General features: G+C 46.5%; 3 protein-coding genes across 4 annotated transcripts; 1 reads left to right on the top strand and 2 right to left on the bottom strand.

Annotated features, from left to right (window-relative positions):
- Positions 1–24540: 24540 nt before the first annotated feature.
- srbd1 (S1 RNA binding domain 1) lies at positions 24541–58619 on the bottom strand. Its single transcript, XM_037466260.2, has 21 exons — positions 58498–58619; positions 57998–58062; positions 57368–57782; positions 56838–57077; positions 56498–56664; positions 56051–56168; positions 55785–55923; positions 55547–55643; positions 55212–55377; positions 50263–50366; positions 49697–49804; positions 49456–49613; positions 48616–48706; positions 48211–48318; positions 39739–39830; positions 37742–37824; positions 33003–33109; positions 32029–32196; positions 31467–31607; positions 27053–27237; positions 24541–25581 (listed from the first exon to the last, which is right to left on the bottom strand). The coding sequence occupies exons 2-21, from the start codon at positions 58060–58062 to the stop codon at positions 25289–25291; spliced, it is 3045 nt and encodes a 1014-aa protein (XP_037322157.2). The 5' UTR covers positions 58498–58619; the 3' UTR covers positions 24541–25288.
- A 1531-nt stretch (positions 58620–60150) lies between these two features.
- On the top strand, positions 60151–62991 carry LOC119214254 (uncharacterized). 2 transcript variants are annotated; one of them, XM_037465909.2, is made up of 8 exons: positions 60151–60307; positions 60392–60472; positions 61248–61417; positions 61581–61648; positions 61841–61871; positions 61951–62154; positions 62407–62445; positions 62583–62991. In XM_037465909.2, exons 2-8 carry the CDS (start codon positions 60402–60404, stop codon positions 62618–62620), a joined length of 621 nt encoding a protein of 206 aa, XP_037321806.2. In that variant the 5' UTR covers positions 60151–60307; positions 60392–60401; the 3' UTR covers positions 62621–62991. The 2 variants fall into 2 exon arrangements, with proteins under 2 accessions (XP_037321806.2, XP_037321809.2); XM_037465912.2 differs by having other exon boundaries at positions 62407–62485.
- On the bottom strand, positions 62941–66526 carry LOC119214255 (SLC35A4 upstream open reading frame protein-like). Its single transcript, XM_037465913.2, has 3 exons — positions 66400–66526; positions 64921–65019; positions 62941–64777 (listed from the first exon to the last, which is right to left on the bottom strand). Exons 1-3 carry the CDS (start codon positions 66412–66414, stop codon positions 64580–64582), a joined length of 312 nt encoding a protein of 103 aa, XP_037321810.1. The 5' UTR covers positions 66415–66526; the 3' UTR covers positions 62941–64579.
- Between the last annotated feature and the right edge of the window lie 5563 nt (positions 66527–72089).

Genomic DNA, 72089 nt, shown 5'->3' with positions numbered 1-72089 from the left:
TGCTGTTCTGTTTCTCTCAGCTCTTCCTATATTTTTATATATATATTTATATATATATTTTAGTTTCAGCGCTGCAGAGCAGACACATGATGTCAATCACACTATTTATTATGTTTATTTTGCTCTCTCTCTCTCTCTCCATAACATACTGGAAATATAAACCTCGGTTTCTAGCGGTGTGTCTCTTGGCTTGAAATTAAAAGACATGACAGTGTGTGTGTGTGTATGTGTGTGTGTGTGCGATGCGGACAGGTTTTTCTTTACACTTCATGCCTACACTGACATTTCCCATTTAGATGTGTGCCTGTTTGTGTTTCTCCAGAATCAGCTGACGTGTGCGTTTGTTTGTGTATCTACGAGTTTGTGACTGCGTCTGCCACCAAACGCACAAATCTCCATAATGAGGAGTTATTGAGGGGCGGCGCGCAATTTATTTTTACGGCTAACGCGGACACATTTTCACACTTGACGGGTGAAATCTTCAGAGCAAGTGAAGAGTGATCGTCCAGCCCCATCTGTCCACTCAGAGTTGTGTCTACAAAGTTGTCGTCGTGAGGAAAGTTCACCCTGTGATCATCTAAGAGGTCACTGAAAGCAGAGAAGGGGACAATGGGAAGTTGGGGCAGATAGACGTTCTTTGTGTGGTCACATCTGGATCAGATATGGCTTTGTTGTGAAGCAGCAGCACAATACTCCACTTAATGTTGGTGTTGTTTGGCGCACACAAACCAAAATGAACGAGGACATGGAATCAAAATGTGCGTAGATACAGTTTATTTGTCGTCGGACCTGCAGGTGGACGGAGTGCAGATGTTTACAATGTGCAAAAAGACCCGTCAGACCCGTTAGAAAGGACCAACACGACGTGCACGCGGTCACGTGACGACCTGAGAGGTACATTCTGCTAGATGATCCGGATCATTTTCTTCTGCACCCCCTTTGTTTAATGCACCCGAATATACCAGGGTGGACATTTTGTAAACACAACTCTGCAGACCTGCTGATTAAATATTTTCCACTGAAAAACTATTTTCCTAAACCTAAACCTAAATATTAGATACACTATAAATGAATTTTGCAGAAGTCATTATCCAGTGTCGAGATCGGATTCATTTTCAACACTTAGTAGAGTTAAATGAACTCTGATAGGTTTTAAATGTAACCGCACAGCACATGGCAACACTTGAAAAAAGTGTTACATTGACACTGTGGAGTGTGGACCCCATGGGACACTTTCAAAGTGTTAAAAAGAACTCCAATAGTGTCCATTCTGCTGTGTAGAAGTGTCCGTGTCTCCATCTATACGACAGCCTGTTTGCATGTCACGCCTTTATAGACGACGTGTTTGATTTTCTACTAAATTCCCCCCTCGGGGGGGGGGGGGGGAAACGAGTACACTTAACTCCACCAAAACACAAACACAGAAGCGCCTGTAAAAGCTGAGAATTGAAGTGTAGCAAACACTTCCACAGGGGAGAAAACGAAGGAGAGACACATTCAATCAGCGCTGAGCCGAGTTCCTCACGCCGCCGACTCAGCGCATTTCCATCAAGCATCTCTGCCAGACCACAACACACCGAGGCAACAGACCCCCCCCCCACACATTAAGAGTGTATTGGCTGTGTAGATTAATGAAAATGTCTCACTCAACACAATGTGTGTGTGTGTTTAGAGTTGAGAACAGCATGTTTCGTCTCAAACCTCGTTTCTCAACCCTACATGACTACTGCTCTCTCTCTCTCTCTCTCTCTCTCTCTCGCCCTTTCCTCTCCCTCTTTCGCTCTCCCTTACGTTCATTTACACTTGTCGAGAGGTGGCCATTAGGCCCAAAGAGCTGGTGCCCAACTTTTTATTACGAAACCATTTTGTATCGCTGAAAGAAAAATAAATCCAACGCTCCCTCCGACTGCATTAGGCCTGAGGTCTCGGTGATTTGTTTAGGTTGATAACACTCACGGCCCACCAGCCACTCAAAGGCTGAAGGTGCAACCTTCTCGCCGTCGTCTCGCCGAGCCGTACAAGGGCCCTTCTGTGGGACGCCGCCTGCAACACAGAGTCCTGCTTCATTTGACTCCCTCCCGGGAGGACAAGACGTCTCACGGAGAGCGTCCGTTATTCACCGTGCGTCTGCTGGTCTGATGAAGTAAAAAAAAAAAAAAAAAGAAGAAGAGGAAAAGGGAGGAAAAGGGAACTCTGACTCAATAAAGCCGTGGGATTTGCTCAGAGGTCTCGTAAAAACAAAGCAAGTGGGGCCCCAATCAAAAGGTCCCGGAGGTGGAGAGCTCACGGGGCGGACCGCGTCCCGACCCGGGTCCCGCTGGCTGCTGGTCCTTCGCAGCGCGCCGTGCGTGTGCGGGGTGCGTGCGTGTGCGGCAGTGGGCCCTTTTGCAAGTGTTTCTCCATCCCGGGAGCAGCGAATTCCTCCCACCCTTCTGGTGGAGAACTTGAGCGAGGTTTCCAGTCTGTTCGTCTGGCTGTTTTCACGGCCGCAGTGATTTCATGACGGCGTCCATGCGCGGGCGGATCGGGGGTTTTGTCTTCCTGACATAGTAGCGATTGTACAATGCGATGGCCTTGGAGAAGTAATAGCTGTTCACGTGGAACTGCCAGAATGAAACCCAACGCTGGATGACTGGAGGAATGTTCCCACATCTCTTGTTAAAGTGTCTCTGTCTGCTCATTCATTTTGTGCAATTGTTTTTCTCCTTTTCTTCGCTCTCTCTCTCTTCATTGGGCTTTGTTTGAAGTCTGCTTAAGGCCAGTAAAGAGACGTCCTCCCCCCCCCCCGCCCTTCCTGTGGCAGTATTAATGACAGCTAGTGAAACGTGATACACTGGCTCTCCATAAAAATAAAGAAAAAAAAAAGCCACGATAGCCATGCCGCTCCCTCTGTTAATCAAATTTGTCGTAATTGTCATCTGAGGATGTTAAAGGGCGAACCTCTGAACCCGCAGCCCTGGGGTCAGCGAGTGTGTGTGTGTGTGTGTGTGTGTGTATAGGGGTCTTCAGGGATCGTCTGAGAGTTTGTAAATGGTCACGCTGAGTTTAGGATCAGTGTCTGGGTTCTGGATGGGGAGCCTCCTGCGGGACCCGACTGTCCACCCACTCCGTCTCTCAGTCTGGATGTCTGGTCCTGTGTCTCTCCACGTCAAGTCCTCCCAGCAAATCCCTCTGTTCATACTTTCTCTCTCTCTCTCTCTCTCTCTCTCTCTTTGCTTTCCTTTCACTGGCCTCCTTTTCAACTGTTGCGCAACAGCACATCTTTACCACAACAGCCTGTGGGCTATTTTTAAGACCAACCAGTGATACAGTAAGTAAGTAAGTCCCGCCTCTTCAAAAAAGGCTAATGATTTTAATAAGACAGGAGGGGGACTGACGGAGCGTTGACACGTTGTACATCTCTTGCTGTGCAAGAGGCACTTCTCCAGCAAGATGAGTAACGGCGGATCCTGGGGGGGTTTTTGTCAGTGATTGCAAACCGCGTGTGTCGAACAAAGAGGCTGACAGCCAAATCAAGGATTGATGAAACCAATAAATGTGCGGGCTTTGGCTCCGTTCAGTCACAAGAGCAGACTCCACATCACTCGGCGAGCGCTTCACAGCGTTTCAGACCGTATTACAGCACCGGGCGAATATGCACTTTATTGCCTACTCAAGTCTTTGAATTCCTTTGAATTGCTCCATTGACATTGACATAACTCGTGCAATGTGGTGGTCTTGATTTCTACTGCAGGCAGCTGGCTCGAGCGGGATGGGTAGGGGGGGGATGGTAGCTGCATTAACTCCTCGTCCTCGTCCTTCATCCTCCGCATTGGCCGAGAGGCCTTTAGGATACAAGGGACAGTTAGGGTAAGGTTGTAGGGAGGCCTTCTGCAAAAGCGCTGCGTCAGGGCCGCAGTGGGAGGATATCGAGTTGCAGCGTACGCATGTCGGTGCGCGCCACGCGAAACCGGAGAGGTCAGCGGAGCCCCCCCCCCCCCCCGCCGATAGCTCCCAAAGAATGCTCACGACGAGGCGCTAACTCGAGACCATCGCGACTGCTGGTGCCCCGAGAGAAGGCGAGGGGGAGGGAACGCTCCGGTCCCACCGCGCTTCATGTTGACAGGGCATTCGTCACGTTGAGAGTGACGCAACAGCGCCGGGTGTCCTCCGTCACGTTGCATTGGTGGACTTATCCTTGGAAGAATTGGTTCAAGCTTTTAGGACTCCATTGGACAACACACACCCCCCTTTTGTCATGCGGTTCATAGCCGGATGGACGAGGACATTCCCAACAGATTGTAGTTGCTTGGTGTCTCATGTCATGACAAAGTCCCTCACGCAGCTGCGTTGGGAACGAACCCACGGATCCGCGCTCGCTAATGTCGCGCTGTGAAAGCCTCCCCACAGGCACGGAAACACGCGTGCGTCCCTGTGCATTTGCATGTCGGCCAGTCAGCGCGCACGGAGAGAGCGCCATTTGTGTAAAAGTTCTCATTATTCAGCAGCCATTTCCCTTTTGGTGTTCATGCTCACTGTTTCCCACGCAGGAATTTTGGAACTCCGGAGAGAGAGAGAGAGAGAGAGAGAGAGAGAGAGAGAGAGAGACATTGGTCATTTCTTTCTTTCTTCATGGTGCTGCAGAAGAAAAGCCTGATCACAACCACACCCTTTGTCCTCATGTCCTCATCTCCTCTTTCTACCGACCGCTGATGTTTTGACAAAATGACCCCCCGCCCCCCCTTTCGCTCTCACTCGTTCCACAGGGTTCGGTGTGTGTTTGTATGTTTAGGCATATCCCTGCTTTGTTGGCACACTTAACTCAGTTAGGATGAATGGCAACACACACAAAGAAGCGGGATATTCGTGGCGCAGGGGAAGAAAGGACGGTTTCTAGTCTGATTCACATTTATTGACAGAGCTAATGGAAATCGGGTCCACGAATGTTTGCTTATTTGGCTTTTTTAAACGCGGCCCCTTAAGTGTCTGCTTGTATTCATTGTGCGTCGGAACGTCCCGGACTGCGCGTGTCTCTGTTTATCGATGCAACTAATGGATTTTCTGCCGGACCGAAGTTTGTTTGTTCAGAAACCCGAAGCGTCGGGCCGCTGCATAAGCCCTTCAGGATAGACGCCACTCCGACACCCAGGTAGCGCGGGGGGGGGGTTGTGGCGATCGATGGACCATCGAGACTGGATGACATTTTAACCTGAAGATTGAAAGAACAGATAAAATGAATATAAATGAATAATAATACACACACACATAATAATAATAAAGAAATGGTTTATTCTTCCAAGACAAAATTTGGTCACAAGACAACACTTTATTCGTAACATGGTGAACATTTTGAACATGGTGAAACACGAAGACAGGAAAACTTCCTTCTGAAAGTCTTTGACAAGATGATTGACAATTAACATCAGAAGGGCGTCGGTTTTGTTGCTACTGCAGACATTCAGTGGGCGGGGATTGTCTCGCATTGCCAGAATAGCAAGGCTTTTGTGCAACAAGTTACTTTTGGATTAGACAGTTTGGATGAGTGACAGAGAGAGACGGCGGTTACACGAGCAGCTCCATTCGTCTTGATTTAATAAATGCAAATGTCTCTCTAACACACACACACACAAGTCCTTATTATATTCTTTTGTTGAGCCTGTCAATAGTCGAGGAGCCTGGCAGAGCCACGGTATGTCACGGTTTGGCTTCGCTTCCTGTTTTAGTTTGAAGTTTCATGTCTCTTGTGGTCCTGGGTTAACTTCACTTCCTGCCTTGTCTTGTGATTGCGTGATTGTCTCCACCTGTGTCCAATCACCTGCACCTCCCTTGTGTATTTAAGCCCTGTGTGCCTGTTGTCCCCTGTCGCGTCATTGTCTATATGTCCCTCGTCGTTGGAGCACGTCTTGAGTTTGAGAATAAAGAGCACTTTGGATCGAGAAACTCTGCGCCTGAGTCCTCACTGCATCCTGCCCCAGCCTGAGTGTGACAGAATGACGCGACCCAAGGAGGACTCAGCAGAGTTTTGGAGCGGTCAGGGCCCCGACTATTTGGACGTGGGAAGTCCATTCTGGCAGCGCAAGACGGACGTTGTTCTCGGGCCCAGAGGCTACAGGAAAATGTGCCTCGAGCTTCGAGACCTCCTCAATCCGAGGAAAGGGAGCCCGGGGGGGGAGGAGACCTTGAACCCCCCAGTCCCGGCTCCTGTCCCGGCCCCCAGAGTCTCGCCTCCACCCGTTCCGGAACCCAGAGCCTCGCCTCCGCCTGTCCCGGCCCCCAGAGTCTCGTCTCCGCCCGTCCCGGCCCCCAGACGCCCGTCAGCGCCCGTGCCGGCCCCGAGACGCCCGTCAGCGCCCATTCCTGCGCCGAGACGCCCGTCAGCGCCCGTTCCTGCCCCGAGAACCCCGTCAGCGCCCGTTCCTGCCCCGAGAACCACGCCCCCGGTCCCGGCCCCGCGGCGCCTGACCATGACCCCCCCTTCCCACCCTCTGGGGACCGTCTGGAATCCGGTCCTTGGAGGGGGATTGGGGTCAGGGCTCAGCCCGGTGATCCTCGCCACGACGACGCCGCAGCCGCACAGCTTGGCGCCCCCCGCCACGACGACGCCGGAGCCGCACAGCTCGGCGCCCCCCGCCACGACGACGCCGGAGCCGCACAGCTCGGCGCCCCCCGCCACGACGACGCCGGAGCCGCACAGCTCGGCGCCCCCCGCCACGACGACGCCGGAGCCGCACAGCTCGGCGCCCCCCGCCACGACGACGCCGGAGCCGCACCGCCCGGCGCCCCCCGCCACGACGACGCGGGAGCCGCACCGCCCGGCGCCCCCCGAGACCCTGAAGCCCGGTCGCCGTAGCGGCCGGCCCCCCGAGACCCTGAAGCCCGGTCGCCGTAGCGGCCGGCCCCCCGAGACCCTGAAGTCTGGGCGCCGTGGCATCCCGGCCGGAGGGACCCGACACCGTGCCGCCGACCCTTGGGGTCCCCTGGGCGGCCGGGGGTTGTTGGGTTCCCCGCCCTCCCTCCCTTGTCTGTTTTTCTAGGTTCCACCCTCCTTTAGGACCGTCTGGAATCCGGTCCTTAAGGGGGGGGTTCTGTCACGGTTTGGCTTCGCTTCCTGTTTTAGTTTGAAGTTTCATGTCTCTTGTGGTCCTGGGTTAACTTCACTTCCTGCCTTGTCTTGTGATTGCGTGATTGTCTCCACCTGTGTCCAATCACCTGCACCTCCCTTGTGTATTTAAGCCCTGTGTGCCTGTTGTCCCCTGTCGCGTCATTGTCTATATGTCCCTCGTCGTTGGAGCACGTCTTGAGTTTGAGAATAAAGAGCACTTTGGATCGAGAAACTCTGCGCCTGAGTCCTCACTGCATCCTGCCCCAGCCTGAGTGTGACACGGTAGCACTAAACTAGGGTGGAGTTTGGTGATCGCTTGGCTCACTAAGGGAAGAAAATAAGAGTGCATTTTTAACAGGAAAGATTCCATGCCGAGGACCAGTTAGTGTGGGCAGCTGGAGGGGGACCAATAGGATGTTTTGATAGATGCATTAAAATAATGCGCCGCCCAGATGTTGTAGCATCTATTGGCAAGAACACGGTTCATATCTGGGGTTAAAGGGTAAATGAAGCAGAGCAGGATGGCAGTTGGCGCGCATAAGGGAACAGTTAAAGGGGAATTACAAAGAACAAAGTGAAGGGAGAAGAAAAAAAAAAGCCAGCTGATCCAAGGGAGCAAAGAACTGAATGAGATTGAAATCGAGCGGAAACCATGAAAAACCCAATGAAGCAAGCGGGACGCGAGCGAATGTGTGAAGGAGGCCTCCAGCTCAGTGAGCTCATCGCCCACCTGGTCACTCCTGAGCGGTTATTAGCCCTGTTAGCTGGGGAGAACACTGTCACCGCGAGATCAATCACGACCCCCCCCCCCCAACAATGGATCCACTGGCAGCTACTCGCGCTGCACAGGCGCCGTGACTGCTTTCACCTCGGAGAGCTCGGAGGACATGTGACCACACAACACACACACACACACACACACACTCACCTTTCCTCATGCAGCCTCGTTCTCTCGGGCCGTGACTCACACCGCTAATTACGATAGTTGATACCAAAACGCCGTTTAAAGACTTTTCCGATCACATTCTTGCTGTCAGTCAGTCACACGGGAACAATCTGTGACCTCGAGTGTGAACCGCAAGCACCGAATGGCATTCTCCGTCAGTCTGGTCGCGCTGCTTCCAAAGTGACTCCACGGCTAAACTACGGTGAGCACTGCTGCAATGGAAAAAAGCAAGACAGTATTTCTAGCATTTCTACCAGTGCAAACTGGTGATGCTGGCAGTGCATAAGGGGAACCGGAGTCAGGTTTGTCATCTCTAGGCATCTTCGTTTGGGACGGCTCGGTCCTCGCCTCGCCCTGCCTGCGAGCCATGAGCCAACAGGGGGACTTTAGAGAAAACTGAGACTCTCTTTCTCTCACACACACACACACAGAAAGAGAGAGAGAGAGGTTGGGTGTTATCGTCGTGATCAGACAGACACAGACTCACTTGCCCTCTAGATAAGGACGTACAAGTTTCCAGCTTTCTACTGCAGCCATATCCTGTTACTAATACCGGCATGAAAGCCTACACACACACACACACACCCAGATGCCCCGTGGGTTAGAGGAACATCGACTTCCACCCCGGGCCTCCGTTCCTCACCCTTTCGCCGCCGTTCACCTCTCCATCACCTCTGAGCTCACGCGATGACCTTTTCACACCCCGTCAACTTGTTCTCAAACGACTGTGAGAATCAGTTGCTCTTAAAGAATGTGTAACGCACGCTGATCGGCCCCTGGGAGGCTTTTTCCTCCCAGAACACAGAAACGCACAAAGAAAATTAAAAAAACAAAACAAAGCGGTTCCACCCTGACGCTCTGCTTTTAAATATTTAATTGCGGTTAAGCAGAAGTGATTTCTCGCGATTCCTTTCCCACACACGCTTCCGTTTTACGATCCTTTTCAATTCCAATGAATCCAAACAGAATGAAGATCTACAGCCAACACGACGGCTGAGTGGTGGACCGACGCGTCACTCACTGTGCCACGGCCTGTGTGACCTTTGGGTGGGAATATGTCAGCGGGGTTCAGGACAACCTCGCGAAAGGTGCGAGTCCACTCCTCGAGGCCCGCGGTTCAAAGGTTTTGCAAAAAGGAATGCATTGTTGTGGCCGGGATGTGGGGATTTGGACTCGGATACTTAATATTTCCCGACTTGGGGCGGTACGAACTACGTTCCCCTGCTTCCTGTTGTCTGTCAGTATCAAGTTCATCTAACCTCCCAACAGTCTGTTTCCCTTTCAGCTGGCAGGTGCAATGCACAAATTAGTGTGAATGATCATATTGTTACATAAATTAAGTTCCTGTGTTTGTCCGCCGCCTTGCGGAGCGACTTCCTGGTTTGAATTTACCGGATTACAAACACACGCAAACTATTGTAATTAGATCTTTGTCTGCGGTTTCAGACACTGACACACACAAGTAGACCTCAAAACTAGAAAGACAACAATAATCTCACATTAATCCTTCAACAGGATCCAACCCAACTCTGGATTATGTATTTTTTTATTGTATCTTTCGCAGAGCAGACGCCAATATCTTCATCACTAAGCAACTCACAGACTAGATTCATAAATAGCGCTATAGAAAGCAGGAGTCTTTTGAGGCGAACTGTCAGTTTAATTACACGAAAGAAGCAAAAACTCAAAAGGTTTTGGATTATTGGGTTACATTTTTCCTCCATAATGGTTTGTGAATGCCTCTCGGGTCGGTGCGTGTAAAACACCTGGAATGAAGCCAGTGCTTAAGATGTCTTGCGTAAATCGTCAGTAGATGCACGCTGATGGTAATCGCTGACACAACCTACCTCACAAAACAACACAACTACAACATGGGGAGCTTTCATGTCCATGTGTCTCCTGCGGATGACGTGAAGTCACAGAAGCACCTGGAAACACACACACACACACACACACACACATGTGCACAAGTGAGCAACGTCTTGACATGTTCACTCAAAGCCTTAAGAGTGAGATTAGATGGAGCAGTCGACACACACACACACACACACACTGCGTGGCTCGATGGACAGCTCCCACAGCACTAAATGGTAAACAGCAGGTTTTAGGTGACATCTGGAATGTCGAAAATGCCCTTTCAAAATAAGCTGCTTTCTAACACTTCAGGGCAGGTCAATGTCTCTCTGTGTTTAATGAGTGTGTGCGTGTGTGTCCGTGTGTGCACACGGGTGTGTGTGTGTGTGTGTGTAAAGTGGGGGATTTAACGTGATGAAGTGTTTTAAGCCAGCGGAGATTACTCCTGTGAACAGCTGAGCACAAGGTGTCAAAAAAGGAAAAGGCGATGAGCTGGACTTGCGCTTACAGGCCCGCAGTACTTTCTCCAAGGTGCACATCCTTAGAAGATAAGTGAAGACAACATGAGATTTAAAATGTAGACGCATGTGAGATGTGCGATGAATACCGTGTGATTCCAAACAACCGTTTGGCCATTTCCTGTTGCAGTGATCCGGGACCTTTAGGCGTAATATTCACACACAACACAAACTGCACAAAGTGTCCCGTCCACATACTTTGCTCATGGGAACCGTCGCACACTTCACCAGCATTGCAGACCGACAACTGTGTACTGAATGTCAAAGCTGTGCTTGTTTGTGCACCCGACACTTCCCCCCCCACACAAACATCCCTTTCTTGGAAATTTGTCCGTCACACTGTCAGTAACGACCGTGCGGTTAATTACTGCAGAAGGACAAACCTGCGGGCGACATCTGTCAATTTATCAGAGGCCCAAAACACCTGCAGGCGTTGGTATCGTCACTATGGTGTGCTCCCTCAACACAACTCATTGTCCCCACATAGACACTCGGTCTCGTCACTATGGTGTGCTCCCTCAACACAACTCATTGTCCCCACATAGACACTCGGTCTCCCCTTCTTACCTTTGTGGTTGTCCTGTCAACCCCAAAATTCTATTTCCTGGTTGTCACCTGGATCTAGTCAGGTAGGTGTGTGTGTGTGTGTGTGTGTGTCTGTGTGTGTGTGTGTGTCTAATATGAACAAATACACATTATGAGTAATGACATACTTAGCAGAGTCACAGAGAGTTCGTCCAGCAAGAACCAGAAAATGTGCCAGGACTGTCATGTCCCAACACGTCTGCAGAAACGCACACACAATGGAGACAATGCCCTTTGTGTTCGACCATTTTTTTTCGCCTTCAAAGAACGGAGAAGAGATTAGCAGTGGGAGATAACTATTGGGCGGGGAAAATAAGAACAACATACCTCGGAGTGATGCATGTCCATAGAGGAGATGTGTCCTCATTGCATCCTGCCAACATTTAACCTGATCCTTACATTCAAAGAAATGGTTAAACCGTCTTAAGTATTAATCAAACGAGAGGGTACAGGGGTCACGTATTTGGGTAAAGAATGAATTTATTTCCTGCAGTTCCCCCCCCCCCCCCCCCCCCCCCACCCCGTGTCCCTGGGGTTTAGAAGCTGAGAAGACCTGGGTCTCTCGCTCAAAGGCCCTCTGTTTGGGCCACAAATAATCCGATTTCTGGGCCGCGTGGCGGCACGGAGAGAACGGCCCGCAGCAGGGAGGTGCTAAGTGAGCGGGGTTGGGGGGGGGGGGGGGGGTCCCAACGAGCACCTGGGGAGCGAGTCGAAGGAGCAGCCCCCGGCTGATGCTTCTCTCGCTAAGGAGGAGACGAATGTCTGGTGGGGAACAGGATGGGAGACGGGACCTGTTTGCAGTACGATGTGTGTGTGTGTGTGTGTGTGTGTGTGTAAGAGCGCTGTTTGTAGATATTGGGGGTGATGTGTGTGTGTGTGTGTGTGTGTGTGTATTTACCCACATTCGCCCTCACCCTGGAGACACATTCAGCACTTCATTCGTTATGTCCAGCAGACAGCTTTCATCTGTGTACTCACACCTACATTCATTCGCACAAATGCACACAGTCAACTGTGAATAACCCACAAGCGTGTTACGCACAACTGCCACGCAGCCCTTCACACGTGAACGTGTGAAACGTGTCTCAGGTACGCTCAGGGTCACATGATTCATTCGCACAAGAACTGCATTCAAAGTAAACTAAAACAAATGTGAAAACAACACTTTATCTGCTGTGTGTAGTTTTTAATTTTTTGTACACAGAGTCTAAGCTAAAACTGAACGTTTATTACTGCCAAAGATGTTGATGAGGATATAAATCATTATTAGAAATGATTGACATTTGACAAGAGGAATGTGGAGGCGTAATGCTCACTGAAGCAGGGAACAGATAGTGACAGATGTCAACTCAGTAGCTTCGGTCTCTGTGTTGTCAGATTGGTTTCGTCTTAATAACTGATCACGGCAAAAAAATAATAAATAAATAAACAAATAAACAAACAGAACATGAGCACTTTCATGAAAGCAACTCCGCGCCCCAACGTGACAATGTAAAATAAGTGAACTGCAATCCAGCAAAACATGAAAAACGTATTGAGTCGTTAACTGTAGGTGACGTGGCCTTCTCTCCTTTTTCCTGCAAATCTCTAATTTAATATGAGAGACTAAATTAAATGATTTGAAAACTACAACACACCTTTTGTTCTGGGAAGAAAAGGACGGACTGTTCAGATGAAAAGTGAAATCATCCATTTGTGTTGTAATAAGGAACAGTCACTAAAGATTTATTATTATTTTTATTCCCATGAACTATGCTCTGTCACCAATGACAAGACACACGGAATAACATTTAAAGCTGTAACTACATCTCATTGCACACCCACAAGTCCACGCAAACGTGCACATTGTGATCTCACTGGTCGACGCAGCCCGTGCAGACAATGAAAGGCGCGGAAGAGGAGGTGGAAGGACGCAGGAGGGGACGCGACTCTCCTGTGAAAAAAATAAACATGCGAAAACAAGCACCGTGTGTGTGCGCTGCGGTCGGGTTTCGCTGCGGTGACGGCAAGGAGCATGAGGCCGAGGGCCCGTAATAGGATCCTGAGGAAAAAACTGTCAGGGGATGACACACACACACACACACACACACAACTCCTTTCAAAACTCTGTTGAGTCCTTTCTCGGAGTGTTCGTGGTAAATAATGCTAATTATGCACAAGCGGTTCAAAACAAGCCTAAACACCTGTTTGTGTGAGCGCTGCATGCGAGAAGACGGGACGATTGAGACACGGCCCGGCGTCCTGGGACCACTCATATGGGCAGGAAAACTTACACCGTCAACACAGTTCTGGGAATCCCCTGAACAAAAAGTACCCGACATGTGTACACGGTGTACCACAACGTGGTAGAGTAACACCCCCCCCCCCCCCCCCCCCCACCCCTCCCTAGAAATGTACACACTTTTGGACAGTGGCAGCTTCTGGGTTCAAGTATTATAAACGCTGGAAGTTTCCTTCCATTGCATTTATTACTTTGTGGGTTTAAAGGGGGGGAAAAAAGGGAAAAGAAGTTAGAGTTAGAGAGAAATGTCATCCGTGACATTAGGCAGCTGAGGAGGAAAGTCAAAATGTGACACGAATCCAAACACGGGGGCGGATGTAATATCGAGTATCGGCGCGGTGTGTGTGTGTGAAAAACACGAGAAACTTCACTGGGTTTCTCTTTCTGTTTCCCTCTCGCGCTCGTCTTCTCCGTCTCACCTGAGCTAAAAGGTCCTGGGAACAACACGCTTACTCCTGCGGTTGAGTGACAGCTCGCGGCCCCCGAGGCACCCGGCTCCGCCTCCAGGTGAGGTCTGAGCATCTCAAGTTTCCATCTTAACCCCCCCCTGCACCTCCCTTTCTCTCTCTCTCTCTCTCATGTTATTGCAATACACCTTAAGGGCTCACCTCACAACGCTGCACATATGCACATGAATGCATGAAGCTTTGCACGGAGAAAGAAATGTGCACAACCGATGCGCCTAAAACACGCGACGGCTCAAACACCGTCTGGCATGAAGAGACACATGCATTTTTGTGTGTATTTACAAAGTTTACACAAAGAAACACAAGCACGCATGCTGAAGTACAAGTGTGTGTGTGTGTGTGTGTGTGTGTGTGTGTGTGTGTGTGTGTGTGTGTGTGTGTGTGTGTGTGTGTGTGCGTACAGACCCTGAGGTAGTGGGGTTTATATTCCGGGGAGGCTTCCGTTCCCAGGTGAAAAAGCCATGACTCCACCAGTCAACCTGTCAATAAATCACAAGAATACGGCTGTAGTCACCGGTCCGGGTTCATTAAGAGTATAATGCAAATAAGCGTTGTTTATTAGGAGCACTGCTTGACCAGACAAAGGGAATCGATTGGTTTGGCTCAGCACTTAATCTGGCATGGTGACATCAGTCACCATCATGACGGGGAGACGGGGCGAAAATATTAGGTTGTGAAAAATATGTAAATTGAAACGGCCGCGCTTCGAGCCCTTCATTTCCTGCGGTATCTGGGTAAATATTATGAGCTCTACTGCAGAAAACCGGGCTCACTATCCACCATGACTCACACCAGCCAAACCTGGGCTCACTTTTACTCCACTTCCAACATATTTTATTAGAGAATTAGAGCCTTTACGCCTGTATGTGTGTGTGTGTGTGTGTGTGTGTGTGTGTGTTTCGGCGAGCCCCTGCTAACCTACTTCACTGGTTTAGCTTGACCAGAATGATTCATTTACATATATCTTCATTTTTCTGATGCGACTGTGGGTACGTAGGTACCTAAATGTGGGGGTGGTTCTGTGTCATCTGCCCCCCCCACCCCCCCCCCCCTCACGTTGACGCCACTTTCCTGATATTATGTTGCCGTTCGTGTGCATGTTTGTGCATGAAACACGTCCGTCCGTTTGGAATATTCAGTTACAACTTCTCGCTGTATTTTCTCTATTTCACACAAAGCTCGGCTTTCAGACTTCCCTTTCTGTCATTTACTCCACTGGGCCACAGATTTAAAACCAGTTGATATGGATCAAAAGCACTAAACAAACCTCAGAAGTGTGGAGGGGGTATTATTTAATTACCATTTATTTCAGGACCGTTACACTGTGTTGAACATAACTTTTTTGTTATTCCTTTTTATAATAATAGCAAAGTTGCCCATGTCCCATGCATGACGGTCACTATTCCTGAATGAGAGGGATAAGGGGCATCAGTGAAAGAACAATTGGTGACTCTCTCTCTGCAGGCCGGGGCGGATGATAGATGAGGAGGAGAAGGAACTCGCCACGTTACCTGCCAGCTGGCCAGACAGAAGCAGAGACTTCTGGGATAGATTTATGTGCAGTAGTGGGTCTGCATTTGGCCCCACGTCAGGACGGCCTCTTGCTAAAGTATTAATAATGATGGTTCCTGTGCGACTGTGTGTGTGTGTGTGTGTGTGTGCAGGATCCTGGCAGCCTTTTACACGTCTGGCTCGCCCTGCGTTAGCAATACCACACGAGCACACATACGCAAAAGAGCACTCGCAAAGACCAACACGCATGCATGCATTGCACACAGACACACACACACACACATCCCCTCCTCCTCATCATCATCATCATCCCCACTTGGCTGTGGACGAACTGACCGCGGGGCACAAAGAGGCCTCAGGAGACAGAGCGCGGTGATCAAAGCTGCTTCTCATTCATCACCCTCTTTGCTCCCCCCCCCCCCCCCCCCTCTGCACTCACCCATCATAAATACCCCTGGTGCGAGAAAATCTATTTCTCCCCACCCCCTTTCCCCCACCCCCCTGTCCTCACGCGCTGCACACTAAAATAGTCATTTTTCGCTGCCCGACTAAACGGCCCCTTTCATGTGGGTGGATGCTCTGCCAGGCTTCTGAGAGACGGGCACAGAGAGGCGTTCGTCTGGCGCTCACTGGACGGTTTGTGATTCTGACGGTACGGCGTTTGAAAAAAAAAAAAAAAAACACCACGTCCTAATTTCACAAACAGATATTGTGATTTTACAAGGCGAGAGATTGCTCGCTTGCTTTCAGCGGGGTCAGCCGCATTCAGAGCTCCCTCTCATCTTCGTCTCGTCGTCGAGGCCATGTTTTCCTCCTCTCCGCTTCCTGCTCTTACGTACCCGCCCTCCTGTGCATCATCACGTGGCGCCGTGTTCCGCTCTCTTTGAAGCCCGCCCAGAGATCCCGGCAGTAGCAGCCTGAGAACCGTCTCCGAGGCAGCTGGGAAACCGTTAGCAGCGGCTCACGGCCCCCCCGCTGTAATTACAGCCTGTTAGCTTTGGAAATGGTTCGTGAAACAACAGCCTCCTGCAACAAAGGGGACACGGTCCAAGACTTGATGAAAAAGGCTCAGATTCGGGCCGGGTTTTATGCAAATAGGTTTTTGAAGCCAGGTGAAGGTCCAGCAGCGATAAACACTTGCAAACACCGACTCACATCTAGTGTGTTATAACGGTAGACAAGTCTGACTCGCTTGTCATGGCTTGTGTGCAAAAAACACACACACACACACACACGCGTAACGCCCCTGTGAAATATTGTCAAAGAACATAAGAGTAAACCTGAGGAATGCAAGAGGGAACGGATCATTACGGACAAGCGTGCATGCGCACACACACACACACACACACACACACTAGTGGTTTTCCAGCGGGTAGAAATATCATTATACCGTTAACTGTACATTACAAATAGGCTGCCAACTGTCTCTGGAGTAGCACATGACTACCGTTGCCCACTGTGATTGGCTGCCCGGCGGAGCGGCAACAGTATCAGGTTAGCAATTGATTGGGTGACGTGTGGTGGAACAGATGGAGGAGAGAGGAAGTGTATCCCCAGGAAACCACACACAAACCATTGGGTTTTTCCACAGGCAGGTGAGGTGGACGTGGACACACACACACACACACACACACACACACACTAACAAGACAATTCCTGAACCTACACTCCCCCCCCCCCCTCTCTCTCTCTCTGTTCCTGGCTCTCTCTCCAGCCCTCACAGGCTATTTGGCTCGGCATAGATCTTCATTATGTTTAATTACCGTCTCATGTTTCACTGGAATGAATGCACATGTGAGTTACTTTGCGGGGCGTTCTTTTCCTTTCCAGATTCTAAAGTCATTTTTTATCTGCCCAAGAGGTGCAATATATCAATAAAAGACAAAAAGCAGAACTGACATACTTTTCCATTGCAAAAAAAGTATATTGGAAGTAAACTAAAAAAAAAAAAGACCAAGTTACACAAGATCCATGTTGTTGCTGGCTGACTGCATCAAACACGTCTGGTAATACTGAATACATGGCTTCTATGAACGAGAGATGTGTTGAGGGGAAAGCAAAAAAAAATACCACACAAAATGATATCTTTCATGTATTAGCGAGTGTAAGCGTCCATGTAGCTGCAAAGTAGCACATGATTAATAGACAACATGAATGCATGCGAGCCTGCAGAGTTCTGCCCAACACGTACCCGCAGCTTTTCAAAGGGGCAACGTGAGTTTATTAAGTGACTTTATTTCTGAGGCATTTTCCGTCATGAACACGAGGAATTCTGAGAACTCACTTTGACTGACAAGGGTCTTTTCGTAGGACACAAGCCGAATAGTAGGACAGTATTTTTTATTTTATATATATATTCTAAGACACGCCGGGTTTGGGTCCACTGCGGGAGGCAGAAGAGTTGCCAGAGAAGACGGCACGACTCTGAAAGTAAGTCTCATCTTGACTGGGTTACATTTCAATATTTAGTTGAAGGTAAAAAAAAAAAAAAAAAAAAAGAAAAAGAAAAAAGCTTTAAAAGAAAAGTCCATCTGCATGGCATCCCTCTCTGGGTTCATTTAACAACACTATTAAATTGTTCAATACTTCTCCACCATTACGCAGGAACCCAAAATGGGGAAAGAAAGTAAACAAAAGCAACTGGAAAAAGCCTGAGGAGCAAACAGCTAAACAAACTCTACGTGGAACATTCTAGTTCTCTCAGCTCAGTCACTATTAGGTAACTGAATTGGTTCTTTTGGATGAAACATGTCACTTCTCGACATAATATTTATTCTTGTAAGTAGCTTTTTTTTTTCTTCTTCTCTTCCTCGAAAAATACAAGCATTTAGAGTTATTTCATACCACCTGCTACGGGAAGGAGCTTCCCTCGGAGGCCGTCGGGTACCGAGGGATGAAACCCCCTCCGAGTCACACCTTGAGAGTAAACCTTCTACATTAAGATACCGCTTTAATCTCAAGGGCGCTGCGAGCTGTTTTTCGGTCCACCATTTGTGTGTGTGTGTGTGTGTCAACCACGGTGTTGAGTTCTGATTTTTTTTTTTACAAAAAAAAAAAAACATCTCACGAAACGCCTGCTGCTGTCGGCACGCCGAATACTGTTCACCAGATCACGCTGACGTCGTCCGACTGTTTGTACACAGCTGCAGCGGTTTGACGCCACACCACAAAAACGATTTGTTTCAAAGTACAAGACGATCACCTGAAGTTTGGGGTGATTGTGTTGTTAGAGGCAGGCTGCGAGGAACCTCGGTGACTCCTTAAAAGGTACGTCTGGGACCAGATGGTCTGCGGTACCATGGTGACCCAGCGAGGTGTCGATTCGGGCTCCCATGTCACCAGTCTAGTGAAGTTTAATAAAAAGCTACACTGCATTTGCTGAGTGGTGCCTGTTCTTTTGTGAATGGGAACGTGGAAATAGAAGTTAAATGTTAGTAAATAATGGTTTCCTTTCAGCTCAAATGTAATTGTGCCATACATTTGAAAGAAAAAAAACTGCACTGAAGGGTTTTACAAAAACAATTACAGAAGGTGTAAAAAAAAAGGCCACGATTTGCCATCAATTAGACCTCAGAGCCTTCCCAAAGAGTTTATTTCCTGTTACGGGTCCATTAAAAATACAGCGACTGGGAATTTACAAAAATCCCTTTCACTGACTTTATTATCTGTGCTCCTTAAAAGGTGCACCACGCCCCCCCTCAAGGTTTTTGCCTCCAGGTTAAAGCCACGTTCAGGAAGCCCTTCTCTGTAAGCCAAATCCACGTGTAATCTGTGTCAAGGAAATTGGTCCCGTGTGTGTGTGTGTGTGTGTGTGTGTGTTAACGCTTCTGACAGAACTATTAGGCCCAGCGCATTAATGGCTCACTGAAACACACGGCTAAACAAACAACCGCCACTGCTAGCTCACCCCGTCTCTGCCCCCAGGGGTCCGCGCCGCCATGTTGGCATCGGATACAGAACCGACAAAAAAAAAAGAAAAAAACTTACACGGTTTAAAAAGATCCTATTAAAGTAATGGTTTGTCCTAAAATGATTAGATCACATGTGATTGTGCTGAAAACGCAACACATCAAACCGAAATGATCATTTTCCATCCAACTCTCATAAAGGAGGAGAGAAAGAAAAGAAAAAAAAAAGCGACTTCCCTCTTAAGCTCCAGCTTCCCCCCCGTCACAAGGTTTCCGTGGTCTCAGACCAGGTTCCCTGTGGGCTGAATGATATGCTGATGAGGTAGGTTCATACACTATGTGTGTAAGCGAGGGAGGGGGGTCGCTGACCACTTAAGTGTTTGTGACTGTGTAAACCACGGGGGAGAGAGAGAGAGAGATTCCCGCCACATAGGTCGCGCATAAAGTCTTTGCCTATAGTAAACCCCCCCCCGCCCCCCAGAGGTGGCGTTCTAAACCCAAACATTCATCTGTCAATCACCGTAAGCCACCGAGCAACGGTCATGACCCGGGCACAGGAAGAGGCCCCGCTGTCCCTCAACGGGTCGTATCGTGCTTCTCTGGAGGGAGCCGTGTACATTTAACTCACTGCTCGGTAATGCAGTTGGGGGGGTCTGGGGGGGGGGGGGGGTCAACGTCAGTTGGGGACCTTTTTGCATCGGATCGCTATGACAACCTTCCATCCACTGCTGAAAATGATAGATGTGACACTCCAAACCCTCCTACTTTACATAATATTATTGGTGGAACCCTACGCTCATTGAAACAGCGTCTGAGTCGGACACGCTGATCTTCGGTTAAATAAGGAAGCATCCGAAAAGCCCCCCCCCCCCCCCCCCCCCCCCCCCCGAGCGTATGATGCAGATCAGGTGACGTGATGTAACTGACCTGCATGACATTGTTTTTTTTCCTCGGTTTCCGCCGTCAGTTTGATTTGATCCGTTCAGGCTGCAAACCCATTCCACACTTCCCCTAAATGTGTGTGAAGAAAATAATAAGACAAAAAAGAAAAAGTTGGATTTGGGGCGTCTGGGCTCACGTAGAAGGGTAGAAGAGCAGAGTCACACACCTTGATACTGTCTCGTGTGTAAAACTTTCTATAAGCACTCGGGTGATGCAAAATTAAAAAAAAAATGGAAAAGTTAATCAAAATATTAGTTCCTGCTTTCTGAGTGTGGAGGAAGGCGGAGGAACACCTGGCACCTACGGAAACATCTGCCAACTACCTCGTCCTCTGGTTCCCATTCCCCACCTTTCCACATCCAGGGAGATTTAATAGTGATTAAAACAAACACACGGCCTTCGTGAGCTGCATTGGTGAGGTGTGATCATCATCGCCCCCCCCCCCCCTCGGGAAAACATGCACTATTCCACCGTGCACGTTACGGCCTTCACATGTTTGAGCGTCTTTGCTTGGTTGGGATTACGGAGAACATCCTTCTCCCTGCACAAGGTGCCCTTCTTTTTTGTGTGGTGAAGAATGTGAAAGGTGGACGGAGGGAGTGTGAGAAAAGCAAAGGGCGGAGAGACATAAACGTGTACCAGTGTTTGTCTCTGAGCCAGAGAACAAAGCACACGGGCTGAAGAGAGTCTCTGTGTGTGTGTGTGTGTGTGTGTGTGTGTGTGTGGACGCGTCCTGGCACGTGTGAGGTGGTGTGTGGGCGTTCGAGAGGGGAAAGCTCATAAAACCCATGATCACACTGATGAGGTCACGGGGAGTGAAACCGGAGAAAGCCTTTCATTTCCTGTCCCATTCCATCCCTCTCGTTCCCACCTCCATTCATCCACCTCTCCTCCACCCCTTTCTGCCTCCGCCTCTTCGGGGTCTTTTTTTTCACCAGAGGCCGACGTCTTCCTTCGCTTTCTGGTTATCTGGGATTTTTTCCGGTGTCACCCACCACGGGAAAATTAGAAAGCTAGCGGCTTTTTGGAAGGTGACTGATGTTTGGCCGTCAGCTGATTTTCGCAATAAAGCGCTGCTCTTGTGCGCGCACATGTAGCGTCAGTGTACGTGTCGTATTATGTGCGTCGTACTTGGTTGTGTTGGTCTCCTTTAAAAAGTCCACCAACTGGGTCTTTGAATAACATTTATAAAGCCTTCATTTATTCATACGATTAATTATCTCTTTGTGTAAACAGTTGTAGCTGCTTTTTGTTTTCTTTTTCAGGTGAAGCTTGTGTTTCTAATCTCAAGAATCCACTACCAACAACGAGCATGGCCCATGTACGTCCTTACATAGTGTTACATATACTCTATGTAAGGAAAATAAAATTAAAAATGCTTCTATACTTGGTGTATAAACATTTGGCTGGTACTGTGCCTCAGACGCACAAAACACAATTATTCAAACAGATCACGCGTATGGAAGTAAATCTGTGCCATCGGGGGTTGAAATAAAAAGTTTATTGAATTTCTAGCACTGAATATTTATGCATTGAAATTATGTACCTGAATGTTTTTCAACATTAAAACACCGTAAAAAAATTCAACCTAAAAAAAAAAAATGTTGAAATATTCGAAATGGAGGCTACAATATTCAACCGCAAAAAATTCAACCTTGGCACATCAACATGTGGAGGCTACAATATTCAACCCAAATAAATTCAACCTTGGCACACCAACATCCGGGACACTAAGGAAGAGCAATCGATTCTAGATTCAAGATCAGGAGCGTGCGTCAAGCTAAAGGAGCGAGCACCCAAAACACCTTCGGCTTTGGATTGTAAACATGTCCAATAATAACGGGGCTTTAACTCTTCTTCATGTCATCAGTGTGGTTTGTGTCTGTAAGATTCCGTAATAGACAGCTGACATTTGTACATTAACAGACTGTGTTGGACATGAACTAAGCGGAAGTTAAACGAGAGCGTACAGCCGCTCACAATACGCCTCTTCTTCTAGTTTTGAATTCATTTAATGATGCTGAGATCCTTCGACAAGCTGTTAGGAGTGATTGGCGGAGTTTTGAAAACCAGGAACGCGCTTGAAGAGGCAGATGAGCCGCTGTATCGTAGTGGGGGGGGGCAGCGGCTTTAGCGGAGCGTGCAGACGCATAACCCCGACAGGACATGCAGGAATAACCGCAGTAGCGTCGGTGGAAGGATCCTTTTTCACAGCGGCACAAGCCGATCTCAGTTGGGTATTAATCGACATTCAAAGTCCACGTAACGTTAAATGAGTCTTCATGGCCATGGGTAAACTTTATTGAGGATCTGGCACAACACAGCGACCTGCAAGTAGCACAGAGTCTTACGTAAAGGGATGTACGTCTTAATGCGAGGCTTTAGAATTTATCTCAAAGGGATCCTGTATTTGCTCGTAAAGTCTGAAACGAGAACCCATTTTTCAGTGACGGTGTTACGTGCCTACTGGTTTTTGAACCTACTGGTTTGGCTACGGGTGCGTGTTTGTTTCCCCCCGGCAGGCAGGTGTTGTCTGCCTCCGTCAACTTGAGTCGTCACACATTTGCAAACATATTGTTCTGAAAATGTTCAAAAATGCATCCCATATCCATTGCAGCGATTACGATTGTATAAGTGAGCACTACGTCACTGCCACGTATGAAGAAATACATAAAAGAACATTTATTAAAAGTCCGCCACAACCGGGATTCGAACCGTGTCGCGCAAAATAACGTTGTGCAACAGAGCAGCTGTGCTACACACTCGGCCAACCGAGTCTAAGGGATTTTAGTTGATTTGTATATTTTAATAGAGTTGTATATCGTCAGTGGCAAGCAAACGTTTTGGTTTAGGGTGAACATTATATGTTCTTTTATGTATTTCTTCATACGTTGCCACACTGATGACATGAAGAAGAGTTAAAGCCCCGTTATTATTGGACATGTTTACAATCCAAAGCCGAAGGTGTTTTGGGTGCTCGCTCCTTTAGCTTGACGCACGCTCCTGATCTTGAATCTAGAATCGATTGCTCTACCTTAGTGTCCCGGATGTTGGTGTGCCAAGGTTGAATTTATTTGGGTTGAATATTGTATCCTCCGCATGTTGATGTGCCAAGGTTGAATTTTTTGCGGTTGAATATTGTAGCCTCCATTTCGAATATTTCAACATTTTTTTTTTTAGGTTGAATTTTTTTGCGGTGTTTTAATGTTGAAAAACATTCAGGTACATAATTTCAATGCATAAATATTCAGTGCTAGAAATTCAATCAACTTTTTATTTCAACCCCCGATGGCACAGATTTACTTCCATACACGCGGCTCTCTTCAATTTGACACATTTTGTTTTTATGGAGGGGGGGGTTGGGAGAAGAGGGCGCCCTGCGGGAGCACGTGGGGCCCTTTCACGACTTGTTCCGTGACAACAGATGGCTCGCCACCAATTTGAGCCCACTGCAGAACCCGTTATCACAGGCTCATTACTGGTCTGCGAGGAGGGGGGGGCAGCAGCAGCGGCTGGCTGCCAGGTTGATTGCCCGTCCCGTCTGTGCGCTCACGTTTGGCACGTGGGGGGGGGGGGGGGGGGGGGAGGTATTAAAGGCGGGAAAATCGTACGAAGCTGGAGAGACACAAAACAAACACAGGACGTCAAAATGACGCATGGGGTTAACGTCAAAGCAAAATAAGCCGCTTTGATTGGGGATTGGAACCTTTTTTGTGAAGTGCGCGAAGAGAGAACAGAATACAGTATGTGAAAGTGGGCTGTGTGTAGTTTGCTCAAATCAGCGCGGCGCAAACTGCCACTTCTGATTAACCTTGATCGAACTCCTCTTTGTGTTCCTGTCTCTAGAATATATTCCATTTGTGGCCCCCGGGGGGGGGGGGGGGGGCGGTGGTTGATTAGGTATTCGGCATTCAGTATAGAGTTCAGCGCAAGGGACCTCGGGCTCTCTCACAACCATATTTGATGTATTTTATTTTTTATTTATTCCAGTTTCATGAAAACAAACAAATTAGATAATGTGGACGGGGAGCCTGGGATTCATTTTGAAGCAGCTGATTAGCGTGCATTCGTGTGTGTGTGTGTGTCGTGGGATAATTGTGTCTGGGACCAGGACTAAAAAGCCTTTAGGCTTTACTGCAGTCTGGGAGATAGAACCCCCCCCCCTCCCACTCCTCATCTGGGCCCATCCCCTCCCTCCAACCCACTGGTTCTGTATTCTCACATTTTCCTGTTGTCTAAAGGGAAAAACTTGTTTTTCAACCCGGTGTCTTTCCTCTTTCCATCACTCGACAAATCCGCTCCTCTATTTCTCCCGGCTTCCTCTTCTCCCCGCTTCACGCCACCCTCCTCCTCCACCTCCTCCTCCTCCTCCTCCTCCTCCTCTCCGGTGGGAATCAAGATGCCGCTGCGGAATTTTCCACTTAGAGAAAATATACATCAAGTGAGTAAGGTACACAGGAAATATCTTTAATGTCAAAACCTCCTCTGCAGACGAAGCCGATGGAAATGTGTTTAAGATTACAAGTTCCTCAGTGTCCATAAACCCTGTAAACAAAGTCTGCTTTGAATAACAAAGATACAAAGTGTCTTTACAAACCGTTCAGAGCAGTACTAAACAAAGCATTTCTTCAAGAGTTGAAGTATGTAACCATTATATCAATACTAGTGAAGTATAAATAATAATGCTGGGTTCCCTCTTAATAACCTGTCCAATGTCCTCAGAGTATTTTGGACCGACCAGCAGACGGCAGCGTGTGAAGGAAGTCGATGGACAAAAAAAAGCCACATTTTTACCTTTGATCAGGGGTTTTGGGCTCAGTGTTTAATGCAAAGTAAAACTCATGTGCATAACCAGGAGGAGAACAAGTTCTACTCGAGAAGACTACTTCGGGCTAAAGAAGGTCTCCCAGCAATGAACGTAGCGGTCAGAAGTGCTGGATCTGAGCTCAGCGGACATGAAACAGCCAACAAGGAATCTTTCGATTTGAACATTTTTTGCTAAAAACCGGATGGTAAAATTTAAAGCCAACGCAAATAAATGCAATGAATGGTAGAATGTGTGTTGTTACAATACAAAGCGAAGTCTGTTAAAATGTCTTGTTTTCCGGCCTGCTTCTTGGTTTTAAAGAACCACATCAGCGCGGATGCTGTACGGACCACAAAATCAAAACACAGTGTACGGGTAAGATGGTCTCTATTGCAGGATCCTGATCAGGTCCAGCCCGATCCGTCCCCTCTGAGCGTCCACGTTCAGGACCCGGACCTCCACCCGCTCCCCGGGCCCCAGCGCCAGGCTGCGGCGGCGCTGGCTCGCCGGCAGCTTGTCCAGGGTGATGCTGCTCTTGTGGATGAGGCCGGGGCGGCCCACGCCGATGTCCACGAAGGCCCCGAACAGCGCCGTGTTGTCCACGCGGCCCGTCAGCACTGCGCCCACCCGCAGGTCACTCATCGACACGATGCCCCGCTTAAAGTCCGCTTGCCCGAAATCTGGGGATGGCAAACAGAAGGGGGGGGGGGCAGAAATGACAAACAGATATTACATTTCGAGCAGCCACCCAATGCTTCCACATGTCTCAGCCGCCCCCCCCCCCTCCCCTATCACGGGAGAGATCTCGCTTTCTGCAGCATTAACGCAAAACAAGGAAAAGCATCGCGCCCCAGGAAATAGTCCCGTCCAATTATCCGCCCCTCACCAGCACTGATTTCACGTGGTAGGCTCGGCCCATCTGTTTGTTCAGCTGAGCGCTGGCGAGGAGGACAAGCGCGGCGCGCTGCAACCCAATAGGGTCAACCCGGGAATGAACCTCGAAGCAGAGTTCCTTCCTCCAGAGAAGCTGGCCAGCACCAACTGGGTGTCCTTTGTTTTTTTTTTTATCTATCCACATGAAGATTAGCAACCTGATTATGAGGCACATTTTTGTATTTAACTCTCTGGAAATTAGAATATGGCCCAAATCAACAAATGATGTTGGTATTTAATGAATAAAGACTCAGGCTCAACTATTTATACTGTGTAGAAGATTCATCTAAAATGCAACTACTTTTCTTTCATAGTGTTGAGCATCAGCCAAAGGGACATTTATTGATATGATTTTGTGCACCTGAGCCCAACGCGTACGTGATAAAGGAGAAAGGCAGAAGTCTGTGTGTGTGTTTTGTTCTGCAGCAGAGTCTGCTGGAGCCATCACACCCTCTCAGAAACGTACTACTGGTGCCGGAGGAAGCCGCAGCGCTGTCAGATCCCATTAAGTCCTACTGCAGAGACATGCCTGTTATGATGAAGGCACAAGAAAAGGCAGTGTGTGCAGTAACCAGCAAACCAGTCAGAGAGCTGGACAAACACACGCTCAGCAGGGACCAATAAAAGGACATTCAGAAGGAAAGACGAGAGAAGTCAGTGTGACCGAGGTGCAGATAAATGCAGTCTGTTCGGTTTTATATGATTTAAAACAATGATAGTTTTGTGTTCAGTGACACTGGATTTAGCCAAAAACAAAACTAGTTCTAGCAGATGTAGCAGATGTGACCTCAGATCCATTTCGTGCCTTGTTCCTCTTATACCTTGAGATCAACTTGTTTCATGAAGCTCTCGCTGTTTATACTTTATGTTCATATCCCTTCTTTTTGATCTTTTCCCACTTAACTATTGACACTTTGTGGTTGCAATGCTTCTAATGTTTTTTCGACAAATATTTTGTTTATTCGTCTTTTGGTTGGTTGTCTGATCATTATATTTCAATTGTTTTATATTATCTGTCACTGTTTTGTATTCATTGGGATTTGGGTCCCCCTTTCGAAAACAAAAGGATTTTCATTCAAACACCATATTGTGTTAAACTTCACATGGCTCAATGTGCTGTATTTGTTTCCTTTAGACTCGTTTTTGTCACGTGCGTCCACGCCTCCGACTCTCTGCCCCGCATTCCGTCTCCTGCGTGAAGGACGGCCGGAGTCTTACTTTGTCGGATGTCGAACCCGGGGGGTTGCGTGAGGCCGTCTACGATGAGTTTGAGGGTCTCGGGTGTGCTGTCCAGCGTCTTGGCCAGTTCCTCCACGCCGCCGGCCCGCACCTTGCTCTCCACGCACTGCCGGAGGCCCGCACTCCCGATCTGGTCCGCAGTCCCGCCCACGAGCGCCAGAAACCTGGAGAGGAGTGACGTTTATTCAAAAAGAAAAAAAACAGCCAACATACAGCGTGTGAAGCTCTAACTTCAAAATACACCAGCGGCGCAGAAACTAACTGTATTTCGGTCTGTTTTGGGGCGAGCGGCACCTCCCTGAGAGACCTGGCCGTATGAGGGATGGAGTAACTGAGCGGGGGACAGGAAGGGATGGGAGGAGGAGGAGGAGGAGGAGGAGGAGGAGGAGGAGGAGGGGGGGGTGGGACGCGACGACAGACCGGCAAGAATGATTAGGGTAAAGAAACAAAAGCTGAGAAAAGCGCCGGAGGAGTTGTGTGGCGCTAAGAAGCTAAGCTAAGAACAGGTAAAGTGAGCGGGGGCTCGTGGGGGGGGTGATTTCTCCTCGGCAGCGCAGGGCTTTGTGTGTAAACTCTCTGCTCCTGAGGCACACACACAAGCACCAATACACATTTATTTTACCCCCCCCCCCCCCCCCCCCATTAAAATCAGGTAAACCCGCAGTGGGCTGTAAACACCCTGACACCTTGTCTCGTGAAACTGCCTCCACTTTGCTGCGCTCGGACTGTTTGTCCATCTGTTCCAGCGCCTGGAAAAATCTCCCTCCCTCCATCACTTTGCACTCCGGGCAGGAAGTCCCACCCCCAAAGCGTCTAGACGCTCAGTCAGGTCGCGCCGCTCAAAACCCACCGGGCCCAGAGGTCCGAATCACAACTAATTAGCGGGCCCCACATTCTACAACAGGCCCGAGTGACAAACCCGCCGTTGAGTGGCCACAGTAGCAAATAGATGTTGTGAAAAATGACTCCGCAGCTGTTCCCCCCCCCGCCCACGTGATGGACACGACAGGTGGACACGCAGATATGAGAGCATATGGACACGAAGCTGATTCATAAACAATGTTGTTCAGAAATGCTCATTTGGCAGAGACCGTGCGGATGTAACGCGACACGCCTTGTGTACCAACTATGTGTGAGACAGCTGGGGGGGGGGGGGTTGAGGCCCCTACCAGCCAAGTCACCGTCTGCGTTCAAAAAGTGGGAGACAAGAGGAATGAATCCTCCTTAGTGGTGAGGAAACATCCCCTTTGGACAGCAATGGAGGCTTCGTCGGCGTACAGGAAACACTGGGGTCCTGGTGAGAAGCAAACCGCACGGCCCCCTGTGGTTTGGGTCCAGCCGGAGACCTTCTGCTGCAGGTCCTCCTCGTCCTCCTCCTCCTCCTCCTCCTCCTCCTCCTCCCAATAATTCCTCTCGCTCTCCCTCGTGTTGACATTTTCTCTTAGTAAATCTGCAGCACTCACTAGAGTATCGAATGCAGCACGGGGGGGAAATATTTCCTCCCTGATGGAGTGTAACAAGCAGAAGTATATCATTGGTCTCAGATCTCACTCTATAATTTCTTACAGACATTCATAGAGAAACGTATCGCTGACTTATCGTTTCATTTGGAAAACCTTTTTTTTTTAATGCAACCAGGACTTTAATCAATTTGAAATACTGTCAGCTTTTTGGTTTTTATGCTCTGAGACCAAACTGAAGGCTTTTCTCAACGGACACACGCTGAAACCTAAAAACCATTCAAACATCACGCGCGGTGAAAACCCAAATTCAGTGATTCTGCCGACCGGATTTGGGAGCATCCCTTTCAAAGTGTGAGTGGAAAAACATTGACGATGGAATGACAAGAGGCAGAGGGCGCAAAAGCAGTATTGAATTACCAGCAGCCTGTAGCACGGCTCGGTGGGTTCGGTGGGTGGCGAGTTCCACTTTCAGGGGTGTGAGAGTGTGTGTGTGCGTTGCCCATCTCATTTTTCCAAGGGTATATGTTAGTATTTAAGGGCTACCAGGAGTGCAGAGGCCTCCACTCGAGGTGGGTTCATGCTCGCATAATTACTACCAACGCTGTGTGTCTGTGTGTGTGTGTGTGTGTGTGTGTGTGTGTGTGTGTGTGTGTGTGTGGGTGGGGTTGGGTGGGCTAGCATATAGATTTTATCCAGGCCCACAGCGAGAACCACCTCTGTCTTGAGTTATGAAATATTGTGCCCCAACTGTTGGATTTAGGGGTTTTTATCAGAGTGGAACCCCTCTGTCTCCTTTCACAGTAACAATATATATTTCACAGAATGGAGCCAACGGCAGAAAAACTCTATTTCATTTAAAAACCCTGCTTCCTTGACGTTTTGATGATAGTTATTCGAACAAAGTAGCTCCTCCACAGTTTGTTATTAATAACTTAGCTTGCAGGAACATTTGCATATCAATATATATATATATATATCTCCCTCAAACAAAGGTGGACAAATTGTATCCGTGCATCTGTGGGTCTAAATGTGTGTGCGTGTGTGTGTGTGTGTGCGTCTGTGTTGGGGGGTTGTATATGGTTACAAAAAGCGGGTGATGTGGGGGCTGTGAGCTGTAATGGAGGATACAGTTTCACTAATGTGATGAACATGAAATTCCATATAGACCATAAAGACACACACACACACACACACACACACACACAGCATTCCTCCACAATCCCCCCCCCCCCGTGTACTTCGTGCTTTTGTTGGTTATATGTGAGAATGTGATATGAACCGTCGGGCATTGGATGATCTACTTGATTTAATATTTTTAATGCATGTGTTCCACTATGTGAAGTGGTCACTCTGGGAGGAGAGCATTTGAAAGAAAATCCCAAACAAGATTCACTTTTAAATTGTAAAGCTGAGTCAAAACAAAAAGAGTAAAAAATACTTGTTGGGAGCTTATGTGAGGAGGAGGCTCAATCAGGTTTTAGAACCATGGTCCATTTTGCAGAGGCTTTAAGTTCTCTCTGAGTGACATTGCGCTGCATTCGGTGCACCGTCATCAGACCAGCGTCATTAACATTTAAAGAGGGACACACGGTGGAACCACACGCTTTGGGACATCCTAAATTACTAAATCAAATAGGCGTCTCAGAGGGTTTGTAAAATCACATAATATGCGTGCAAGCAGGTGAGAAATTCAATTTGCATTGAATTGGAAGGAAAGCAGGGAATGACGGGATGTGCTTTTCTAACAGACTTCAAAATTAGGAATAATGTGCAAATACATTATTGTGCTGTGGGCCAAAAAACCTAAAGTCATGTTTTCACACCTATTTCTAGATATGGAATAAAATGGGAAATTACAACTTTTTGAAATAGCTCAAAAACTAAAATTGTATTCAATACTTGTAATACAACTTGTCAAATATTTTAGTGAAAAGTCTATTTTTCTTTTCTCTTTTAAAACAACACACTCTAGCTGAGAGCAACGATGACTGACGTTTCAGGTGGCCCCATGACAGCAGCAACATTTGGGCACCTTACTGAGTTGTGATAACAAACACCGCTGAGACAGAAAGACTGACACACACACACACACACACACACACACACACACAGAGACAGAGAGAGAGAGAGAGAGAGAGAGAGAGAGAGAGAGAGAGAGAAATGGATTTAAGAAATTTCAGGAAATTTGAGCTGTGGATTTAGGGGAAAGAGAGAAGGTGGGCACATGTACATGTGTGAGAAAAGAGAGGACAAATCAAACAATAGAAAGGGAATTCAAGCTGTATTGTAATATCAGTGTGTGGTTATTTGTCCGCCCCCCCCCTCCCAAAATACTCAGTCGCCCAGTTGAAGTGGTTAAGAAAAGCAAAAACAGTCACACGGGCAGCATCGATCTGTCTTCACACGTGTTTTCACACAGCGACGCGTCCACTCACACGCACGCACGCACACACACACACACACACACACACACACAGGCGCACGCACGCACGGAGGCCATTAGAGGTCCGTCGCCGTGGGCGCAGCGATGCTTAAAGCCACTGGTGTCAGAACCTGTGTAGACTAAACACGGATGAGTGACAACAGCTGTAAGAGTGCGGGCGGGTTCTCTCACACACACACACACACACACACGCACAACAGGAGTATCGGGCAGATGTTCAATGTGCTTCGGATATCAGCGTCGGCAGCAGTCCTCTCTCACACGAGGACACACGCGGCGTCCTAACCGATGGACGCGAGAGCCGACGCCTCCTCTCTCAGGTATCCAGTGTCTGCGTAAATCAAATCAGAATCCTCCACCACTCTAACCAGCCCCATACGAGACGGTGTCAAAAATCGACTCCATCTCGGGGAGTGGGGGGCCAGGCTGTGTGTGTGTGCGCGCGTTTGGAGGGGTGTGTGGGGCGGGGCGGGGGGGCGTGCGGTACCTCTGTGCCACATGGTAGGACTCCGGGTGGATGCAGGTCTGGTCCAGGGGGTTAAACGAGGTGGGCACGTTGACGCCAGTCTTTCCTTTGGCCTTCTTGGCCGCTGGTTTCTCCGGCACAGGGCGAGGGGAAGAGTTGCCGCTGTTTGGACCGGAATGAAAGGTTCAGTAATGTCCTTCGTCTGGAGGCAAACGCACCTTCGCCTCAAAGGGTTTATTCACCACATGACCAAAAAAAAAAAAAAAAGAGAATTTTCACTCGATATCTACAAAAAAGTTTCTATCCATGCAGCAGTGTTTTATTTATTTAGTTCCACTCTTGAACACATTTTGTGTTTGCACCAGTCCCAAGTGCCTTTCTGAAATCTATTATTTGCTATTAAGGATAATCCCCACAATATTTTCCTATTGGATTCCCGCTCAATACTTTATACTGAAACCGTGCCTTTATAAACACACACCGCCATAAAGTGATGTCTCCCACATGATAAAGAGTACAACTACTCATGTAGCGTGTGTGTGTGTGTGTGTGTGTGTGTGTGTGTGTGTGCGCGCTTGCACACCTGCGGATGGTTTGCGGGTTGATTCTAATGAAGCCGGCACACTGCTGGTAGGTCTTGGGCCCCATGCCTTTGACCAATTTGAGTTGCTCCCTGTTGTTGAAGGGACCCTTCTGCTCCCTCCACTCAGAGATATTTCGCGCTCTGCCGGCATTCAGGCCAGCTACATGCCTGGCAGAGAAGACAAATACATGAAAAGGGAACAAACAGTTCTATAAGATCCACACAAGCGGAGCAGATTGTGCATTCAAACAAGCGAGCCGATACTTGGTGGGCACATTCATCCAGTTTTGGCTGAGCGATACAGGGAGGCCGGGTTGGAACTCAATTAGGTCCGTTAATGCCCACAGTGACTCACTCACACTGAAACACACGGCAACGTCAACACTCCACATAATACCTCAGTCATCAACACGTCGGTGTGTGTGTGTGTTTTAATGTGTGTAGTAGAACCTCTGGCAGGACTGGAAAAAGCTCACTTAAAGAGCAGACGGGTAAACAGATGACCTGATCCCTGCCCTGCAGCTGATGCCAGCTCATTTTATACCACTTGTAACCACCTCGAGTCTGTGTGTGTGTGTGTGTGTGTGTGTGTGTGTGTGTGTGTGTGTGTGTGTGTACTTTTAAACCATACGTTACGTTTGTGTTTTGTGTGTGCATATGGCTACTTCGCCTAATCCCCCCCCCCTTCTGATGCCAGTCTTCCAAATATGTGAGGTCAATGTGTGAAGCTTCAGTCCAAAGTTGGCATGCAGAATGTGTGTGTGTGTGTGTGTGCGTGCATTCGGGCATGCGCCTGTGCACGAGTGTGGGGAAGCTTTGCCATGTTGTGACTGCAAAGGGAAAGTATGTCAGAGGTCTAAGCCCTGCTTCATCTCGGTTTCACAGTTTGTGTGTGTGTGTGTGTGTGTGTGCGCGCGCAGTAGAGAGGGCACTTGAGAACACATGTCTATAATGCATCTTTGTGCGTCGTCTACCTCATCAGCGTCTCGGAGCAGATGTTGATGTCGACCCCGACGAAGCTCACACATTCCTGCACCACGCCGTCCAAAGCCGCCTTCAGAGCGCCGGCCGACACATCATGCTAAAAAAACATTAACACACACACACACACACGTATGTAAATTGCTTTAATTCTAAAGATAACTGCTGAGCCCAACAGCCCTGCTGTTATAATAGTGGTATAACCCAGTACGTGGTATTGCATACTTATAATGGATTTTATAAGTGGAATTTTATATTCTGTTATTGCTTCATACTACTTTTGGTCCTGTTACGGCCCAATTTCCCAAAGGGGATCATTGCAATGCCATCCTCAAAACAGAGCTATAGATTGCAGTCAGACTGGGAGCAAAAGAGGTTTGATTGACAAGTAGAGCAGCCAGTAGGACAAGAGAGACAAAAGGAGAGAGAGAAAGAAAGAGGGGGTCAGGTAGCGCAGAAAAGGGGGGGGGAAGACTGTTTAGTTTGGCTTGTCAACAATCTCTCGCTCTCTTCAGCGAGCACCGTGTTCTCGTTACTGTAGCTCGCCGCCGATTAAACATCCTTCGTATGAACTCTTCACCACTGGAGTCCACCAACGCCTCCTGTTAATCAGCACGCACTCTCCAAAAGGGCCGACCGAGGAGAGCACCGAACACTGGCTGACCCGCGTAGAAGGAAGAAAGCGAAATTAGAAGGCGAGCGCAGCGGAGCAGATGGGCAACAAAAGAACCAAAAAACACCCAAATAAGATTGCATAACGACGAGTGGACGAGAAGCGCCACGGGTTGGGAGGGATGGAGGGGAGAAGGCGGATTGGTAGTGAGGATGCTGCGACAATACGGCCAGAGGCACTTTGAAAACTATATTAAGAACTTTCCAAAACAAAGGGAAGGTACGGCTGAGTGATTTATGCTTCCCCCGGCAGACAATGAGGAGGAAGAGGAAATCACCTGTAATGACACACCGCAGGAGAATGTGTTCAGGTAGGAGAGGTGTGCAGGCCGCTGGGATTTGAACCTGCAATAAAACCCCAATGAATGTGTTCTCACATTCCTATTGAAACCTTATAGAGGTGGGAGCGGAGCGAGACGTTTACGAACACACAGGTATATAGAACTGTGCTGGAAAAGGGTTGTGAAACATTTGGAACTGGTTTTCTTTTTTTTTTTTTTTTAAATCACATTCCTCATTATTTTCAAGCAAATCCGACCTGACCAATATATAATGTAGTGTTAAAGATGGTTAAAGATACAAAGAGGCACCTCCTGTGGTATGCAAAGATTCATAAAAAAATAATAAAATAAAAAAATTCAATTTGAGCCCTCTTTAAATCTAAACTTAATTTAACCCTTTAAAAAGGTTTTGCCTAGCTTATCTCCGTGAGCTGGGCAATAACTCTTAATGCGTAATGCAAACTCTCATAAATACACATTGGCTTGTCTGGTGAAAAAAAATGGCCTTTCATGCTTTGCTTCAAGACATCTGACGTCAAATTCCTCCTCAGCCAACCACGGAGGGAAAATGCTGTTGGCTCTAATTAAACAGGGCACCAGGAACCATCACGTGGCCTCCTCTTAGCCATGACTCGTCTTTATCTGTTCAGACGAATGGCATCAGGCCTCCCGGGACGAGAAGAAACGTCTTCTCTCGTCTGGCAAACCTGTACCTTTGTTCCACTGTATAAATCAAGTCAGTAAATGGGGAGGATAGTGAATTTAAAAATGTTTTAAATAAAAAGTTGGTTGCAGCCAAGCGGCAAGCGTGACCCCCTCCAGAGAAACCGGTACAACTATTATGAGTTTTAGTATATTCTTTCCAAATGTTTGCGCTCTAGTGCTTGTGCTTCACATCCATCACAATTACCATTGTATAGGAGGTTATCTGAAGGTCATGCGCATCAAGACTCGCAGCTTCTGTAGGGCGTGTGAGAACGGCCTTCTGTTCCCATCACCGAGGCTTGGCCAAGAGTCGGAGTGTATGTAGGTGTGTGTGTGTGTGTGTGTGTGTGTGTGCATCTAGGTGTGAATAAATACTAGTCGTAAATCAGCAGCTGAAAGCGATATGACAGCATGGATGTGGCTTACTGGTTTCCCCCGACACCTTTCACGAATGCCTAAAGGATATTCCTCTACTTCCTGCAAAAACAGTCGCACACACGCACACGCACAAATAACCTGAGGGGCTGCAAAGCAGCATAAGAAAATCCATGTCCAAACAGGCCAACCTGTCTGTAATAAATCAGCTGATATCAGGTCCTGATTCTTTACACCCCAAAACACCCAATCTTGTATCAATCGGATTGATCCTATTTTTCCACAACACAAGTATTGAGATATTTGTGAGCTTGACCCATAAACACCTTGTTTAACCATCGACGTCTCGCACCAATCAGACACCAGGGTACACGCGTACCTTTTAAAAGACACTGTATTCTATTACTAATATAATCAATCGCACGCTGGCAACACATTCCAGCAAATACTAGTAGAAAAGTAAATAAAAACTTGTAGCTCGGCTCCATCCAGCTATTTGAGTTAGATATCCAATATCAGTCATGCACACAGGTGAGACTCATTGAACAACCTCACTCAACATGTGCTCAAACACACGCACACACACACACACACACACACACGCACACACACACACACACACACACACACACACACACGCAGGTGGAGACTCCAGCAGCACTCGTATGCTTACAGTGTGACACGTGTTCAAATGGGCGAGGGGGGGGGGTTGAAAACGGGGGAAGGATTGAGAGAGGTGAGGAGGAGAGTGACAGCTTCTTTAATATCCGGCTGGTGGGCGATGTTTTCTTACACAGCAGTGTGTGTGTGTGTGTGTGTGTGTGTGTGTGTGTATTTTCCAGTAGCAGTTGGATTCACGAGCCCGGGGCCCGCGGCTGTCAACAGGCCACAGCGACATGAAGAGCTGATTGACAGGTGACCCGCCAAGCGTCTAATTGTAAAGAACACAAGACTGACAAAATGTTTGTCTCTGCAAATAGGAATCTATATATACATATATATATACTATATAAGTATATACACACACACACACACACACACACACTAATGGTACTGCCATTCGAAGGGACGTGTATCTGGCAAACCCGTCTGAGAGGTACCGCAGTGAAAACAGCGTTCCCACACCAATAGTTACGTCCAATCGGATTTTAATGGACCTCACTTTTTCAGCCCTCAGCTCATTTCCTCCCTTCTCTCAGAGCTGTCACTCAGCGGGTCAGCAGGGTGGAGGGGGGGAGGGGGGGGGGCGGTGGGGGGGGGAGCATGCTGTGCCAGCTGTCTAGAATTACATTTGCCCTTTTGCTGTTTGGGTCTAATGGCAATAAACTCTCAGAAAGCTCAAAGTGTCATGAATCACACAAAAGAACATGAACGAAAAGAAGCTCGCATTAGCATCAGTGCGCTTTTCTCACACTCGTTTTTTCCCCACAAATACATACTCACACACGTCTCCCTTTAGACTGAGAAGGGGACGGGGAGAATAGTGTGTGTGTGTGTGTGTGTGTGAGACGGCTGACATGCAGGTCGAAGAGATGTCCCATCTCCTATCTGTCAGCACTCAAAGAGTTTATTTACACGGTTATACTATCATTTGTTGCCCTAGTCACATGATCTGAGAGCAGGAGGCGCAGAACCCCTCCCGGGCGCCCCAGGGGGCCCAGGCGGGACGTGATGAGAGACGCGGGCCCGAGACCCGACCAGCCACAGGTATAACCTCCTCCTTTCTCTATCAACCCCAGTACGCCCGCAATTATCCCTTCACCATTCATCACGCTCTTCTGTCTTATTTTAGATTGTATATGTAGTACTATATGTAGTAGTACACAGCGTGTGTGTACATGACTTAGTGTACAGTAGCACCCTGGCAGTAATCCTGATGTATTAGGGCTTTCCTCTCTATTCCTATGAAGACTGATTGAACATCACACAATGAATCACTGCATTAGTAAAAGCAGGCACCCTGACCTCATGTCTGTCTTCCATTTCTCACAGTTACACACACACACACACATACACACTTGTAAGGAAGTAAAACTTGAGAGCAGCAATCACACAAGCAAACATACGTCATGCCTGATCTCCATTAATTGAATTAGCTGTCCCCCTCTTAGCATCATCTGTTGACACAGGCCTCGGACAAGTTTATCTACTCCGCTGCTCGCCTCTCTTCCCTCAACCTCTGAGTTTGACTCATTTGTTCCGTCAGATCTTCAGCGCCTGGTGTTCCCTTCATGCCCCGAGTGAAAAATCGCTCGACTGATAAACAAAAAAGTCGCCTGCCTGATCGTGTCAAGGCGTCCGAGGGATAACGGGATCACATCAAAGACCATTTGCATTTTTAAAAATAAATATATATAATTGTTTAATTTATTGTTAGCTTGTTGAGTATTTTAGTATACGGGAGTTATAATGTGTATTAAAGGCTTGTTGGCTCTCCTTCCTTCCTTCAGTTCTGTTAATTTTAGTTGTTTAGTTGTTTTAAAATCTTTTCAACAAAGAGTTATCATTGCTATTGAGTGACTTTTTTTTTAATATATCTCTTGTGAATAATCAATAAAATGTGTCTACTATTTGACCACTTTAGTGGTTTCGGTGACTACTAAAATACAGAAGTCATGCATGCCCTCACGCACACACACACACACACACTTTGCCTAAGTCTAACTCACAGCAGATGCTCCACAAAAATCAACACTTACCTGGTATGTCCCAATGCCTATGTGCTTTGGATCGATCTTCACAAGCTCAGCCAGCGGATCTTGGACACGTCTTCCAATGGACACTGTCGACACACACACACACACACACACACGAAACCTGATTTAATGTCTCGTGAGAGTGTGTGTTTTTTCACGAGCTTGCTTTGTGAATCAGTTATTAAATATGCAAATCCATATTATATTACAATTACTGAATATGCAAATTGTCTGCATATTACACTGCTGCCCTGAGGGCAGGCCAAACCTAATTGTCATTCCTCCAAACCCGTAATAATAATTAAAGCTGTCTTTCAAATGGAGTCCTCGCACCTGTCATTAAGCTTCCTGATAGATGCTGGAGCTGCAAAACAGGCCTGTGCACAGTGGTGCGTGTATGTAAATGTAGCGCGCGCGCACACACACACACACGCACACAAAAAAGGGTAACTTTTAACGAATCTGTGAGGCCTCAGCCCGCTGCTGCGCACGAGGCCAAAAGTCTTTTTCCATGAATCTGCTGGCAGGGGCCCGGTGACAAGGAGAAAAATTACAAACAACCGTGCTCGCATACACAGCATAACACATGACCTCACCCCACCCCACCCCCCCCTCCCCCGCCCGAACTCACACAGGCACAGAGAGAGCGAGTCGCACAACCAAAAGGCTTGGGCGAGACAAGGGGAGCGCCGGCTCGAGCTTTCTCATTTCTGTTCAGATTTTCCAAAATTTGAGAAACATAACGTACAGGGAATGGAAAGAAAAAACATTTATACAGATACACATACATAAATACGCTATGATGAGTAAAAAACAACAACAACAGGAAACGGTTTGTTGTGTGTGTGTGCATGTTTGAACTACAGCGGTCAGCGATGCGGAGCGTCGGACGTCAGATCTCTGAGGAGGAACGGGGGGGGGGGGGGGGGGGGGCGAGAGAAAGGGAAGGGATGGGACCTTAAAAGAGGGAGTATGTCTGGAATCAATGGCTCTCCTCTCTCTCCTCTGGCTGCGGTGCGAGGCTGCTGCCTGAGATAATATTTGGACAGAGATGGAGTTTCAGCGCTGGCCTCGCGCAGTGCACCATCAAAAAAAAAAAAAAAAAATAACACTCCACTTTCCATCTATTCTGGTTCGGACCTCAATTCAATTTAATGGGAGCTTTTTTGGCAAGAACGCCTGAAGAACAATGGTGCCAAAGTATCGACGCGCAAACCGGTCCGAATATTTGGAAAGCTTGGTCGAGCAACAGCAATAAAGACACAAACACGACATTAACATATATGCATACTAATTATAGATACACAGCACATCCCGTGCATGTGCGTAATTTATTTTATTTTTTAAACTTTTACTTGGCTCATCTGTCACTCAGCAGACTACGAGCTGGACACAAAAACAGATGGCTGAAATGTTGCCGTGTCACCACTAGATGTCACTAGATGTCCCAGGAACAGGGATAGAAGGTGCCCCATACCCACAGATCCGCTCAACACGGAGCGAGGCAGGGACACAAACGGTCTTCTCGTTTTCTTACCGACCCAAAGTCAAACTGCTGTACATTTCCCACGGCCTTCATTAGGGGGCATGAGCATGGATCTCCACGGCTCTCTGTGCCGCTGACCACAGGAAACCAAGCCGGCCCCGCTGGATTTACGGCTTTTATTAAGAGGAAGTCTGCTGGAAACATTTTGTCCTACAAAACTCTGAGATTCATTTTGTTTTATTTTGCAGTGCTTTCGGGGATGCAGTGAATGAGGGAGCGGTGGCAAGTGGGAGAAAGAGCGGGAGAGTAAAAACGGGAGAGACCTAAGAAAGAAAAATGGCCATGATAAGTCATTGATGACTCGGCACTAAATCGAGATTAGTTTGTGTCTGAAAACAGTTATTATTATCCTCACTTGTAGCTACAGACCATAGAGATGCATGGTGTCCGGGAATAACGTCTAATAACACATTTTACAACCATCAGATCAAGACAATTGAGTCTGGCTGCCTACCGGCACTCCTGTGGTTGGGGTCCATGTCCGGCAGCTCTTTGACCGCCTCAGGACTCACGCTGTAGATGGAGGCTCCCGCCTCGCTGGTTATACTGCAGGAAGAAAAGAAGAAAATATATATATATATATATATATATGAGAGAGACACACAGAAATGGGGAATAAGAGGCAGGTTTGCTTTTGTGCGAAAGAGTGACGCTGGCAATAGAGCAGAGGGAGCTTATAGTTACCGCTTAAAAGACATAATGGGAAAGCTTTCAAGGAAAATCACCAGCGGCAACTTCACACGCCGCCTCTTCGTTTGACTCTGGCCAGCCCTTTGTAGTCAAAGCTTGACCATAATTACTCCCACAAAAAAATGCACAATTTCATTCATTCAAATGGAGGAATTCGACTGAGAGCAGGTGTGAAGAACCACATGCTTCCCGAACGCACTTAAATGTAGATCCCCATTCACCTATTTTAACGTGAGTGTGAGCACCGAAGCCCATTGAAACCACAGACACTTTAATAACCATCTTTTTAGAGCACAGGGATTTTAGTCCCCTCAGCTCACTCACATTCTATGTGACCCTACTGCCATCTAGAGGTCATCGCAGTGTACTACTATTCATCAGTCTGAGCATAACCAGGAGAAAACGGGCCACACGCTTGCCTGAATATTTATTTTAATTAAGTTGAGGCGCATTACGTCGTACTTTTACCAGAAATATTCTACATTTCACTGAATATTTGGTGAGAGGAGACGATTCTGTTGGGGAACACCAACAAAAAAACAGGGGCAGACTTAATTAACTTCAGTCAGCGGTTGGTTTGATACAGTCGAATGGTGAATTAGGCTTTGAAACAATGCCACTGTTAAACCTTCAACCCAAACAGATACATTATGCAACGGTATTACTGCACTGCTGCACCTTCCGTCTCATTTTCACCTGCAACGACACACTAAATTCCGCTGTAAATCCAGCTGAGCCTCATGTGCCAATTATTGTAGGTCTTGACAGTGAAAATCAAACAATTCTGAAGGGCAACATTGGGTTTAAATGGCAACAAAGTAACACAGTAGTATTTCCATGTTAATGTATTCAGTCTAAAGTAGGCCGTTTATCACCCATCACCACCCAGACAGAACGGTGGTACAACAAAGCCACTGATACCCGTGTTGATGCTACCGACATGAAGCTGTCATGTTGTTTAGTTCTTTATTCTCCCGGCTGGTTGGCGAGAGGGGGAGGAGTCAAGGAAGGAATGGAAGGAGGTTTGTGGGGGGGGTCGGGGGTGGTGCACTTTACCCCTCAGGGCTGACCAATCTGAGGAAGAGGTCAGCACCTCCCCTCCCCAATGTCCACAACTCACAATGAGGCCTTCTGTAGCGCGCGCACGCACGCACACACACACACACACACACACACACACACACACACACACACACACACACACACACACACACACACACACACACACACACACACACACACACACACACACACACACACACACTCCCAGAGGCCTGGACCTTGCCACAGCAACCTTGCCAATTATAAATATCTTGTTAATGAGGAGTGGCAGAGGCCTTCTGATGGGACTCACATTCAAATTAACTTGTCCTCCCTTCCCCCCCCCCCCCCAATCTTCTCTATTCATCCCCTCCTCCGCCTCACTGTTCTTTTTGTCAGGTCCTTATCCATCGTGCTGACAGCTGACATATCGCCATGGTGACACAGCTAACGAGCACTGGCACATGACCTTCAAGGAGGTCAAAGCAGAGGTGGTCATTAACCCGACACGGTCTGCGTGTGCGAGACAAAAGGCACAGACGCACAAATCATTTAAAGTGCAGAAAGACACTGAAGAGGACATTCTGAAATATTCACTGTAATAATATTTAATGATGATGATAGACTTTCAATTATGCCACATGGAAAAAAAACACACAAACTCCTCCTCTGCTCTCCCTCACTGTTCTCTTTAAGACGGGAAGACAATGGAGGTCAAGTCAAAGAGGCGGCGTGTTGCCTGGAAAAAAAATGACCAACAGGAGAGACGGGCCCAACATACGTTTTTTTTTTTAAGTAGATAATATAAAAAACAGAAGGCAGGAGAGTAAGGAAAGAAAGGGGGGCCACCAGCCCCTATCATGTCTAATTTAATTAAGGCTGCCACTGGGGCAGCTGGGTAACAGCACTGTCATGGATACAGCTCTGAGGCCTCGTCGCCATAGCGTCCATGGCCGTCGCCATGGCAAGGGCATCATCCTGGCAGCCAGCAGAAGGTTGTCTGCTCCCCAGCTCTATGGCCTAAGTGGATGGATGGTCCAAGCGTGGACACACACACACACACACACACGCACACAAAGTCAAAGATCGCCTCTTGGTGTAAAGCGATGACTTGGTGGCCCCTGTAGGATTTTCATTTATTCACACTCTCTTTTGCTTTGTGTGTACACACACACACACACACACACACACACACACACACACAACAGGGCTGCCTTTAGCCATGTCCCGTCCCAGGGCAAAGTCACCAACTGGCTCCAGATCCGTTCCCCTACTGGTCGTCTTTGAGACACGGCCTGGGGCAGGACACACACACACACACACACACACACACACACACGCATCATGACTGACCCATTGCTGCCCCTCAAGAAACCCAACATAGGACGAGATGGATACACACTTTGATACCTCATTGCAGCCTTCTGGCTTACACAGCCCTCGTAGAAATTAAAAACAGCTCATCTGATCAGTCCAAAAAAGAGGGGCAATAATATTATGAACTAATTTGATACACAGGAGAAAAGGTTTGGAGGGGGGGGGCTGTGTGGCACTGAAGGAACTGCAATAATAAAATATTCACTTTTGGTTTGAACAGATTGCTGTTTTTTATGTTATATCGTATTCTAGGAAATATGCGAACCTTTAACAAAACTGACCATCGTTGCAGTGGCAATGTTAGAAAAACCCTTCACTGCCACCAGTTTGTTGCAGTTAATTAATTCATAGTTGATTTAATGCATTTTCAGCAACAAAAAAAAGCTTTGTTAACGTCAATGCAAAGTCACAAACGGGTGGTTTGATTATTTGAGCGTCGTCAGATGAAAATTGTTCGGATTAAATAAGCATGAGCAGATCAAGGGGTTATCAGTCATAGTCTTCTACCAGTTTCAACCAGTGTCAACTGGTAGAACATTCTAACTGGCTTTCTAATCGGACACGGACACGGACACACACACACACACACACACACACACACACAAAGAAGCTGCGGCAGCCCAAAATACATCCAAACACAATAAGAACACACACAAGTTTCTCTGTTCCGGCTGCTCAAACAGCTTGGATCCATTGTTCAGTCAGCTGCAAAGCTTGACCTCGGGGAGACAAATTGAGGGACGCACCATCTTTACCGCTCTCTCAGACACACACACACACACACACACACGTCGGGTCTGAAGACGATGACATTTTTCACAGAGAAAAGCGTCCAAATGGCAGGTGTCAGGGGCCGTCAGTCTCCAGCATGGCGCTAGAAGGCAGGCACACCCAAACCCCCACACACACACACACACACTCCAACTGCCAGTGTGAGGCACGTCTGAAAAGAGCAAAGCCTCACAGACACTCATGTCAATCTGGTAGCAGCAAAGGCCTGCGCATGTGTCACGCACAAACGCATAAACACAGCATGCTAAAGCACACACGCACACGCGGCACGTCACACGCGTTTGTCACAGGCGGGACGGTCGCAGGGAACACTGGGACCCCGGGGGGGGGCGGGACGGGTGGAGGCAGAAGGGACGGTGGCCGACCACCAGTGAGGCGAGGTGGGAGACGGGGGGGGGGGTGATACGGATGAGGCTGGCAGATATTCACTGGCCGCCACCTGCCAGCGCCACCGGTCCTCAGCCCGACACCTCTTTTCTTACCAGTGGCGAGAAACAGAAACACACACACACACACACACACACACACACACACACACACACAAGGGTTGGTAGGACGGGATGAAGGGAGATGGAGGACACAAATACTAAGGCACAAACAAAAATAACTCTGGGAAGTGCAGAGGGAGGACAGAGATGCAACAGCCAAAGTCATCATCAGCTACCAGTGGAGTCGCCTCTAACAGACTACTAATACTTAGCCGTCAACTCAGCTACTTTAGTAGCTCCACATATACGACACAAATGAAACGCATAACACTCCTTGATCGGGTTCATGTCCAACACGTTTCTGCCGTCCTCGACCCCCCCCCGCCCCTTCTCTCTCTCTCCTCTGTCCCTGTCAAACTCTGGATTAGGCCTCAGAGCCGGCATCTCACTCACTCATTGCCGGTCCTGCCACTGTTGTGTTCATCACTCACTCAGCGTGGCCCTGGGAGCATGCCTGGACAGAGGACATGACAGGGGATACACACACACACACAGAGTCATGAATACAGTCCACACTGCTGTCCCGCAGGTCCATCAGCTAGCCAGTAATAATGATCTCACCCCAATATGTACGAGCCCACGGGGCGAGACGGTCAAGGTCCCGCCCTGCGGCTCGTCGGTAACGTCTCCCGCCGCGGCAAGGTGAGACCAATGACTACTATACCAATGACTACTACTAGAAAGAGACGCGACCCAGTGCAGCAACGGGAAACAAGTCCAAATAAACAGCAGGTGCCAAAGTAACAAAGATCATCCAATTTGTTGTGGCACATCAAATTAAACCACACTGAGTCATATCATGTGGTTCTTTTGCAATTAGATAAATTTACTATTATAAGCTACATTGTAATGAATGAATTAAGTAATTAATTCAAAGCAAACGGGGGGCTGGTGGGTTGACCCCAAGGATGTTTATGAGAGTAAGAGTAACCGGGTCGGTCATCCCACTGCCTTCAGGACCGACTGAGCAAGTGGTCAAGAAATTGGATGTCGTTTGTGTTTGCCTTTAGCTGTGTGTCTGTGTCTGTGTGTGTGTGTGTGTGTGTGTGTGTGTGTGTGTGTGTGTGTGTGTGTGTGTGTGTGTGTCATCAGCGGAGCCCAGGGATCTCCCTAACCTTACCCCACATATTCTTGCCCTCTGATGTCATTAACGTCTGCTTGCTGTAGCCCAACACTGTCAACTTCTCATTCAGCCCCAAAACACTCACATTCAAATGTATTGTAGTTGCTGCAGCAAATTTTAAAAAGGCAGAGAATAAACCAATTAAAGCAGACAAAAAAAAAAAAAAATTTTAATTGGCAATTTTTTCCTCATGGAATTGAACAAAAGAACCAATTTCAACAGTTAGAAACACAGACTCTCTTCCAAACTGTTAAGAAATATGTTGCTCAGCACGTAAAGAGCTTCTCAATTATTCCACAAAGCATATGGTAAAAAAAAAAGACTGCAGTGTGGAAACAAAAACAATTTACCTTAATCAGCACACTTGAATGTTAAATGACCTGATGTGGGGGAGAGGGGGGGCCGAATAATGGCTAAAGCTGTCCAGCGCCCTGCGGGAGGCCGCTCGTTCCCCGGGGCAGTGTTCAAGCTTAATCGTGTCATGTTACTTTTGTTGTGCGTCTAATAGGGCGTCGAGGAGGCGATTCTGGTCACGTGTTCCCCACTCAGCAGAGACGACTCGCTGTGTTGATGTGATCTCTCTGGAAGCTTCTTTGGTGTTCATGGTGCGGCTTCCTTCAGAGATGCTGGAGAGCAGGTGTATGTATATATGCGACACACAAATGGACTTCCTTTACCTAATTACCTGACTTCTTGAAAAAAATATATATCTTTTTTTCATTTCACACTGGCCTTTCATACACATAAATGACGGCGAAACACCAATCTGTGCTCTTGTTCAGCTGTATTCAGCAAAGTACAAACTCCTTGAAAGAATATGGAAGATGTCCCTCAGTGAGTCAACGAGTCTACTCCAACAGCTCAGAGTCCCTGAGAGCCACACACACACAAGTAAGGATGTCCCGCAGGCTGCCATTTCTGGCTGTCATTCCAGCTGAGCGCTGAAGCAGAAGGACAGAGGGGGAGAGACAGAGAGAGAGAGGCGTGTGGGGAAGAAAGGGGTGGAGAAGGTTGGGGGTGGTGACACAATGAAGGCTCACTGGGAGACATGAAGCAGATGGTGCGAATGAGGCGGAGGTCTTTAATGAACTACTGCACTGCCGAGGCGGAGAGGTGCTGTGACTGAACTTCTACCCCCCCCCCCAACTTGTTTTGATAGACAGCTAACAAGAATAGAGATGGAGCGAGAGCTGGATGGAACGGTGCCTTCGTAAGTACCCTGAAGCAGACACTCTACCTGGGCTGCCTGAGAGACTTCCTGCGAACACCTGTCCGTCAAAGCCTGCTTAAGCCTGCTTTGGGTACGAGACCAGTCGACGAGCGCTCGCACATAAAGCAACACAATGAACCGCCGCGCACACAGCACCAGAAACTGGGTCAATTAATTGAACCGGGGACAATCACAGTAAACACTTAGACCCCCCGCAGTTTCAGATGCCTCAGTCATTGCCATCATCTTTGTTGCCGTGGTAATGAGGTTTCTCTAATGGCAGGCCGGGGTCAGCTGCGGGTCAGTCAGCAGGGGAATACGGCCTTCATAGTCAGCAGCAACAGTCCCTGCCCTCTCATCATCATCATCACCACCACCATCTATCAGGCGACGTTTATGTGAACTTTGGGCAGTAACATTGATCAAGATGTTTGAAGTCCAAAATAAAAGGAAATAAACACATGATCATTATCGTTTTATCAACCACAGATGTTCTGTTTGTCCAGTATACAACATGCTAAACAATTTGTTTATTTGATTGTTGTCATTTACACAATTTGCTTTGAAGAAAAACAGGCATTTAATAATTCTTTACAAACTCAATCAATGGTCATTTATTTGGACAACATTAACATCTTCCAGATCACCATCCAGTAACCCGCTGAAGACATTTTTCACATTTAAAAGATGCGTTTGTATTCACATTTTTGATGAGTCTGCTTTTGAATTGGTCCGAATTGTAATTGGTGCTGAGAAATTGGAGGCTAACCTCACATATGCGTATGTAATGTGTGTAACACTGAATACGGTGTAAAGTTGGAGTCTTGTTTGTGTTTAATAGATTCATGGTTTGTGTTTTCTAGATCTAGAGCGCGGATGATTTGACACAAAGACACCGTAGTGAGGAAGGTTGAAGAGAGCCGAAAGGGGAATGAAGGGAAATGGAAAGGAGACAAGGAGGGTGGAGTAAAATAGTCTGTGTGTACACTTTAACACAGACACAGACTTAAAACTATGTTTCTTAGAGCCTCCATCAGCCGCAGTCCAAAGAAACCAAAGCGAGGCATGAGAGGGCGATATCATCTAGATAGCAACAACCACACTTATGGCTAATGTCAAATTAATGTCTCTCTGCTCCTCCAAAGTTCATGCACTTGCAAAGAAGCCTTTATTCTACTAACCCTACCAAGGCAAAGGCTGAACAGATACACATGTATTACGCGCTGCAAAAACATAGTTAATCATATCAGGTGATGTGGGACATTCATCCAGCACCGCATCAAACAGACTTGGAACATTCTCACGCCTTGGGAAATGCACCAACGCCATTAGCTCCAGGGAAAAGAACGAATAAGAGAGGACATTATATCAAGATGTTACATTTTGCTGCTCTGGAGGTACTCGAAAAGGAAAAAATGTCCGTCGTGAAAATAATCAAGGGGAAGTTAACTTAATAAACGCCCCGCTGAAGAGAGAAAAAAAAAAAAATGCAGGCTATTACAGTTCAGAGGTATAACCTCTGAAGTGTTGATGCTGACAAAAGCCTCGTATGCAGTCAGACACTTTCCCGCACAGCTCAGAATCATTCTAGGCTGTGCTCCCAATGCCGGCCCCGAGTCAACAAACACACATGGAACTCCGCAGGCGGAGTGAGAGGCCGCTGGTTATTATGCTTGGGCCGAGGTTCTGTGCCGTTGTGTTCTAAAGTGCGGACGGGGGCCCGGTTACCGACACATTGTGGACCGCAAAAACCTTTTTTCTCTTTAATTGGGCCAAAGTCAAACGCAGACCAGATGGCTTTAATGGACGATATTTGCTAGAGGGACACATTCCACTTCGCGTCTCTCTCTCTCTCTCTCACACACACACACACATTCTCTTCCTCCGCACTTTATCCTTTTGCATCGCAGACTCCATTTATTCAACCGCTTTCGCCTCCGCACGCCCAGCTACTGGCCATTTTTGCTATTCCTCGACGATCATTTCTCATGCACCATCATCATAATTTCAGACCTCAGCGTTATGTTAAATAAATCTCGACAGATATCGACAGACGACGTATAAACGAGCGAGCCGCGTGCCACCAGATAGAAAGTGGCGCCGTGGACAGCAGGGTTCATGCCGTCAGCGGTTTTTGCAACAAGTTGTTTTTCTTTTCAGGGTAACTGGGGCCTGCTGTCAAATGCACAGGAGGAAGCAGCTTACCAGTAGGACACGTCCAGAGGGTGAAAACAGCCCCTGGAGATGAGGTCCGCGAAGACGGACTCGGTCTCACGGCACGCTGTCCCGTTGCCGATGACAACCTTGGCACAGCTAGTGTCGATGAGGAGGACAAGGAGGATTATAAAAAGCAACCGTAAAAACGCAGTTGGGTTTAAAAATGATCTTTCCATGGATTTTAATATTATATATACACAACAGATAACAGAGATGATCAAAATCAGCTATATATGCTTATGACTGTTTACATGAGATATTAATGCTGATATGTACACACATTTAGGAAATTCACAGCAATGAAAATAATATATATATATTATCTCTATTAATGCTCCATTTTCTGTCTCCACTACACTTTAAACTGGACTTTCCAGACACAAGCAGCAGTACCTGTATTTGATCATGAGGTGGCGCAGTTTGTCTCCTTCTCTTTGGTTGCCTGCATTATGCAGGTACACAACATCAGTATGAAGGATCTGACCTGAGAGCAGGGAGAAAAACCAACGTCGCCGATGAAGTATTGTGTTGACAACAGGCGGTTTCAATAGACAAACGATATATGAACTCAGCATTTATCGGAGCCTCGGCGGGAGTTCCACTACCAGACAGTTAGATGCTTCCTCAGAGGAGGAGTGCAGCTCGGACCGCAGTCACATGACCGGACACCAGAAGCCCACCACCCGAGTCAGTCTGTTTCAAGTGTGTCAGCGTGACTTGCGGCCACACAGTCATCTGGTCAGTCACCCAGAGGGTGGGACCCGCCCGGGCGCAGTGTGAGGCCACGCCCACCGGGACTCGCGCTGTGACATTCAGTGGAGCACAGCGGTCGTACCAAAACACGCAGACACAAGAGCACGCTAACACATGATCCACTCAGCAGGGTCGCGGCACTTGGCATCTCTGACATGCACGCAAACGCCGAAATGTCGGCCCTTAGCCACCAATCTGCCACGCCACTCGGGTTTGCATCGTGTGATAGAGAAATGATCTGAACTATTTGAAGCTGTGACTAGTAGAGAAATAGAGCTGTTGGTGAAATGCAACGAGACGGTTCCTAAAAACGTGTTCGAACCTCGATTAGCATATACTAACGTCGTAGAGCTTAAGTTGCTTATCTGAAGCCAACGAGCTGTACTTATTATTATTGTCAGAGGGTTCTTACGAGGACTAGGGCCCAAAAAGTTTTAGACGCAAGAGAAGGAGACGCGAGTTAAGTACGCGCTGACTTACTAGTGGGGGAGAGAACTGCCAGCTTACAGCCATGTCTAAAGCCGGGGTCCACCCCCATGATGACGCAGCCCCTCACTGGGCACACCAGCAGGCGCTGCCGGAGGTTTCGCACAAACATGGCGATTGACTCCTTCTCCGCTGCAGTTGTCAGCTTAGTCCTGAAGAGACGGGACGCGAGGGAGCGTGAGGCATGTGGTCAAAGTGTAAATTAAGAATTGGTCATCAACACACTACAGAATACCTGTAGCTCCTAGCGAGGAAAGGCAGAATCAGCCTTTTATAAGAGTCCTCGACAGCATTCTTGATGATTGCACGAAGCTCTTCTTTTCCACACGTCCTCGGCCTCCACCTGCATTAAGACAGGTGGGAAAAATAAGGTTTTCGGTCTTCCCAAGGGCCATTTCCACTGATGAATGCAATTTTATAAAATGTGATTTCTGCAAACTCCTTCCCCATCTCAAGCACAACCCAATTTTTTTTTTCATGCAACCAGGTTGTGTAATATTAGCAGAACATCCCTTTCGGACAAACAAGACAGCTTCATGATTAAATATTATATTTAATGTTAATTCTTTAACCTTTTTTTTTTTTAATACAAGATTAATTTATCGCAAACATATGTCGATAAAGCCCTGATTCAAGCATATAACCAAACACTAAGCTTATTTGTTTTAAACTTCAAATCAATATAATAGTGTGATTAAAACCACATATTGCAACATTGTGAATGTATTTAATCCTTGCCTCTTTAAAACATTTTTTTTTTTTTTATTATTATTCAAAGTAAAACTGCACAGCGTTTCTGACCTGTTGTTGATGCACCAACTCGTGAAGTCATTCTTCAACCTGTCGGGAATGTTCACTTTCACTGTCAAAATCTTCAGATTCTCTCCTCGGTTAATAGCCAGGGTCTGTGTGCAGAAACAAACACACACACAAACACACACACCATGTTTAACGCAGGTGTAAACAGCACACATGACAGAGACCTTTAATTCAAATGTAAATTGTACACATTACTTTGTATGTATGTATGTATGTATGTATGTATGTATGTATGTATGTATATATATATATATATATATATATATATATATATACACACACACACACACACACACACACACACACACACACACACACACACACACACACACACACACATTTTTTTTTTGTTAGCACAGGTGCACCCAAACCTTCATTGAAAACCTGAATGTGTGCAAGTGATGAGCCCAGGAGTGTGTCCTGTGGCCAGGCCGTTGCTTTGTGTGCTGCTCCCCCCCCCCCCTTCAGAGGAACTGTTACATGCTGTTAAGCAAACTGTAGTAAGTGTCTGACCTTTTCGGAGGGGAATCTTTAGCCCGCCACAGAACAGGGCCAGGAAACAAAACGTCAATCTGGAAACCAAGCGGAAGAAGCAATCCGACAAATGCCACCACTACGCCACCACCAGCGCTGGGACCGCAAGGCCTTCGCCGCCCCACCCCCCTGCCCCCACTAGCAAGCAAACACACGTGGTGCCACAACCATTACCACTCAGCAGCACCCTCGGATGTGCAACACACGCAGACACACAAATACCAAACATTTTAAAAACACAGCTAATGGCACGGCGGAGGCAGGAATTAATGCAGCGCTCTTGCTTGAACTATGATGAAAGTTAAGATTGCTCTCGGGATGGCATGTTGCTGCCCCGGGCTGACACACCGACTGTGATGAGGTTTTCTCAAACAATCTCCATCAAAGCACTGTTTAGCATGCTGCCGGAGCCTGGAAGGAAACCACGTCTTTCCGGATTCTCAGAGCGTCTGGGTGAGCCCATGAGTGACATTTAATGGAAATACTAAAATGGTCCTTCCTGAAAAGTTTTAAAGAGTATTTTCTGCGTGATTGACCACAGTCACATGATGGTGATTCGTTTCATGCCAACATCAAAACTTAAGTAATATAAAATGTATCAAAGGTTTTCATGACAGAAGAAAAAAAAAGGAGAAAAGGCACCATTTAAAAGTCTCACACACCACAAAAAAATGATCTACTTTTTATGTGAATTGTGCGCAGGTTTTGTGCACCAGAAACACTTTGCCAAAGCCGATCGAGCCATACGTCACCTAACATGAACATATATTTAAAAAGGCAATACATATTCACATTGCTGCCAATCCTAAATCCCACCTCGTGCTTCCCAGCATGCTGTAATTCTACCACCAAAAAGCCTTAAAACGGTTGCCGAAAAACTAAATCTGCTGAAATGGACGTTTGTCCGTCGACAGCCGCCGTGCACTCTGCGTCCTCGCCGGGTCTCCCTTGGTAGCGGGCCACTGTCCCCGCCTGTGAGCCACAACCCGGTGTCTGTGTGGACGTGACGGCTCTCACTTTCCACCCGGGTTAGGTCACTGGTGGGAGACAGAGGGTGATCTCAGAGGGAGGGGGGGGGGGGGGGGGGGGGGGGTGTGAGACGGAGGGGTAAGGCGCCCGTTTGTGCGTCGGATGGTGCCAGGAGTGACATACGGCCGAGTACCGGCCAAAGCCTGACGAGACCAGACAGAACGTCTTTCCTAGACGGTCCGACGCCCCCCCCCCCCCCCCCCGCATCCCCCCGCCTCCTGCCCCCGAAGGGAGGGTCGGGCGGCGGGCCAGCGGCCGTCCTCTCTCCGCCTGTCTCCTTCTCTCTAACGCGTTCCTCAGAAGGATACTATCAACACGTCCATCCATCCGGCCTATCAAGGACACACGGAAAGACGCACGCACACAGACTCACACTCACAGCACAGTCGCACACATCTGCTGTGCAATAACATCTGGACTGTTGAGATGTCACGGGATCCACGGATCCTGACTCGCATTTCCAAACTTGTAGATTTTTCAGATAATATTTTGACATTTAAGTACTTTAAGTAAGGCTATTTTTTTGGTTTTAAAGAAATTATTTTATTAATTTGATGCTCTAGAGATCGCAGACAATAAAAGTGATGGCTCAGCTGTACTAGTGCCAAAGGGTTAACAATAAAACAGGGAAACGAGCAGATTATATTCCTGATAGACCATGATAACTGGTTACTCTATAGGGAATGTAAGCTACATTTAGTGAATATTATTCTTTAGGCCGTAAGGCTCCAGATGAATATTGACTGTGTAAATATCAGTGGGGACAAGTCACTGCGGGGGGGGAGGGGGGTAGGGGGGGGCGGCCCAGCACCACACGCTGCTCTTTTACACAAACACACTGGGAGAACTCTGTGCTCCTTCGGTCCCCCTTTTACGCTCTCCTGTTCCATCCGAAAACAAACGCAGCGCAGAGTCCAAAGGTCTCTGGTGGAAGAACAAACTTCGGCTCACAACGAGGGAGCGGAGCAGGAAGGAGGCTCCATGAGCGCTTACTTTACTCTGTGGTTTAAAATGTGGCCCGACCAAATGCGTCCGTATTTATTTTAGTAACTCGGGGGGGTCGATATTTACCATGAGTACCAATTACATGGGGGTAAGAAGGCAGAAGGGTTTTATTATTAACTATTTAAAATAGTAACTAAATCACGAACAGGTACATTTTCTTTAAAAAAATAAATAATTGTTAATATTTAAGAATACAAAGAATATTTGCTGTTCTCCATTCTTTGGATATTGTAAAATACTTCTCCTTTACAAAGAGTAAAACTAAGTGTTGCTGAGTGACAGTGGAAACAAAACTTGTTTATTCCAACATGTCCATCAAAAAAGGAGTGTTCAATTGATGAAACAGCTCCATTTACCCAAGCTCCTCTGCAGGCGAGCCGCACACCGAAGCGCTAAACTACCATTTGATCACAACGCAAATCGGATTAAACGAAATAGCCCGGTGCACGCTCGGACAAACCCGCCCTGGCGTTCTGAAGTGCGGAGCGGCTGCTAATAGCTACGAGGTAAATGGGAGCGAATGTGACGGAATTAAATCTGAGCTAAGCATCTCATCTCAATACGTCAAATGGCTCCAAGGCTCACGGAATACCAGAGCTTTGTATAAACTAACTTTAAAGAATGTTACATAATACAAATCAAGGACAACATAGAGGGGACTTTTTATATTCCAGAACTCTTTATCAAACAAAATGCATTCATGTGGGAAAAATAAAATGACTGAAATAACTGATCAAATCAAAAAATACCAAATCTTCTCTGGTTAAAATTTGCATGTTTTTTGTCCAATTGTATAATAATTGTATAATTAAATATCTTTGGATTTAGGAGTTGGTTGGACAAAAGCAAGCTATTTGACTAATTGAGCAATTAATACTAATACGATTAACCTAAAATGAACATAATGAGCATTATGCAGCCCCGTGCTTTTTAATCCCAAATGACATTTGAATGCAGACGATGAGGACTGAATGTTCAAGTTTCATCCATCTCGAGTCTTACTACCGTCTTTATATTAACTATTTGTCTTTGTTTGTCTTAGTCAAAATTGATAAAAACCTGTGAAATATTGAGTACGTATCCCTACTTTAAAACTGAAACAAACTACTTTTCTTCGCCACCAGATTATTGTCCACCTACTGTTTTTAATTTAAATGCCTGTTGACCCCACCAAGTCTAAACCGTTCTATCCCTCCCTTCACAAGATGCCCCGTATTTTTCCCTTAACAAACCACCAGGGCTGGGCCTGAATGAAATGTGCTAAAGCAAACGGGCAAGTGTGCGCTCACACACATGCCTCCTGTCAAAACACATCTCCCACCTGCTCCCCCTTCGCGACAACTTGACGGCTAGAAAAGGTTCATTTTAGCCGGAATCCGACAGCTAGCAGGGTCACAGCAGCCTGTGGATTAACGCCCCGTGACAAAGGAGAGTCATCGAATTAAAGGCCTCTCACACACACACACACACGGGAGAGGAGAAGGGAAAAGGGGAGGTGTGGAGGGGACTTAGAGGCTGAGGTTTAGTCAGAAAAAGAGGGATGGAGAGGAGGGGGGGGGTGGGGCAGAGCGAGGCGAGAGAGTGACGGACGCACCTCAACGTCGCTCGTCTGTTCGTTCTCTCCCTCCCTTCGCCACCCCCGCTCGCTCCACCCGTCCTTCCGTCCGCCCCGTTCTGCCCAGCAGCAGTAGCTGTCACTACAGGAGAGCGCCTGTCAATCAAAGCCTCCTAATCCAACGGCATGTCGGCGGGGGACATGTCACATATGTTAAGAGGAGAGAATGAGGGGACTCGCGGGGTGTGCTTGTGTGTAAGCACGTGTGTGTGTGCGCATGCATGTATGTTTATGCGATTGTATGACTGTAGGGCAGAGCGCGGTGGCCAGTGAGTGTGTTGTGGCAGAGAGGCAGCGGGTGATGGAAGCTGTGGTGACACATGAGGCCCGGGACCAACTCTGAGTAACCCACTAGTCACTAGAGAGACAGAGGGGGAGCCGAGGAGGCAGCGCGGGGCACAGGGGGGGCTACATTTGGAGGCACAGACAAGGCTAACTGCGACTGACGTGGCTAGCATTCAGGAGCGGCACAGATGAAGCAGTTTCAAATGACACAAAAACAAACAGATGGTGTGCATGTGTGTTTCATTAATTTAAACAAGTATTTTACTGAAAATGTATTATTCAGCTAGTAATAGACAAAGGCTTTGGGGGGGACATTTTTAAGAAAAACACCAGGGTTAAAGAAAACTGTTTTGCTATTATGAAAAATATGTGTACCAAAAAAACGTTTAGTAATAATGTGGGTGCCAGCTCCTCTCCCCAAAGGAAGGGAAGAAGGAGGAACCATAAACTGGTCTGTTTCTACCTGATGGGGTTGGATGCGTTGGATGTTGCAGGTAAAGTCAAGGTAGAGGTGGAACTTGTCGATGTCCTTGTTTTTGTTTTGCTGGGGTCCGGACTTCTCCTGCTCCTTTTCCTTTAGGGCCGACTTGGACACGGAAGACTGGATGGTCACAAAGCTGTTCTCACACCTGACACAGCGGGAGGGTAACACGGAGGGACAGGCCACTGTATCATCATCAATGTATCAGGCAGGAGAAACTCTACTACCAATAACAATGTAACACAGACCACCGCGGAAAATTAAATCAAACCTCACAAAAATGAAGAATTTTGATATGCATGTTGATATGTTCTCACAATGTTTTCACGTAGGCAAGTGTCTCAGGATCTTTGGCTATCATGTCAGCCAAGATATGCTCCACACCTGTAGCCACTTCTTCCACCGATGACAGACCTGACACACACACACACACAACTTAAATACAGGACCTTTTATGGGCTCTGTAAATATCAGAGCAAAAATTATTTATACAATGTTGAGGGCTTTGTTCTATGTCTGCAATGTGTTTAGGGTATATGTGTATATTTGTCTTACCTTCAGTACCAGGTGTTACCCATGACCTCAAATCCAGAGTATGGGGTGTGTCCATGACTGCCAAGGCGGCCGCCTCGAGGCCGAGTGCTTTGGCTCTGCGAGCCTTAGTCAGCTTACTGCCTTTCTTGTAAGGAGAATACTACGGACAGAAGCACAAGAATGAGATGGCTGGTAACTACGGCTGTGAGAGCCAAAACCAGGCATTACATAGCACAGTTTGATTTAAAATGTGGGATATTGCTTTAGCAATCAAACGTGATTCTGACCACATGATCCAGTTCATCGGCAGATCGGCTGCTCCTCAGATTTTGCTCCAGCTCAGGTGTCAGAACCCCGTCTTTCTTCAGGGTCTGAACCACCGTCTGGGTCTTCTTGGCTAAACAACTGAGGCACGTATACAAGTAAACAATAGCAAAAAAGATATACAGAGGAGCATGATGATTAAACACACACACACACACACTAAATTAAATAACACATATACGCAAGTAAGACAATCACAAACTTGATACGTTCCACTCCTCATAGCTTGACCAGTAGCACCATCTAGTGGCCAATGCTCACTCATTTTAGTAAACATTTCACAACTCTAGCTATAAATATTACACTGTGTACCTCAATGTGCCTCTGAATGTATTGGATAGGAGCTGGCAAGAGTAGATTGTAGTTTGTTTCTTTTGTTTGTTTTAAATTTAAAGGCGTCATTTGCTTACCGTAACTCCTCATATATCATCTGCACGTCTCGGACGGCATCGGCATCCATGTGGTTGATCATCTCTTTGCGGTAGCGCACCATGAATGGCACCGTGTTCTCCTCCTGAAGCAGCCCGACGATATTTGAACACACCCATCGATCCACACATGTCAGGGTGGACAGCAGCTAAGGGGAGGGAAATGTGCAGATTTTCAAAAAGTATATAAAAGGAGGATATAATAGTGCAGTAGGCAGAAGAACGGCACCCACCCATATAAATATTAACCTTAGCAAAATAAAAACTGTACGTCCATTGTTAACATTTTAGAGCAAGTGCCCCTTAATAACACCATTGATACCTCTTTCATATCCCAGTTCATATTGAGTTCATTCCTCAGGCCGTGTGCCTCTGACGATGGTAAAGCAGTTGGTCGACCCAAACAGGCACCACTGGTCTTCTGTTTCTTTTGACAGGGCTCACCGAAGGTGAAATCCTCCTCCTCCACTTCCTCTTTCTTTGGCCTAAGCCCGGCGAGTGACGACCCCTGGCCTGCCGGTACGCCTGCTTGATGGGCGTCGGACACGATGAATGACACCCTCTGCCAGAAAGAATCAACAGCAAAGAAAAAGAGAGAAACACAGCAAATAAACAAAAATATAAACATTGACATAATAATATAATAATGGCATATTTACTTTGTTAGTGTACGATTTGTAGTGGTCTTCAATTGAATACTTTACATGCAGCAACTGTTGTGTGTACAGTTTAGGCACCCTAATATATTCTAAATGAATGTATATATCAGCTTTCTGTTAATTGTGACTGTATGTGTGACTGTGTGTGTGTGTGCAGATATACTACTGCTACTAAAAAGGTTGTGAGTCTTACCTCCTCTTTCATTTTGACACTTGGCCCACTCTCTCCCTCTGGACAATCAGTTTGCTTCACTTTTTGGTTCTTGGCAACATTATCGTCTTTGTTGCCGTCATCAAAATTTTTCCTCTTCTTTCCAGCCAACACTGGTTCACCAGAATCCTTCAGAACTTTAGGAACTTTTGTTTTAGGCTCCGCTGCAGGTTTGCGTGGTGCCCGTGGTTTAGGAACTTTTGGCACTTTGGGAGCTTTAGGTGGTTTGGGTGCTTTTGGCTCCTTTGGTTTGGCAGGTCTCTTGGCAGCGGCTGCTGCTGCTGCTGCTGCGGGGGCTTTGGGGGCTTTGGCCGCCCTGCTGCGGGCTTTTGGCTTTGGCTCAGATGGCCTCCAGTCATCAACATCTTCATCACTACTGACCGACTCAGAAATTGACCTGATGGTAAAGCAAACCATCAAAACAAACTTGGAAAATGAATCATCCAATTCCAATACTGCAACAGGAGATGCTCCTACAATGTTATATAAAATCGGACTAGTGTTTTAATGGATGACGCAGTCTTATTAGTAGACGACTGTGTGTTACGTTTGTCACAAAAAACAAAAACAAACAGATGCTGTTTTGCGGAAAATAAATGAAAAATTACTTACACGTCGGAGTCCAGATCTCTTTTTTCTGCAACTTTGGCAGTCGTTGTTCTCGGCCTTCGCATCATCTGTTAGAAAATGTTTTTAGTTAACAAACCGCTGACGTTTTGCATCATTTAGCTAACGTTAGTTACGTCACGTTAGTGACGTTAAGACTCAACATGACAGCGGGTTCGTGTTCAGTTATCCACACTCGTTAGCTAGCTAGCTCTGTATTCTGTATTCTGTCGTCAGCAGGCAATGACAGTTACACAGAGAGAACTGTCACTGTCATTGTTAACTTTAGCAGGGACATTTACATTATTGAGTCACACGAAATCAAACAAAAACGTTCGATAGATATCATAACCACGCTCCAATTAGCTTGTGTCGTTTCAAACTTGGCGCTCTAAGCTGACGCTAGCATAGTTAGCTCGTTAAATGGCACAAATCGTAGCAGAGATGTGTAGCGCTTTGCCTTCCAACACAGCAGAACGCGTAGAAAACTAGTTGTGCATTCATACCGTTTAAAATGCTCAACAAATGTGTGGTTATTCCGTTAGAAATCGTAGCTAGTGCAGCAAGAAAGGTTACTTCCTGCAACATTACCGTTTCGACCAATCACAAAGTGGGAAGTGTTCATTCAGGAACCTCTAGCGCTCCCGCTGGACGGAGGGTGTACTGCATCATGTTGGATAATATAAATGCTGCGGTCAGGCAAGCATTCACCTAATCAAAACAACCTGCACATTATTCTGTTATTCTGCAGTGCGAGTATCTATTCTGCATTTCAGTTAAAGCGTGTATCTGACTTCAAGATAAGAGCCATGGGCAAGTAAACAGGTTAAGACACATGCATTTGATAATTCAGTCAATAAGTCTGTCTATCATATGTAAGAGCCATTTTGTTATTGTATGATTGTTACCTCTACCCCCTAAGTAGTGGGAGGTTATGTCTCAATTAGGCCGCAAGCTCAATATAATCAGGAGGATAACCTGCCATAGTTGTTGGTGTTTGTGGGGAGCTAAATAGTTTTTTGAGAGTGGAACGTGAGCGTGGAAGAGTATGTTAGGATCTTTTGATGGTGTCAGTTATATTTTCATTTTGTGTAGGAAAGTTGGACTCTAATGAAACTGAGGTGTATGTTTGGAGAACAAAATGAAGGACAATCAGAAACTATTGGAAACCTCTCAAGGATTATTTCACGCGTCAAAACGAACTTCAACATCAACCACAGAGTAAGATTTTCGGCGTGTTCGAAATTTGGAAGCCCGGTTGGGGATATATTTAGCACAAATTCAGCCAAACAACTTCTCTCGTTCTGGTAAATTTATTTGTCAGATCACAGGTCAAGTAAAAGCTCTGCGTTTGCAGAGGCAGGAGCAATTCTGCCGGCCCGCAGGCCGGAAGAACAACTAACTAACATCAGGAAGAACATCATGTTTTATAACCCTTGTAAGACAGAAAAAGGAAAGATTTCTATTGGCCTTAAACTGGTGTTGAGGGGGAGCAGGTTCTTCCCCCACTATCAACAGTGACCTCAATTCTGATCACTATATCATCTATTGTTGCACTGTATTGTTGTGGTTTTATTTATGTTTTATATATTCTTGTATATATATATATATTTATGTTTTATATATTCTTGTATATACAAGAATATATAAAACATAAATAAAACCACATATATATAACATAAATAAAACCATATACATATATATATGTATATATATGTGTATATATATATATATATATATATATATATATATATATATATATATATATATATATATATATATATATATATATATATATATATATATATATATATATATATATATATATATATATACACGTGTATATGTGTGTGTGTGTGTGTGTGTGTGTGTGTGTGTGTGTGTGTGTATATTTATATATACGTGTATATGTGTGTGTGGTGAAATTATTCTGTAACTGGACCATTTCCTTTTAAACTAAATCTAAAATAAGAAGAAAGTTGGCTTGTGCATGATATTTTAAAAAACTTTCTTTTGTTAAATGTGTAATTATTTACAAATTCACGCAACATTGAAATATAAAGACAATTCCATGTCTCGACCAGTTTTCGATTGCCATGTTTTGTCTGCCTGGTAACAGGTGATGTGTCGTCATGAGAAACCAATCAGAACGTTTGTTTTCAGCCTGACTACATTTTGGTTGTTCAGGTAGTCAGTGTGGGTTTTCCCCAGTTTGTTGCTTTCAGTTCCTTCTCTCCTCAGCCTTAAAAGTTGAAAACTCACTGAAGTCCGACCATTGATCTTTGTGAAGAGACTCGCAACTTGACCTGAATTAAGGTATAATCATTTGAATGCCCCCGCGGTAAGTGTATGTTTGTTTTTGTGTGTTTCATGTTGATTTTTTTTTAATGTTCCTTGCAGTTTTGTGAAGATGCCCGACGCGGAGATCCAGAACCAGCCGCTCCTGGCGGGTACCAGCCAGCAGGCAGTCAATGCTCAGGGGTAAGAATGCTAGATTGGCTATTGTTATAAAGAAAGGTAACCATAGATGTAAATGTTTTCCGCTTCTTCACAGTGTGACTTGTGTGATTCGTCTGAAAGAAATTCACAAACAAAATTATTGATATTGAGCTATACAAACCGAATTGATTTGACTTGAAAATGATGTTGTGTTATTTTCATCTAGCTTTAGTACAGAAACGATCGGAAATCACTAGTTGTGTCAAAAAAACAATTAAATTAAATTTAAAATAAGTTACAAAACTGCAGCTAACTTGTTCGACTTAATGTAAATTTCCAAAAGGAGGCTTTGTGGCTGAAAATAAAGCAGACCCCCAAAAAACTGCCAAACTTTCCCTTGAAGTCTGCTTGGCAACAGCTGAGGTCATCGGTCAGTGGGTGGTGGCGTAGATCGTATTCTGTGAAAACCAAGGCCAGATTCTATTGAAACTTCCTGTTTCAATAGAATTCAAGCCTCGAAAGTGTTCCTCAAATTTACATTTTCTGCCCCCTCACTTTCACATTGATTTGTTTTTCTCTGTCTCTCTTAATCCCACATGAAGATTTAGTCCAGATTAACTACTTGTTAGTCGTAGATATCAATCACCTTTTTAAACCTTTTTAACAACGCTGCTTCATATTTAGGTCTTTTTCTTAATTTCTCGCCTAATTTTGCCCCGTCATTCTTCGTTTGTGTTTCTGATTGACTTTGAGTCAAGTGAATGACCCTAAAGGTCATCTGCTCTGCTCCGCTCACCTCCTCCCTCCTCCCCCCCAGCCGCCGCTCCTCCCGGGCCTACAAGGTGGCCGGTCTGACCCTGTTGGCCTGTGTCCTCATCACGGGACAGGTGGTGACCACCTACTTCGTCCTCAGCCAGAGGAGCGACATCCAAACCCTGAAGGATCAGAACAGCGACCTGCAGTCCAAGATGACCGCGTCGAGATCTGGTGAGGAGGTGGAATCCAGCCGCGATTATTGTCAATACGGGGAGACAAATTCTTCAAATGTCACAAAAATCCCCGTCTTGACTTTCACTTCCTCGCTCAATCTGTGGCTGTTTCTTTTCCTCCACCTCTGACGCACGTTGTTCCTCCTTCCTGGTGTCTCCAGCTGCTGCTCCCGTGCGCATGTCCATGAACGCCATGAACGCCATGAAAGTGCTGGATGTGGTGGACGAGGTAAGAAATGAAAGGCCATAACCAGGTTGGTCCAGTTCTTACTAATGAGACACATTGGACACGCGTTTGCTGGGAGAAGGGTATCTTCGGATATAGAAGCCAAAACAGTCGTATACGCAGCTTTAATAAGATGACACTGACGCGTTTTATTGTAGAAATTAAGGTATTTTTGTTTCACCGATTCTTTTACAGGAGGCGACTACCGAGGTCACGGATAAAACTGGTATGTTGTGCGAATATATTCACTGCATTCTGTCACACACGCACGTATGTACATACGTGAACCTCCTCTCGTCTCCCAGTCCCCCGGCAGGCCACGGACTGCATGCTGGAGGCCCTCGGCCAGAAGCCCCTGCCGGTGCCGGGCTTCCGTCCGGCCTGTGACGAGCGCGGCCTCTACCAGGCGCAGCAGTGCTTCGCGGGCCACTGCTGGTGCGTGAACCCGGCCGACGGGCAGCAGGTCGCCGGGCCGCCGGGAGGAGGATGCGGGGCGTCCCTCCGCACCGGTGAGACGAGGTCACCGGTCACACAGCGGGATCCATGATCCACTTTGAATGGGCCAACAGGCGCCAGAGGATTTCTAATGTCTCATGGACTGTGGGCAGAATTATTTGTGGAAGCAATTATATATATGGATCTGTCACATGTAATTCATGTATTCAGATTACTTTTAGTTTTTTGATGCACTTCCAAAATATTTAAAAATTCATATTATCAAAATGATGATTATTTCTGAAGCCTCGTTTGTGTCTTTGTAGCCCGCGTCGGCAAGCTGTTGACTCTGCCTGATCTTGTCGGTGAGTTCACATCCTCAATGTAGGCATCCGTGGAAAAAAAGTAATTGTTTTCCGTTTTAATTCTGTCCCATCAAGATGATGATTTTTTTTATTACTTTCTAACTTTTTCATTTTGTTTTCCGTTTCCTGGGTAACAGGAGCTGAGGAAATCGCCTACGGCCACCGAGAGCAATGACATGTTGCATGTTCATCAACTTCTATCGGCTTTCGTATCCATACGACTCGATGAGCTTATTGGGTTTTATTTTCTGCTGATAAATAAACCAACAATAACCAATTCTCTTCTTGCCATATTATTAGTCTATTGCAACTCATCTACCACCTGCACTTAATGGACACATGTGACTTTTGCTATTGATTACTTTTATACATCTGTCTGGTTCTTTTTAGATAGCGGATTAGAGTTAATGATTTTTTTAAAAACTTGGTTGATGTTTTAATACGATTATTAAAACATCAACCAACATTTTAGGCAAAATTAGGAAACAATTGTACTCCACTTTTCCCATTTATTTCAACCAATAAAAACCTTACAGACCCGTACAATGTTTTTCTTTTCACAAAGGAATTTCAAACTGAGTGAAACCATGTGACGACAAGACAATGAAATAAAACAATGAATTGACCAATTTCTACTTTTCAAAGCATATCAAGTATTTAGAGATGTAAATATGGCAAAAATATAAGACGGGACATACAAGAAACATGCGACGCAGAGACAGTAACATAATGTTGTCAATAGGCACAAGTTGTTTCTGTGTTCCATTCATCAAACATAGCACACGGTTCCAGTCAAAACACAAGCTAAAAGGAACACAACCTCAATCTCAACTCAGACTGGCTTTTTTGAGCCCGACTGTACAAAAGCGCTGTGCGTTCAACTGCATCAAAACGGTCATCAACAACAAAAACAAGCAGGTTATTTTAGGTTATCCACCAAAAAAAGATCTGCACAGCAAAATTAATATTCTAACTAATGCATGTCTGCTGTATTATCAGTTGTGCTACTGTTAAGGTGTTTTTTTATTTTTTGCATTAGATTTTCAGGCAAGTATCCTGCGTTATTTCTGGTTTACAATTGACATGAATCCACTTTACACTTAAAACACCCTTTCGGTCAGAAGGAACAACTCAAAGATTTGGTTTGATATTTCTTGGACACAAAATAACATCATTGAAAGACAACTCTAAATCCCTAGAAATCCATACAAGTGGAAAAGATCAACTAGTTTCCAGCATATGAAATAGGAAGCTAAAGACCACCAGGACCGGCTATTGCACACGTGGCATGAGATGATAATGTTCAGACCAGAGTAGGCACTCTTAATAATATATATATATATTTTGCAAAATAATCCAAATAACACTTTCATGGTTTGGCAAAACAAGTGCAATTAAATCTAGAAAATGTTCACTTTGGCGAGCATTTTAATTTTTTTAAAGCAGATCAAGGTGGACAATAAATAGAGAAATATTTATCATTTGAACAGTGGGTCATTTTTGACTCATGCCTTTTTTCCCATGAATCTCTACAAAGATGAGGTATATAATTAAAAAGTAAAAATCTTTTACAAAGTGTAACATTGACCTATTATTTTGTGGAAATATTTGTTTCCCCAGCAAAGACACAACGCACCAGATGCTCAGACACTCCCGAAAAAAGGAAGGGTTTTGACAGATTAGAACCTGGAGAGCAGCATGAGAGTGAAGCTTTTCCACCCTCTGTGCAAGAAAGTGCACATTAGTACAGGCTGCTGCTAATTGATTTCTGACCACTAGGGGGAAATAAAGGGCAAATCTCTTGAAGAGACAGAATATCCATCTGTACAGCAAAAGGGATGTGATGTGTTTGTGCGAACCGCCTTAAAAAAGAAAAGATGAAACAGCCAACACAGATGCCCTGCACAGGTGGCTAATGGTTGGTATCATTATATATATATATCAATGAATCTTCAGAAAGCATCTATAGTGAGGAGGATAAGGTTGAGGAGAGAAATTACCGATGACCGTTTCAACGATTGACTTGAAGGTAGTTGTTTAAAAGTCAATCATTGAACGAATTGGAGAAAAAAATGTTTCCATTTGCAGTTGTAGTGGCACCCTTAGTCTCTCCCGCTCTTCCAGTCCTGTCCTCTTATTTGGAACGTCCTTTAAAGTTGCTTATGTATTCTTTGATGGTGCTTTCAATGTTTGGAACGGCATAATTCTGTGCTGCATAGATACCTGTACACGTCCCTATGGCAACACCCAACAAAGCTGAAGACCGAAACCTTGCAACAATGTAACCGGCAAGAAAACCCTTCAGGAAAGGGGAACCCAGCACACTGCCTCCCTAAGGAGAAATGGAGGAGAGAGGTTAGACGTGGTACTGGGGAGTTAGACTTGTGGTTTTATATCTAAATCGGTTTTATAACTACCTCGCCTGTGGGAAATGTAACCTGATTATGTACATATTAGTGCATGTGGGATCTTTACCGGAGGAACCCCAGCCTGTATCTCATCCTCCATCCGTCTCTGAATGTCTTCCAGCTGGTCTTTCAGCTCCACCAGGTCTTTGAGCTGGCCCAGGGGACCCTGCATAACAGAAACACAAATGTACAACAGTTAAGCGGACAATTAAAAAAACATCTAAAGGCAGTATAAGATTGATCATGATGTATCGTGACAAAAAATATAGTAGATATACACTAAAACTGTGCATGCTGATAATTGTTGTGACTTAAAACACTAGTGATCCAGTAATAAACTAGATCTCAGACTGGCATGCAGCGGCATGGATCTGCTTCCTCATCCATATGCAAATCTCATGTAAATAAGAATATACTATGTTTTTATTTCCACTGAAGACTCCAGCCATGTAGAAAAATGTAGTAATAGTAGTTGTATGCAAAACACACAAGATGATGACGAGAACAAATACACTGCTATGAATCTTATTTGCGGTGAGGGAAAAAAAATTGAATCAGACTGACAACCCGTTAATGAGTGCTACATGCCGATCCCTGAGTCTAACATGCCGATCAAAGACTGACATGCCGTTCATATGATCGGAACATGCTGATCAGTGTGACTGACATGCCGTAGCACCCATGAACGCGATGTCAGTCTAATGCTTCACAATTTTCCACCAACATAAATAGGATTCATTGTAGTGGTCTCATGAAAATGTCTTTTGAATACGACCATAAATACAACGTGTTCCATCGTGGCTCGAGTCTTTAGTTGCAAAACTCGTAAAATATACTTATTTACATGGGATTTGCATATTGAGGAGGAAGCGGGTCCATGGCGCTACCTGCCGTTCTGAGGTTTATGGCGTTGTAACCCTAAGGACACCACGTAATTAGATCTACAATTTATAAAACACAAACTTACTCTAAACATGTAGATGTTCAGTGATGTAGAGCGTAGGATGTTTAAAGTAATCACTAACGTTACATAATTAGATAAGGTCATTAAATCACCTCCACCCAGCACACATCACGTCAGGTGAGTGTAATCAAAGCCACCTCGGCTAACGTTAGTTGCTAACCGGCTAACTGTTAACGTAATTTAACAATAGCTTTGCCTTCAGTTTGTTTGTTCTTTCTTTCGACAGTTTAAGACTAATGTGTTTTGACGGCATTGTGCGGCTGTTTAAAACACCAACCAAATAAATCAAACATTAGCGGTTGGATTACTGCCTTGTTATGTTAACGTTAGCTAAAGGCTATAGTTAATAGCCAAATAACGTTACTTAAGGTTAGCATTTAGGTTGAAGCTAACTAGCTAACTAAGCTAAGCTAACAAACATCAGATTACTATTCCACCATAGCCTGCAGATGTAACTTGATACATCTGCGTTGACTGGTTACAGGCGGATAACACCGTCATATATGAGGGCTGCTTGATTAAAACTGCAAAGCAAACGAGATCTGCGGCGTAAAGTTAGTGAGGAAAGTTGAAAACTCCGACCTTGTCACCGGCCATAGTTGCGCTGCTCCCTGTGCTGAAGCCCTTCTTCTTCTTCTTCTTCTTCTTCTGTTTCCTGTGGCTTTAGTGTTAAAGACAAACACCACTGCCCCCCAGTGGATAACAAACAGAAACACTGGCTTTGAGGCGTGTTACAGTCTCCTGTCTATAAACACACATTATTACACTAAAGGGAAATACAGATTAATCCATAATTGTTAACACGATGAGTATGAAATAATTGCGTGGATTGGAAACTGACTGATTATTTAAAATAATTAGATGAGCCTTTGCAAATTCTCCTTTTATGCTTAAGCCCCTTAAATTCCAAGTTCCGGCATAAATGTACAACACAGGATTGCTTGGACTAGAACATGTTATTCAAAGCAGAATGATGAATCAACAAAATCTCAGAAGCCTATTCCACAGACCGATTGATTTTGAAACATTAAATCTGCACTGTAAATTAAACAAACCCCTATATTCTCCCTGACTAGATGAGAGGGATCAATCCCATTAGCCGGGGGGTGGTGGGGGGGGGATTTCTGTGAAGCCCGTGCTTTCTGAGCCTTTCACTTCTTGGTGCTGGAGCTTCCGCATGACAGAGCACTGCTTAAGAGACACCGAGAGAGGGGGGACATCAGAGTGAATAATTACAGCGCCCCTTGGAAGCAACGGGAACGCTCCACTCGTGAATCAGAGCTGCAAGTCTGCACTCATTTATTTGAACTCCACTGGAAGGAACGTCGTGATGATTAAACTGTAAGGAGTTTAGAGACAAATAGAGACGATGCAAATATTTGGACAAATACAACTAATGATCCCATGAAATGAGAAGCACTTCCCCATCAAGTTGGATTCAACAGGTCACAAGTGTTACGATCCTCTAGATGATGAGGCACAAATGTTTCTGGTGGAGCAACTGTGAAAGTGGGATTAAACCGCCCGAGACCGGAGTGGCAGGAGGCGAGAGAGGGCTTCTAAACGGTGGATGGTTGGGAGGAGTTATTGATTCGGGGCGGAGGCCTGTTTGCCTGACTGATCTCCGGATGCCACTGTGAGAAAGGTCACTGTGGCGCAGTCATCCCAGCCATGTGACTTTAGGGGGAACGCATACCGAAACCCATGTTCGAGTCAGGAATGAGAAGAAGAAAAATAACGAGTTACAATGTCAAGCGACTTAACGGCAAAACGTTGAATAATACCAACCGTAATAGCTTTGGGACTTAAGCTTCATCAATTATATAAAACAAGCCGGGCTGCAATTTTACCCTTAAATAATAAAAGAGAGACCTATTAATACACCAAACAGGGGGTGCTGTGCCTGGTTGTGTATACGTTGTAATTAAAAAGGTGGGCGAGAAAGCCCCCCTGAGCATCAGTTTCAGGATGTTTGTTTTGCATTATATTTTGTGGAATAATATTTTAATATTAATGAGAATTTATTGAAAAGGAAAGGAACAAAATGGTTTTAATCAGCAACACAGAGTCTCGCCGCTGAGCCCGTGTATTTTCTCCCTTCAGCAGCTTCATCTGTAGTAGATGAGCTTTATATACCGAAAGAATATTGATTGACCTTTTCTGGGTTATATGTTCCTAAATCGGGTGGCACACGCTGAGACGCGTGGATGCAGCCTCATATCATCAAAAGGGTTTAAACCTTGTGCTTTGTCTTCATCAGTATATCCAATTTGATTAGAATTTGTTTTTTTTTGTGACAATGGTGGGAGACCTTCATTGACTCTTCTGCTTTGTTATTGCTGCATCTGCGACAAATCACCTGCCAGCGTCCCGTTGGGCCAGAAGCACTGAGTTATGGTTTCATCACCTGTGATGCCCTGCCTCGGGGCTGTTGCAGCTTTGCACGTCGCGCTGGGCGGTGTTGGGAGGGCCGGCGCGACGTTGATGCATCGCGGGGGTCTTAAATCCACAAATCCTTTTAGCGGGCCTCAGTGTTTATGCGTTGGCTCGTGCTCAGTTAAGTTCTCTCGTGATTGTCGCTGCTCGGTATTCAGGCGGCGTCTCTGACACGGCGCACCCAGCCAGCAGGGTTGGACCAGGGGGGACATTGTGGAGAAGGAATTGGATGGTTTGTGAGCTTCACCCTGGGTGTGTGCATGACTCAGCGTTGTTGAGTCATGCAAAAATCCTCTACCACTTGAAAACATTAGAAGGGGCACTATTGTAATATGTGTTATAAGTTATTCTTCGAATCAATCAGACAAATGGTAACGCTATTAAGAAATATAACCTCCTTTCTTTTAGACCTTTTATTGAATTTATACCACATGTGTGCTATTTGAATGTTTCGGGTGGGGACAGATTATATTTATTTATTTTGACAGCGGCCTGAGTTAATCAAATTGTTGTGCACGAAGGCAAACAAATGGATACTCAGATTTTGCTACATTTCTACTCTTTTTTTAAAAATGCATTTGACACAGCAGTTATATTTTTCATATAGTAAGCAGATCGTCTTGATGATCGTTAACTCTAAGTATCGCAAAAAGAAATCAGTTATAATGATTCCATTTTAGTTAAACTGGCTGTTTACCATCAGTGGTTTCAGCATTGTGTGTGTGTGTGGGTGTGTGTGGGTGTGAGTGTGTGTGAGTGTGTGTGTGGCCCGAATACCAGCTATGAGCCTCTGTGGTTTTTCTGGCAGGCCGAGGTAAGGGATGAGATGTACTGCAGCTCTACTGCACCACTGTGTGTGTGGGTGTGGATGTGGGGGGGGCGGGGGGGGAGGGGGGGTCATAGGTGCCAACCTGTATCCTGGGATAACACCCAGTCAACGGGGTCAAAGGAGAAAAGCAACACAACAACAAAAAAAAGAGAGGGAAGAACTCGGTGCAAAGCCGGAGGGAACAAGGAGAAGGAGGGAGCGAGTCGGTCACACAACGGATCATAAAATCTAATCCGAAGGATCTAAATGATTCCAATGAGATCAACGGTGGGATGAAACAATCCACGCGGTCTCTACGGTTTTTAACACCATGGTTTTCCCTTCTCCCCCTTACACCATAACGCTGCCTCTGCATCACCACCACAGCCGCTCTCCATCCCCTCCCTCTGGCACTGTAGAAGCCCTCCCTCCTCCTCCTCCTCCTCCTCCTCCTCCTCCTCCTCCTTCTCTCTCCTCCCATTCCCCAGACTCATATATACGCTCCCGCACCGGGGGATGCCGGGGGATCAGTGGAGGTCTCGGTTCGGAGTCCCCACCCCCCCGGTGAGGCCCCTCGCGGCGCACAGGTCTCTGCCTGCAGATGGCGAAGCTCTGCTCACCTGGAAGCACGTTGGAAGAGGATCTCCTCCAGCCTGAGGGGGCTGTTTGCCAATAGTGCAACGGGGAGGGTGGGGGGGGGGTGGGAGATCAACAAGTCGATTGATTCCTTTGTCCGAGACTGAGAGACCACCGACTGGGGGGGGGGGGGGGGGGGGGAGGAGGGGGGGGGGGGCGCATGGAGCTGCGGGGGGGTCAGGGGTTAGGGTTGGGGATCCCAGCGAGTTCCATAATAACGGCGGTGCAGCAGAAGGAGTACTCAGCCGGCGTGTGGCTTCGCAGGAGGGACAAACTGGAACACGTGAGTCTGAGGAGATAAAATGATATATTCTAGAAATACTTAACTTGTTTGTGACAAAATAACAAAGGGTAGTGCAGAAAGGACAAGAGCCAACCATATTCTGTATTTTTATATTATAATATTATGATTATAGCTACCGGTTGCTTGCTCCCCGTTGCCGATTGGCCTGCTTGTGTTTCACGTTTCAACCTAATTCTCTGCAACAGTGTCTGTTTTTTTCGTTGTTGTTTTCAACATCACAGATAACTTCTTTAGGTCCTCGGGACGCTCTGCTTGTGGGTAAACAATAGCCGCCTTCCACAGAGGGCTTCTGTGTAGACATCTAGCACCAGTGGAAGGATGGGGAAGGTGTGCGTTGAATATTTGATGGAGGAGGGGAACAGTGCCATGTCCAGAGAGCTGCTCTCAAAGGCTGCATGACCAATAGGATGATAAATCAGCCTGTTCCCTGAACCACACACACACACACACACACACACACACACACACACAGGGTCGTGTTTCCGTGACTTTTTGGGACGTTACACTGCCGTACATTCATTTGCTGACGGCTCACTTGATCTCATATCAAGTCTTCTCCTAAAAATGTAGTGATTTACATTAAAGGGACGTGAACACTGTCCACATTTCCGGAACAAGATGCAACTCGGAAGCTCTCATTATTTTTGTAAAATGTTGCCGTTAAGCCTGATGAATCCCAGGATGAGTTAGCAGCTTCTGACTGATTGGGGTTCTCTTACTAGTCATTAAAAAAAGCGTCAACATATTCAGCAGGGAGAACTGGGCAAGATTTCCCTTGTGGACCATAAATGAGGAGTAGGAGGAGAAATATAATTCGATTTTTTATTGATTACTGGTGAATACAACTGTAACATTCAGGTTCACCACAAAATATACAGTCACAGTCGCATTTGTGGGAATTCTAAAAGTCTTCAAATCATGTACGTTTTACCAACCGATTGGATCACGATGTGACAACGCAACAATTCTACAGTCTGAACTCGGGAAATTGTCGTTATCTCGCAGTCCTTTAAGCAGACGGAGCTATTAGCCGCTAGCTCCCCTGTTGCATGAACCTGTGCTGAGTGCGGTTGCTCTTCTAAAGTGCTTCTGAGTGGATGTTATACTATTAGGAGTCTTTGGATCATGGCCTCAATGGATAAGTATATTACACATTAGCTCACGTTTGTCATGCTTGGTTTTCGAAATGCACGTTGCACTTGAGGTCAACTAACGTTTCAGGTATCTAATGGGGCAATTAGTGCATTCAAAGGGCCTTAACTCTGCTCTTAAGAGGAAACCAGCAGCAGCGTATACTCTCTATCAAACACTGGTAAATCTTTGAGAGGACTTTTAAAGGTTGCCAGCTCCAAGTGGGATTGGCTCCTCACACTGATTGCATTTTCAATGTAATTGTGCCGCGCCGATGTGTAGCCTCGGGTTCTGTCGTGATGTCGTTTCTAACTGGCCCCCGAGGCCGGAAACACAGCAGTCCGACGTCTTTATGCCCCCTTCGTGCTGCGGGAGAGTGACGATGATGATGACAAAGATGGTGGAGAGGAGAGTTAAGGACATTTGGAAGTTCAATTCACTGAAATTCAGATTTTATGCTTTGGAAAGTTCCACACAAAACCCCTTTTGAAAAAGGCACTTTATGTTTCAGATACCAATTATAATAGCGGATGGGAGAGTGCAGAGTTTACAAAACAAAGTTCTAAACAGAGGAGTTGAAACAACATCTTTTATTTGCATGATCTAAAATAATGGACACATCCAATCCAAAAAATGTCTGATAGAAATGAAGAAGAGCCAAAGATGGACATGTTGTCATCTAGTTTCTCACCGGTGGCACCTCACCTCACCTTTTGTGCGGGTAACTACCTCCGAAAACCTCAAACCGAGGCGCAAAGCCGGCTCTGGTTCACCACTCTGAGACGGTGTAAAGAAGACATCACTGTCAGTGTGATCCGGCAGCTGAGGGGTTCTAAGGGGGGTGCTTTCTCACACGCAGATGGACCCGAGGATCCTCTCAGGCAGCGAAGGGAAGCCGGTGTAACGAGAGAGGACCCTATTTCTTTTACATATCGTTTATGTTAGAGGGCGACGCTG

Source organism: Pungitius pungitius, chromosome 13 (assembly GCF_949316345.1).
Source record: "Pungitius pungitius chromosome 13, fPunPun2.1, whole genome shotgun sequence".
In the NCBI taxonomy this organism is placed as follows: Eukaryota; Metazoa; Chordata; class Actinopteri; order Perciformes; family Gasterosteidae; genus Pungitius; species Pungitius pungitius.
Note: the sequence above shows the minus strand (reverse complement) of the source record. Positions and strands in the feature narration are given on the sequence as shown.

Bases quoted from the DNA above. Each gene is read 5' to 3' on its own strand.
- LOC119214255 (XM_037465913.2), bottom strand. The intron at 64,778-64,920 runs GTAAAGATCCCA...ATTTCTCCTTAG, and splicing joins TACAGGCTGGGGTTCCTCCG to GGAGGCAGTGTGCTGGGTTC.
- LOC119214254 (XM_037465909.2), top strand. From the start codon at position 60,402: ATGCCCGACGCGGAGATCCAGAACCAGCCGCTCCTGGCGGGTACCAGC. The intron at 61,872-61,950 runs GTATGTTGTGCG...CTCGTCTCCCAG, and splicing joins CGAGGTCACGGATAAAACTG to TCCCCCGGCAGGCCACGGAC. The intron at 62,155-62,406 runs GTGAGACGAGGT...GTGTCTTTGTAG, and splicing joins CGGGGCGTCCCTCCGCACCG to CCCGCGTCGGCAAGCTGTTG.
- srbd1 (XM_037466260.2), bottom strand. From the start codon at position 58,062: ATGATGCGAAGGCCGAGAACAACGACTGCCAAAGTTGCAGAAAAAAGA. The intron at 37,825-39,738 runs GTAGGCAGCCAG...GTGTGTCGACAG, and splicing joins CCCCAACCACAGGAGTGCCG to TGTCCATTGGAAGACGTGTC. The intron at 33,110-37,741 runs GTAAGTGTTGAT...ATGTTTTTTTAG, and splicing joins TAGGCATTGGGACATACCAG to CATGATGTGTCGGCCGGCGC.